Below are 60,948 nucleotides of genomic sequence, written 5' to 3' on the forward strand. Positions count from 1 at the left end.
TTCATGCGTGCCTCTCTGCAGTCTGTTCCCCACCCAGCAGCCACAGAGGGCTTTGGAAAACACCATTCCCCTGCTTTAAACCTTCTGATGAGTCCCCAGCCTTGAACAAAATAGCCAAACCCTTCACTGTGGTCTCCAGTGCCCCTAGTTCCACGCCCGCTTAGGGCTCCCGATGAGCTGGTAACTGTGCTTGAAAAATCCTTTCCCCGGGTGTTGGCCTGACTGCTGCCTTGTTGTCACTCAGGTAACAGCCTAAAAGCTGCCTCTCTGGGCAAATTGCCCAGATCATGAAACCTAAGGCAACCCCCCCCCACCCCCGTCTCATTGCGCTGTTTGATTCTTATCATAGCACTTACTACTATCTGATCAGTTTTTGTTTATTTGCTTATTGGCTGTATCCTCCAAGTGGAATGTAAACTCCAAAAAGCCAGGGACCCTGTTTCTCCTCTTCAAGCCATATTCCCAGCACCTAGAGCAGCACAGCACAGAGTAGGCCATCAATACCTGTGGACCAACTGAACGAATGACTTGCAGAAACTTTCAAAGACCCATCTTTTCACCAGGCACCAAATCCTCATGAAGGCAAAACACACACAGACTAATGACATTAGCAAATATTCATCCAGGGCTCGCTACCTCCCTAAGCACTTCACATGTATAATTAACTCTCTTAATCCTCACAACAGCCCTGGGAATTCCGTCATGTTATTATCCCATGTCACAGGTAAGGGCCTGGGGCACAGGTAGGAAACGTCCTTGCCTGTGACCACGTGGGTCAGAGGATGCCTGGATGGACCCAGGCAATCCAACCCCAACTCCAAGCACAGTCCCTAAGCTGTGCTGCTAACCCTAAATAAAGCCCAAATTCTGGGACATAAAGCGGCCGGGTTTCTGGAAGCTATTCCCTGTGAGGCTTTTGGTTGAATACGTTGGTTTCTTTTATACCATTTGTTGAGTTCTGGTCCTATTTCAGCGTTAGGAGGATACAGAACCAGTGTGTGATTTGGCAAGACTTAGGAGGGAGCCAAAGACAGAGGGTGAAGGAGGACCCACGATAGAACCACTGTTGCCCGTGTCTACCCACCCATCCCCTGGCCGTTCACCCAACACGCAATCACCACCAGGCGCCGTGCCATTCTGGGCACATCTGTCTATCAAGAGGTGGTAAGTACTGCAAAGGCACAGAGCAAGGTAGTGTGTGGGATGCTGAGGATAGAAGAGGATGCTGCTGTATAGGTTCCATGTGAGAGACCGTGGAGCAGGGTGTTCCAGGCAGTGGGACGGCGAGAGGCGAGGCCCCGAGGCAGAACGTGCTTGGTGTGTCCAGAGGACCAGCAACAGTGGGCCTGAGACGGGCGAGCAGTGGGCAGGGACGGGGTCAGGGAAGGGAGAGGACTTACGGGTGCTGTAAGGTATTAGGATTTTGCTCTGAGTCAACAGGAAGCCATGGTTTGACTTACAGGTTTGGAGAGTCACTCTGGCCGCTCAGACACTAAGTGGCATGAGCACGAAAGGGGGGGGACGGGCCGTGGCCGTGGTTCTGCTTCCTAGCGGACACCCGACAGTGCCTGGACACACGTTTGGTTCTCACAACCTGGGGAGTCAGGGAGTGTGCTCCTGGCATCGGTGAGTCTCAGCGGGTATGCTGTCAAGCATCCTGCCCTGCACACAAACCCCCCCGACAGAGAATTATCCAGCCCCAAAGGTCAGTCTTGCCAGGGTTGAGAAATCCGGAGCTAGCGGATTACTGCCATCATCTAGGCAAGAGGTATACTCATTAAAGAGCAACTGAGCACCTACTGTGTGCCGGGCAACGTTCCAGGAACTGAAGATACAGCGACGAACAACACAGACCAGGTCTGTGCCTTCCTGAGTTTACAGTGCGATGACAGTGGAAGCTTAGAACAGGGTGGAGGCGGCAGAGGGGTGAAAATGGTCGGGTTTTTGTATCTTTTGAAGGTAAAACCAATAGGATTTTCTAAGGATTGGGTAGAATGAAAGAGGAGCCGAAGTTGACCCCAAGGCTTCGTCCTGAGCAGTGAGTACAGAGTTGCTGTTTACTGAGCTGAGGACCACAGGGAAGGTGGGAGAAAGTGATTTGGGGGTTGGGCAAATCGGGGGTTTTGTTGTGGACATATTAAGTAGAGATGAGGGAAATTGGAGATTTAATCTGGAGGTTAAAAAAAAAGAGGTCTTGGGCTTCCCTGGTGGCGCAGTGGTTGAGAGTCCGCCTGCCGATGCAGGGGACACGGGTTCGTGCCCCGATCCGGGAGGATCCCGCGTGCCGCGGAGCGGCTGCGCCTGTGAGCCATGGCCGCTGAGCCTGCGCGTCCGGAGCCTGTGCTCCGCAACGGGAGAGGCCACAGCAGTGAGAGGCCCGCGTACTGCAAAAAAAAAAAAAAAAAAAGAGGTCTTTTTTTTGTAGGAAAAAAATTTTAGAAATTGGCAAATGTAGAGAAGCGCACTGAAGAATTCAGTGTAGGTGTAAGAGTACATCCAGGAGATCATCCCTGCAAGCTGAGCTCTGCTGCCTGAGAGCTCTGACCTCTAACCCTGCAGAGGATGGGGAGAAGCGGAATGCGGTGAGAAGAAAGCCAAGTGAAGAAAGTGTTCCAAGAGATGAGAGCCATCAGCCGTGCCAGGGATGTGCTTCCACGCCAGGAAGAAAAACTGAATACCACCTCCTCTCCATCTTCCAACGCTATAAATTGTTCCAGGGAAGCATCATCACAAAACTCATCGCTGCCTTACCTATTTCAGTCTCTCCATTTACTCTGATCAGTAATTAAATTAGATGTTGCACAAGTGTTTAATACATATACTCCCTGTCCTCATGAAGCTTTCCATCTACTAAAGAAAATACAACATCAACGAAAGCTTCTGCCACATAAAAGAAGGAATTAATCTATCAGTATTCACCAGGTGTCCGCTCTCTTCACAGCCCTCAGCTTGTGGTTGAAAATACACAAGAGAAAGGCAAGACAAAGGTTTTCGTCTCGTGGAATTTACAATCTAGTCGTGGAGATTTAGAGGAGACATATAGTGGAGAGTGGAGATGCTCTAGGTGTTTGAAGAGGGAGGAAGCTATTCATTATTAAAAGGTCTTCTTACCGGCCTCCAGCCTGAAATGTCTCCCTTCTACTGTGGTTCACATATGTATTGGGAGTGGAAGTCCCAAGGAAGTTGGGATCAGGCCAGAGGATGTGAGTACATCAGCATGACCATGACAACCTCTGAAAAATGACCCCAATGCCCACTGGCCATGGACGGACAGTAGGAGGAGACTTCTCCTAGGAGCTCAGGCTCAGAGCTAGCAACCCCTAGGATTGGTGGTGGAAGGGGAATTAGGGCCAACACGAAACTAAGATATCTTGGCGTCTCTTCCCATTCATTAGCTCCCAGCTGTGATTTCCCCAGAAGTAACCAGATAAAAGAGGTTTTGCATTTGCAATGTGGAGGCTTTGGAAAAATCAATTTCCACACCAATTTCTCTCTCAGGTCTGATATTCTAACCCGAAATAGGTTCTCAATTCTGCATACCCCAGCATTATAATGGGAAATTCATGAATTTCTGCATTAATGTAACCAAATCCTCGTATTATAAGGAGCAAAGCTTCAGTGCTCACAGGAACTCTTTGTATAAGGGGCAGATGAGCCTCAAAGGACAATCAGGCATTTACTTGTTTTAGCCTCATTTCTAGAGTGTAAGAAAGGCAGTAAAGTGGTGGATGGCTGGGCATGTGTAAGTAGAACATGGTTCAAGTTTTTGCAAAATTTATACACCTCTTTCTACAAAAATCTCAGGCAATTCTTAAGATAAATGTGTTTGGCTTGAGAAGGGATCAAAGAAACCGTCTATTTTCTTTTTTGTACGAATTCCTGAAGTACTCTCCCGTGAAGACTCAAGATACCTCAGAAGGAAGATGGAAGGACAAAATATTTCCAAAAAAATGTCTACTTCCTCTATCTCTCCTCATCTTCTTTTTCAAGTCAGTTTGCTTTACCGACAGTAAGATGTTTCAATTATCCGTTCTGTCAACACCTCACCAAAGCCAAGGTAAATATGATCATTTTGCTTTGGTATAAATAAATATGGGAGTAGTAGATTATTTTTTCAAACAGCCAAGGACCATAGGGTTAGAAATCACCTGTAAAGTCTGGAAGGCTTGCAAGGCCATTATCAGGAAAATTCCCTCAAGTCACATTTCTTTAACAAACAAACAGTAAGCAAAAGACCTGGATTTTTCTTTTTCACCGGTGTGAAGCCATCCTGTTCTTTGAGCCCAGTCCTAAATTGGCAAATACAAAGGGTCCATTGATTTCTTATGAATGTGATTTTTCTTACCTGACATGTTTTCCATAAATTAGTACAATGATGCTAGGTTTTTAGATTAAAAGACCCAGTTCAAGATGTCTGTCCGCGGAAGAGGACATGAACTATTTGCTTTGTGTCTCCATTAAGAAGATGACTTTCAATGGGCTGCTGTCAGACGAGGCGTCTGGATTCTGGCTGAGCTGATTTAGACCCCCAGGCTGAAAGCCTTCGAGGACCCTTAGCAAGTCCCTTCCCACCCCCCATCCTCAGAAAAAACATGAACAACACGGAGACCCACACATGCATGTTTTGAGGATAATTTCAGGGTTTTCAAGCATCCCCACCCCAGAGGTCCAGACCCCAAAACCGCATCTGAGCTCTGTGATACAGGATACTTACTTGCTCTCTCTCAGGCTCACTCTCCTCCTTCGTAAGTGGGCATGTGATAACAATACCTCGATCATCAGTTGACTTTCATGATTAAGTGAGCAGATGTATCTGAAGCTGTCAGCACAATTCCTTGCCCATAATGAAAGCTGGTCATCGTTAGCTGTATTTTCATGCCTGGGCCGTGAGTTTAAGATTCCCTGGTCAAAAAGAATAATATAGGTACTTTATCTGTACCAATATATATTTTTATTTATTTATTATTTATTTTTGGCTGCGTTGGGTCTTCATTGCTGCGCACGGGCTTTCTCTAGTTGCGGCGAGTGGGGGCTACTTTTCTTTGCGGTGCGCGGGCTTCTCATTGCGGTGGCTTCTCTTGTTGCGGAGCACGGGCTCTAGGTGAGTGCGGGCTTCGGTAGTTGTGGCTCATGGACTTTGTTGTTCCACGGCATGTGGGATCTTCCCAGACCAGAGATCGAACCCGTGTCCCCTACATTGGTAGGTGGCTTCTTAACCACTGGGCCACCAGGGAAGTCCCTGTATCAATTTTTAAAAATCTATATGGCAGGTTTTATGGAGTAACAGTTAAGAGCATTAGTTTACTTTAATGTCCATAGTTTACTTGAGAATAGCTTGACATCGAGAATGGAAACATGAGTTTGTATTATCTGAAGCCTTAACTCTTGGGGCATTGAGTTGCTGTAAGAGAAAATTCAGCCTCCGAGAGTGGTCAGCTGGCAATGTACCAGAAAGATGTCGGCTCTTCAAATTTCAAGCACCACCTGAGGCTTTGCGTATTAAGATAATGCATGTCAGAAATGAGTTTTTATCGGCAGAATGAGAGACTTGTTAGTCTACATGATGAGTATCAGAAATAGACTCTCAATGGTAGAATGAAAGGTATTCAAGTTTGGAAGCCTGGGTAAAATACTGTAAAAATGCTCCCCAATGCATGCCGTGGGAGCCAGTGCCGCTGGGGTCCTGTGCGTAGGGATGGCGCTGAGGCCAAAGACAGTCCTGTGAGCTGCCATTGGTTAAAATTTCTGGTTGCCTGATGCCAGTTCTAGGGCCCTACCTCTGGAATACTGTGGCTTGTGCCTTAGGGGAAATTTTTAGTCAAGAGCTAGAATCCACCAAGCTCACAGTTGTACGAATTGTCCTGGGCCTGCTTTCTAAAGGAACCCTCGTTTAATAAAAGTTCTGTATTTGTGTCCAAATTTGGTCTGAGAATTGCTTTCCTAATAACATGATAATGAACACTTTCAATGTCTCAGTGACGTCATAAACCCAAATTACCCAAGAGTTGTGCTCAGCCCCATTGGATTAAGTCAGTTCACGGTAGCTTTTTTTTTTTTTTTTTCCTCCTGTGACCCCACCGCGCAGGCTGCAGGATCTTAGTTCCCTGACCAGGGATGGAACCTGGGCCCCCAGCAGTGAAAGCACGGAGTCCTAACCACTGGATCACCAGGGAAGTCCCCACAATAGCTTTAAGATAAGATAGACCTGAATTTGACTCCCAAATGTGTTACCTCCTAGCCCTTTGACCTTGGGCAGATGTCCTTGCCTGTGGGCCATTAAAGGATTAAATAAGGCATACAGAGCACATGCACAGTACTGGGTACACAGCGAGACGGTAATAAAGGCATCACCGTGGTTATGATCAAGTGTTTAGGGATTCTCATCTCTCCTAATCGTAAGGGGCTTCCCAACGTCTTTAGATGTTTATCTTACATGACAGTTTTACGCAGAACTGTGCGTCGAAAGTGCCCATTCTTGGGGTCTTGTGATCTACTTTGCTCAGGTGATCCTTTTACCTCTTGGAGTCTTTAAGGTCCCCCTTGGGATGAACATTCCTTGTGGGCATGGATCTTGTCTCTTAGTCACTCTTGATGCCCGGCACCTGGACCCAGGCCTGGAACGTGGCAGGGGAATGATAGGGACCTAACTGAACTGTGCGTCTTCTCTTATCCAAGCTCAAAACCAGGAGTCCTTTCTTCTCCCTCTTCTCTCCCTGCTCTCGTGCCACCAGCCATGCTTCCCGTTTGTTGTTTATTCATAACATTACGTCTTCTAGCCTCTCAGCCACCATCTTGCATTTAGACCATTGACATCTTCACCTACTGGTTATATCCAACTTGTTTCCCCTCCCACGTCTGGCTAGTTCTTTCTTCAAACTGTCTTCTACAGAGCAGCCAGATTACTCTATTAGAACTCTGCACAAATCATCATTCTCTCAACAAACAAAAAAAACCCACTTTCAACAACTCTCTACTGAGAGCATGCAGGTCCCACAGGCTGGCTGGCAACTGGAGTCTCCACGACCTAAACCCATGGACCTTCCTTTCAGGAAATCCTTCACTCCAGTCACAGTGGTTTCCTCATTATCTCTGCTGACCCCTGTGTTCACAGACGAGTGTCTCTCAAACATCTCCACCAAAGCCTCCCTAAACTACAGAGGAGGGTGGGTCAAGTACAGAGAGGGAGATGTTGCTTTCAAGTCTTGTGTTTTATATAAAAAACTCATATGAATTTTGCATTCCTAGCACATAATACATCCATCTGTGTTTGTATTAATATATAAACATCTTAGATGATAGCCACTCTGTAACATTGGATGAGTCCAATCTCCAGGGTCCAAGAAGATGTGCCCAGGTAAGCCGATGGTTTGTGTATCCTCTGGCTTACCACAAAGCACCGTTTTCCCCACCGTCACAAGCCCACCGTCTGTTCTCCTGGCCTCCCTCCTCCCTATCCTGACTATTTCGGGCAGCAGTCACCGCCTCCTCTGAGATCCTACTCACTGTAGCTTGAACCGGGGACCATCTTTTCATAAACAATTCTGTTCCCCCAAATAAAAGGTAGGCACTTGGAGACAAAGACCCTCTGTCACACCAGTGTTTTTCCCCTGGGTGTGGCACGGAGCTCTGAGCGCAAACAGCCCTCAGCAACACCTTCTGTATTCCTCGTGTGCTTTAAAGTGTCTCTTTAACGTTTCCATTTTACATTGATTTCTTTCTTTCTTGTCTTTTCTCCTCTTTCTTTCCCATCCCTTCAATGGCCTTTCTTTCTCCTTCTCTCCTATTTCGGGTCTGAGTGAACTGAACACTGAGTTATCTCTCAGCGGTAGGAGATTTTCAGATGCTATGCTTTAAAATGCTTCCAACAGAACAATATAAAGAGTGATAAGAGCAAAAATGAATGGCTTATTTGTTTGTTTGTTTGTTTTGGGCATTTTATCAAAGACAGGCCCTGTACTCAGAGATTTATTTGACTTGTTTGTTTCATGATAACACACCAGTGGAGAATCCCTCACTAAAGTAAAGTGGAACATTTCAGAAAAGTACACAAGCAACTCTCAGCTTCCTGGAGACCCACTTCCTTTCTCTGCCCAGCCTCTCCCATTTCATGTTTCAGTAACAGCCCCATAGAACGGAAGAATGAAGGCAGGGAACTCATGGAAGGAAGGGCTTTGAAACACAAGGTTAAACTGAGATGAGCTTCAGTCATTAGCTCTGCTTTCTGTGGTCCCCATTAACCCAGGTGATTGAAAGGGCAATGGAAGGATGTGTCAGCTGAATCACAGAATGCTATTGAGGTTTTCTTCCACTCAGTGGGCACGAACTATACACACACACACACACACACACACACACACACACACCCCTTTCCCTCCGGCCCCTCCCCCAGCCTTTTTCAGAGGCTGGAAATAACAAGCCTCATCCAGCCGCATGGCGTCAGTCACACCGGCCAGCACTCTTTTCATCTGTCACTGGCCGGTGCATCCACAAGTGTAAACATAATTGGGGTGAGGGAGGGAGGCAGTGTGCCCAGTGGGCGTGGCCTCCTGGCTCCAGGTGAGAATCGACCTTTCCGGACAGTGCTGTGGCCATAGCACTGACGATGAAAACCGAGCATATACGCGCGGCAGCAAGAAATCACGCACCAAGTGTTCATTCTTTCGCTCTCTCGTGGACTGGGTGAGCAGATGTTTAGTCGTTGGATTCTGAGAAGGCTTATGTTTCGTTATGTTTATGCAGTGGTTTCCACTCTATTAATAGCATGTCCATTTTTGCAGCAAACTTCCTCAACCATTAAGGCCAATTTCCATTAAAAATTGTTTTCAAAAATTATCCAGAGAGAGACAGAGTTGTTGCTTTTCTCTAGATAGAATTTCTGATTTCCTTGAAGCCTATGCTGACATCTTTCAGGCAAGCAGGAGTGTGCCAATTTGCGGAGCTGCAGGAAATGTTAATACGTAGGCTGGTGACAATCTGTACTACCTATCGGCACAGCATCTAAGTGCATAGGCCAGGGTAACAAGAAGAAAGGAGGATAAACTTCTCCTGGGACTCTGGTCGATTTGTGTGCCAAGTGGAATTTTTAATTTGGAGAGCAATTCTGCAGAAATGAACAGAAACTGCTATCTAAACATTTTAATAAGAATAAGTCCCTGAGCCAATATGCAATTGAGTGCAGTGCTTTCTAGTAATTTCATTTATACAACAGCTCCACAAGCTGTTTCTCTCTCCATATTCAGATAACCCTCGCCTCTAGGGTGACCAGAAAAATGATATTTTAATAATGGGCCACATCTGTGATCAGAAATACTTAATGAAACACTCTCATGATCATATGGGTAACAAGCTTCAAAGAACTCTTTTCTAGATTTAGACAGGACCTGTTCGCTTCTTGTGGTAATTTTTCAATATCGTCTGCAAGGAATCGTTACCCAAAGACACGTGCTTGGCCTGAGGTCCAGCGTTTTTTTCAGCTAGGAGACCTTGCTGGCTCCCACAGAACTTCTGGACCGGTGCTGTCCAATAGAAATATTGATACAACGCAAGATGCATATGGAATTTAAAATTTTCTAGTCATCACATTAAGGAGCGTAGAAAGAAACAGGTGCAATTAATTCTAATTAATGAATGAATGCATTTTGTTTAACACAACGTATCCGCAAGATTATCATTTGGATGTGTAATCAATATAAAAACATTCTTAATGGGTATTTTACATTTTTTATATTACGTCTTCAAACCCCGGTGTACGTTTTCCATTTACAGCCCATCTCCATTCCGACAAGCCAAGTTCAAGGGCTCCATAGCCACGTGTGGCTATCGTATTAGGTGACGCAGCTCTAGAGCAAAGGGTTCCTGAAAAGGTAGTCTGCAACCACTCACATCAGGAAAACCCTGAGAATCTGAATAAGAAGGTGAATTCCTGGGCCCTGTTCATGACCTACCAAATCATATCTCTGGGGGTGGCACTGAGGGATTTGCATCTTTTAACAGCTCCGTAGCTGGAGCTTTGCTTAGTAAAACTTGAGAACATCCATTAGGCTCCCTGTCCCAACTTATAGTCCTTCAGATATCACCACCACAGCCCTCACTGTTCCCGACCCAGGCTCCTCACCTTGCGCAGTCAATAGAAATTGACTAGAGGCCAGACAAGAAATTCAGGCAAGGCTTTACCGGGGCCCCTGCTGCAGCAGCGGGGAGGGAGAACAAACAACAGGTTCCCTTGCTTGTTCGTTCCCGAGGCGGGGCAGGCTTGTTTCTTACAGGGGGTGAGAGTGAGGTGTGTCCAGGGGTCGGGCCGGAAGGGTGGCTTAAGGAGTTTGCCCACCCCTTAGGTGGTGGTGTGTGCAGGGGGAAGGCTCAATACCCTGCTTTTGCTCCGGGCTCTTCAAAAGTGGCGGTTGAGTTTGTTTTTTTTTTTCGGTCTCTGTATCTTCTGGGTCCAGAATTTGCCCCAACTGCACATGCACACAGTTATTTTTAGTCCCATACAGTTTCTCTCTATTTTGTAGCTGGAGGAGAGGTGTGTCCACATGCAAGCACTGCAGCACCGCAGCAAAGGGTCCAGGTCCCAGGCCTGTCTCACCACCACACATCATATAAACCAGGAGATACAACCTCACCACCCAGTCTATTCTGTTATTGGCTCACAAGCATCTCTTGAGCACTGATCATGCTCCAGCACTGTTCTCGGCAATAAACAATGGGGGGGGGGGCGCTTCCCTGGTGGCGCAGTGGTTGAGCGTCCGCCTGCCGATGCAGGGCATGCGGGTTCGTGCCCCGGTCCGGGAAGATCCCACATGCCGCGCAGCGGCTAGGCCGGTGAGCCATGGCCGCTGAGCCTGCGCATCCGGAGCCTGTGCTCCGCAACGGGAGGGGCCACAACAGCGAGAGGCCCGCGTACAGCAAAGAAAAAACAGAAACAAAACCAAAAAACAATAGGGGTGTTGCTCTGGGGTATTTATTGCTCTGGGGTAGAGCAATAAACAATAGAGGCAGTGTCCCTGCCCTTTGGAAGCTTACATTCCAGTGTAGGAGGCAAAGAATAAACCAGGGAAGGGGTAAATAAGTGGTCTGATTTCTGGTGGTGATGGGTACGGACAAGAAAAGCGGGAAGGCAGGAGGACAGGGGGTGAGGCGGAGGAAGGCTGGGCTTCTATGCAGGCGCAGTGCGGTGGTCTTGGGGGCTCTGGGAAGAGATGACCACAGACACTGAATGAAAGGATGAAGGGAGCCCCGGAGCAGTCTGGGAGGAGCGCACTGCGTTAGAGCCGGCAGCGCGACGCCTGTGATAGTCAATGCACTTGACTTTAAACGTCGAAGTGCGTGGGATTTCATTCTGCAGCAACAGAAAACGAATGTAGCAATAACGAATATAATAAATATAGCAATAATAATCTTCAGCACTTATTATATGGTAAACTTATTCAGTTGCTTTATCTCATTATTCCTCGCAACACCCCGTAAAGCTGGCACTGTTATTAGCCCAGTTTAGCACATGGGAAGACGGCACAGAACTGAGGACGTGACAGAGCAGGGGTCCAGCCGAGGCCGGAACTCTGCAGAGAGTTTGGTCACTGTGCACCGCTGCCTCCTATTAGGGGCGGGGTCCCTCACGCAGGAGCTCTGCGCCTGAGCGCCCCTTCTTCACAATGTGGAGGAAGGCTGCTCTACCCACGTCTCATCCCCCTGGTGCCTCCGCCCTGCCCAGGCCACGGCCTGCAGAGCCTCCTCTGATGGGCCACCACATTGCTTCCTCTCCTGCCCGCTGCAGGCCCCATGGCCAGTTTGGCCTCTGGGATAAGGTGCCCCCAGGCTCCACTGGGCATATTATGGCCTAGCCCACCCTTAGGGTGACCGACTCTTCTTGGTTTCCCAGGGCTGTCCCAGTTTTAAAAACAAAAGCCCCACCTTCCAGGAAAGCCCTTGGTCCCAGGCAAACTGGGATGATTTCTCACCCTACCATCCTCTGAACCAGCCGAGGCTGAGGTAGGCGCAGGGGCCACTTGCATCCTGCAGCTTGCCGTGACCTTTCCTGTCACCAAGATGAAAAGAAAGGCCCGGCTAGGATACTGAGTCCTGCTCCCGCCCCGAGAGCTGAGAGCAGAAGCAACTCCACTGAGGCAACTGGCTCCTGCTGGATGTGGGGTCTTCAGCCTGGACCCTCAGACAGGCTAGGAAACCGTGACCCCGTGAGGACTGTTCCCGTGAACTGAGAGACCTGCTTGCCTGGAGCATCACGCATGCAACACGTTGATGCAGACATCACTGAGGCCAGACTCCACGTGCCCGTCCACTCTGCTCCCAACAGGAGAGAGCCGGGGGGAGAGTTGGCCCCCATCCAGCCCCATCCTCCCTGTGATGGTGACCATGATGCAACTCGGCCGGGGGTAAAGGGGGCTCATCTACTGCTGGTCACCTCAGCTGAGAGCTCAGTCCCGATGAGCTGGCTTCTCTCCATTGGGTGTCCTAGACTCCTGAGCACACCCTGCTGTCTTCCAAATTGTGCTTTTTCTGTCAAGGGACAGCAGGTGTGACAGTGGTTGGACCACTACGAATCTGTACCTGATACGGGAAATGGCTCCACACACATACTTTATGAAGTATTACCAGCCAGGGACTCATGAACTCATGCACTTACTTATTCATTTGTTCTACTAATATTTGGGGACCCCTACGATGGGTCTGGCATCATCCTAGGCTCTGACACTGAGTTACAGCACATTTTAAACCGAATGATACAGAGTGCTGGGCACGATGCTAGCACATAAAGGTACCAACCTAGTTCTCGTGGGGTGTGGGTAGGGGGCACACATTCAACAAAAGATTCTCAAGGAAACAAAAGGTTCTTAAGGAAGTCTGTCCATAGGAAGGATTGTTTGTTTGTTTTTGCATTTATCCCCAATTTATTTATCTCATTAAAACTGTTAGAAAAAAATCTTGATCTCATACGACTCACGCCTACTGTCCCCTACAATACATCACTGTACAGGACGTTTTCTGAGTTCCCAAATAGTCTGAGCCATTGGGTGCCTGCTACGTGCCAGCCTCTAAGCTTGGCACAGGAAAAGCAAAATAAACAGGGACATTCAAGAGCTGACGATTTAGTGGGGATGGGCGGCACATACTAAAAACACCTTGACATTGCGATATGGATTTGCTGCGGTTGAGACGTGCACAGGGTGCTGTGCTGGGGGTCAGGGGCAACACCAGACCAACCTGGAAAAGGCAGTCTTCAGTTGTGTCCTGTCTCTTTCTTTGTTTCATGGTATTTTTTGCCACTTAAAAATTTTCAAATAATACATGAAAATATAAATAAGAGATTAACACTTACTCCAAATCTCTTCACCCAGAGATAATCACACTTGACCACTGGCGACCTTCCAGGTGTGTGTGTGTGTGTGTATGTGTGTGTGAAGACAGCGTATTTTTTTATCATCATCATTAAGGTCAAGGAAAACTACGCAGTTATTCAACTGTAGCAATTTACCCACGTAAAACTCAACCACCAGCCTCGCATATGTGTCTGCATTTTATTTTAGGAAAACATAAATCGGGTCACAACACATCTTCGGAAAGCAGGATAAGTAAGAAACACACAGACGGGATCTGAAGAGCAAATCTGGTGCCACCGTCACGTTCCAGGGCGGAGCTGACATGAAGATATTCTCTTCCAGGAAAAGTGAGGTTCGCTCAAGCTGCAAAGCCCAGAGGGTCAGCAGATTTACAGCGTCGTTTAAAGGGTTGAGTTAGGACGGCTTCTAGGGACTGATTAGCTGAGCACACCCACCCGGAATTCAGTTAGGGGATGAGGAGGAAGGGGGAGATGGTGGTGGCGATCGTCTTCATGTAGTTTTCAAAGTCACTTCCGAAAAGGAGGACGAGTAAATAGTTGAGTATCCCAGCCAGGGACATGAGGAACAGGAACAGGATGATGCGTTTCCCAAATATGTAGCCACGTGTGCTGGAAAAAAAGGGAGAGAAACTGTAGAGGCAGCACAAATGATACCAAGTTAACAAGAAACGCCATCACGTTGAGGTACACGGGCTTTAAATACAGCTCCTTTTACTCAAGAATGCTCCATTTACTTTCTATGAAGGATGGAAGTGTCTTAGCTACTATTAGTCATTGAATCTATTTCAAAACCGAGCTAAGAGAGCCTCACGCCCATCACCATTAGGGCTCTGCTCTCCGGCTTCTCAGTGCCATCGGCACGCCAGCTCCTGGACGGCGTGAGGGTGGTGGCTTCTGCTGGTCCGCGGGGTTCTGACCGGGGACTAGGAACCCATGGGCTGCCTGAGACCCTCTCCAGGAGCGCCTGTGGGAGCTGTGCTGGCCAGCGTGTAGCATGCAGGGCTTTCAGGGCCTCTGTGCGAGAAGATGGTTTAAATGAGCCAAGAAGCCTGGTGGCATCTAAGCGGTGCGTTGGCATCCGAGGGCTCGATCTAGTCTCCTGAGCTGCCTGGGAATAACTCATGTTCGCACTAATGAGAGCCAACCCCCAGCACTGGAAGGCAGGCCCTTACAATTGAAGTGAATCAGGGGAGGGAGACGTTTCCTCGCCTTCTTTCAGAGGCTCAAAATCCTAAGCCGCTTGGACAGAGCATCAGCTGGGGTCAGGAGGCGTCTCCCCAGTGACATGTGACCACCTAGCTGTGCATAGGGGCTGCCCTGGCTTCCTCTCTCCCCTGCAGCATCCTCCTGTGACGGCTGTGGCTGGTCCATCTGTGCAGCACTGGCACATGTGGAAAGTCCAGCCAAGTGAGTCTCTAAGGCTGTTAGTAAAGACCCCGGCGAGGGGCCCCTTGGCAATCAGGAGTGCTCCCCGAGATCAGCCAGCTCAGCTAAACAGACGCCTTAATGCTGCTTGGCCCTCGTTTGCTACAATCAGAGAACAGAATGTGGCATCCACAGGCTCGACGTTAGAAATTTTATCGTTTTGAAAGGGACCCCAAAGGTTTATAATGCATCTCCTAATATTCCTGTGTCGAGCATTTGAAAATCATTCCACAGTTGAGCATGAACGTCCTCGCTGCCCACAGTGTCCCGTGCACCAGCAGCACAGACACCTGTTGGAAATGCAGAATCCCAGGTCCCTCCCCAGATCCACTGGGTCAGAACCTGCGCCACTGACGAGCTCCCTCTGTGACTCCCGGGCCCAGTAAAGTCTAGGAGGCACCGCCCGCTGCCAGCACCCTGCTCCTTTTTAGCCGGCTGTGTTCCCCTGTCTTTGGTTTCCTGTTCACGGTCCTGCTCAGGAAGGGACACATTCTAGCTCTTTGTTGGGGAAAAAAAAGTTTGGTCCCAAAAGAAAAGCGAGCTGAACTGTATCTCCCGCATTCACGTCATACCGCAGAATGACTATTTAGAAAGAGGGTCTTTAAAGAGAGGAAATTAAGGTCAAACGAGGTCACTGGGGTGGACCCTAACTCACCATAACTGGTGTTCTTATAAAAAGAGGTGAAGACACAGACATGCACAGAGGGAAGACCACTGAGGACAAAGGGAGAAGACAGCCGTCTGCAAGCCAAGGAGAGAGGCCTCAGAGGAAACCAACGCCCCTGACATCTTCGTCTTGGACTTCCAGCCTCCAGAACTGTGAGAAAACGCGTATCTGTTGTTTAAGCCCCCCAGTCTGTGGCACTGTGTTATGGCGGTCCTCAAAGACAAATACAGAGAATTACCTGCTAATGCTGATAAGGAACTGAAAATAAAGCAAACGAGTCTATTTTTCAGCCAGAGAACAGAGGCTTCAGAGAAATTAAATTGTTAAAAGTCAACTATTGTGACTCAGATTTCTCACACGAATGAGGCCACCATATGCTCATTACAGAAACAAGGAAAAGTGATTTGTGAAGCTATTTCAGAACCTGCTCAAGATAAATCTGTGGCGAAGGATGAAACGGGAGTACCTCCTGATGAAACAGTGGTGTTCTTGATTTGGGTAGGAAGTTTCTAAGGATTCGAGGCATAGCTCCCCTAAGGAGATGGGCCTATGGTGCTTTAACTCTTCCCAGACAAGAACTCAGCACGCTGTCACGTGCAGGGCTACGTGTGAACGGGGGGCCCCCCGTCCAGCCCTTCATTCACTGCATTTTTAAGTCTCAAGCTTGGAGATGGGCTTTTGAAAACTGTGTCCATTATCATTTCTGTAAGCTCAGTATTTGGGGTCTTGCACGGTGCCCCTGACTCTGGGAGATTCCCAGGTCTCTGCCATGCTTACTGTTATCACCTCACAACTGACACAGTACCTGCTCAGAGCAGGTGGTCAGTAAAGGTCCTGAATGATGCTGAGTGAACGAGGGGGGCGTAGGCAATGAGGAGAAGGTGGGCTTGGGTAACCGAACTCACAGGCCTCGAGTCGCAGCCAATCTTTGCCCAACCAGCTCTGAGCTGAGAACTTCAAATTGCAAAGAGGAACGTAGTGGGAGCTCCACCAGGGAACAGGGCTCTGAGGGACAAGCAGACAGAGCAGCCTAGATGCCAGGCAGGTGGTAAAAGGCACATAGTCTTGTAACATCAGGCCAACTGCCATTGAGTTTGGGCCCAGATAGTAGCTCAGAAGGAAAGGGGAAGAAACTAAAATTCACCCTACACTGCAGTGTCATTAAGGATGCTACTGACGACCTAATCAGGACAGGGAGAAAGGGGTCACCGTGTAAGGAGAAGGACTGAGAATAAGAGCCATAACTTCTAGGAGGAGTAAAGGAGACAGATGTAAAATTCTTGCAGGGCAGCCTGAAGCCGGAAGGCGAGGAGTGACTTACCCACCCACTGGACCAAAAATGACACTGGAACTTCTGCAGGGGTCAGAGCCAAAAGATGATCTAGAGCCCAAGGGAGAAGGTTCTGGGGAAGGATCTCACTGAGCAGTAACCTCCATGTGCTGGTGAGGCCAAGAACTAAAGCAGGTCTGGAGGGTATTAAGGCATCTGCAGAGTCCAAAGGTGACACAGCCCAGGGACAGAAGGACGGGGGAAGGAGAGGAGTCTACAGCAGAAGAGGGATTAGCAAGTAGTTTCTAGAAGGCAGAATTAAAAATCCCCTTGACCTGGGGACTTCCCTGGCAGCCCAGCGGTTAAGACTCTGCGCTCCCAATGCAGGGGGCATGGGTTCGATCGCTGGTCGGGAAACTAAGATCCTGCATGCCCCACGGCACAGCAAAAAAAAAAAAAAAATCCCCTTGACATGACCACAGAGGCCCTCAGGCTATATTTTGGTCTAAATTAGGATCAGACACTTCATCTAGTGTGTCTCGTTTCTGCTGATGACAACTGCCCAGAACACTGTGTTGAGAAAGTATTGTGAGGCCGTGCTAGGTCTCGGCGGGAAGGAGCACGATGATGACTAGTAACGCATATGCAGGGGTGGTGAGAAGGGTCCAGCGCTGGCACAGACAGTGGGCTAAGGGGCGATGGGATCTTCTTCCCACCACCTGATGGGAGGGATTTAAGCGCACAGGCCTCATTTCAATGAGGTCCAGAGACGCGTCCATTTTTAATTCTGTTATCCTGCTGTTTATTCTTGTTCATTCCCTAGTAGTGACTACCTTTGAAATGAAAAGAGCCTGTGGGTAAGCGGACATATTTTGTCATGTCCCACAGAGTGTCTTGGAATTAAAGCAACTTTAAGGGAATTCCCTGGTGGTCCAGCGGTTAGGGCTCCATGCTTTCACTGCCGTGGCCCCAGGTTCAATCCCTGGTCGGGGAACTAAGATCCCGCAAGCCACGTGGCATGGCCAAAAAAATTTAAAAATTAAAGCAACTTTAAGATCTCAGGCAAGTGGTGACGGATAAAGAGGAGACCAGTGACTGGGCTGAATTCCTGGGACTTTGGGGGAGGAAGACGGGGCTTCGGGGGGAGCCAGCCGGGAGAGCAGAGCCCCTCATTTCATTGATAGTTACTCTGCCCCCTTCGACTCTGGACGACAGGTAAACCTCTGGGGAAAGGCAGAATAGCGGTTTTCCAGGATAAAGAAGAATAAAGAATATCACTGAGGACAGCGTTGATAAGGATGTGCGAGGTAATGGAGTTGTGGTTTTAGAGGATAAACAAAAACGCCGCTAGAGAGGAATGAGGGGGAGGTGAGCTTGGAGGAGACTTGCTGGGGGTACCACCATTCCTCTCCAGCTGCAGCTGACCATCCAACCACCGGAAGTCACTCAGCTTCGCAGGCCCCCGGGTTCCCCAGAAGCAGTGCTTTCACCTGGTGACCTTCTGGGATGGCACTGCCTTTGTCACCGCTGAAGGAGGCTTTCTGAACGGAGAGTCCCTTATCCACTAGAGGGGGCGCTATTGTGAGAGACAGAGAGAAGTGAAGCCAGACAAGGGAGAGACATGGAGCCGGAGGCTGGGGTCAGCGTGTGGGCGGAGCTCCCAGAGCATCTTCCCAGCCTTCAGAGCCCATCAGGAATTCTGATCGCTCAGGAACTGGTGGAAATTGTAACTCAAACATTTCTTCTTCAAGCATTATCATTTATTTTACTAAAATCCAGCCTTCCCAACCCAGGTCTAGGGAAAGTACAATTGCCGCTTTGGGCGACATCTGTAAGCAGCGCAGTGGTGACTCTATCCACTGGCTCCGTCTGATGCCTGCTAGTGCATCTTACTTTCTCAACATTCTTTCCGCTGGTCCCCGGATGATCTGTTACTCAAGGGAACTCATCACAAGGTGCAAGCTTTAGTTCTCGTTTCTCTAGGCAAACAATGAAATGTTTCACTCACTGGAGGCTTTGGGAAGCCAGACAGAGACCGTCATTCAAGCCCCAGACTCTGCAGGGTGGGAGTAGAGGGTGTGGGGTTGCAAAGAATGCGTTAAAGCATCCTTTGTGAGCCCAGCACCGTGTGGGGGAATTTTTAAATGGGAAAACTAGTCGAGGGCCCCAGCTGTATTTCAGAACCAGCAAAGCTCAAGGAGAAAAGGACGAGGGGTCCTAGTCGGCCTCCGCCCTCCCACCCTGAGTGGTCCCACAGGGCCTTAAATGGTAGACGGAATACTGTTGTGAATGACCGCTCTTCCAGCTGGAAAAGTACGACTCCCTGCACGGTTCTTAAACAGTCCCAATGGCCTACCTCTGCGTTCTCTCCCCCAGGTAGCCAACAAAGTACTTTTGCCTCACAACCAGGTACATCAGTCCAGCAAAAGCCGCAGGAACTAAGTGGAGAAAGGAAAACACCTTGCGTTAGCGTCGCTGACACCAAAGCATGCTAAGTTAACCCAGTATTAATACAGTCATTATGCAATCAATGTTGGTCACGAAACTGAGCAGAGGCCTCAGCTTCTGCCAGTTGGGGCCGATGTGAAGTTCAGCAAAGAGCCTGCAGCTGGAAGAAACCTGAGATCTTTAATAATAGTCATGTTGCGAAGTAAGTCAGAAACAGAAAAACAAATACCGCATGCTAACACGTGTATATGGAATAAAAAAAAAAAGGTTCTGAAGAACCTAGGGGCAGGACAGGAATAAAGATGCAGATGTAGAGAATGGACTTGAGGACATGGGGAGGGGGAAGGGTAAGCTGGGACGAAGTGAGAGAGTGGCATGGACATATATACACTACCAAATGTAAAATAGATAGCTAGTGGGAAGCAGCCGCATAGCACCGGGACATCAGTTCAGTGCTTTGTGACCACCTAGAGGGGTGGGATAGGGAGGGTGGGAGGGAGACACAAGAGGGAGGGGACATGGGGATGTATGTATATGTATAGCTGATTCACTTTGTTATAAAGCAGAAACTAACACACCATTGTAAAGCAATTATACTCCAATAAAGATGTTAAAAAAAAAACTCAACAGAAAAAATAAAACAAAACAATCTAGTTAGAAATTTAACAAAAGACATGAAAGGTATTTCAGCAAAGGGGATGTACAAATGGCAAAAAAAAAAAAAAAGCACATGAAGATTACTCTCATTAGACATTATAAGGAAGCACAAATTAAAACGATAATGAGACATCACTACACACCTATCAGAATGGCTAACAAAAAATAACGATGACACCAAACACTGATGAGGCTACATATTGCTGGTGGGAATGTGAAATGTTACAGTCTGGTAAAGACTTCAAGAATTTCCTACAAAACTAAACATGGAATTACCATATGGTACAGCAACTGTACACTTGGGCATTTATCTCAGAGAAATAAAAAATTATGTTCACATAAAAATAATAAGAATAATAGTCATGTTACCCTGTATGGGCATCACGGTGTAGTTTACAAAGTCTTTTCAAACCCTTCATCTAATTTGAATCCTTTTCACATGATTGATACCATCTTTTCTATTTCCAGATGTGGAAACATGGGCTCCATTGGCCAAGGGGCTTGTGTAAGACTGTCAGCTTGTAAGTGTGTGTGTGTGTGTGTGTGTGTGTGTGTGTGTGTGTGTGTGTGTGGGAGGAGAGCTGGACTTGAACCCAGAGCCCTGCTCTGAAGCTGGTTCTCTTCAAAGTACGCCCGTCACCTGTGGGCCTCCAGGAATTGCAACGTGCAACCTTTTCTGAACAATTGCTACAGTTCAGGAAAGATCTCTGGGGAAAGAAATGCCTTTTGCATTCCAGCCAAATAACCCCATGGAGTCCTGAACGCTTGGAGCTGAGAGTTAGGAAACCCAGCCCCACCAGGACTATTACGATCTGGAGCTAATGCTTAACTCATTCCACATCTGGACAAAGGGCTGATTACAGCTTTCCTACCTATCAGGAATTAATATGCAGGTGAAACAGAAGTATGGGTATAAAAGCTCTGTGAAAACCCCCTAGCGTTATTCAAATACCAAATTAAGTGCATTAACCGAGCACTTTTTATGCGTCACGTACTGCCCGAGGCATACCGGGTACTCTGGTCTCCGATCCTCTCCTCTCTGAAGGTCACAAAATTGTCACAATTCACAATTTGCCTTGGACAAAGTCTTTCCTGGTTGGTCCCTTCCGGGTCGCTCTGCTCTAACTCACCGACCCATCTCTCTTTCACTGGGAGCTAAGGTGAATATAACCTAAAAGAAACCAGGGTGCAAAGTGGCTGAACTCCTTGCCCATATGCAGGGAACGGCGCCCACCTCTGGTGTGGACCTGGGCTGCTTGGAACACCAGGAGAGGTGTCGTGGATTCAAATCCAGGGTCTAAAATTCTCAGGTTTGAGCAAGTTCCCCTGGGGTTTGGGTTCCTGCTCTGTAAAGTGATGGGTTTGGGCTGGGGCTCCTTTCACCTAAAAAATTCTACAATCTACCATATTCATAGGGAGTGATGATTATTGAACAGGGGTGACTGACACTTCTGTCTCCCAGCAATGCCAACACTTGCTTTGGCAGAAAATGCATATTTCCAGCACCCTGAAACCCCTTCCAACTCCCTTTGTATTTAACTAACCAGAACAACTCCAGATTCACCTGTATCAAGTATCGTCTAAGACATAAAAGGAAGCATCTCTCCTACTCTAAGTGTAGTTTGACTTGACTTTTCAAGTGATGCCAGACATGTTTCTTATTTAACTGAGGACAGAAAGTGGGAAATAAAGAGTGAGCTTACTGACAGCCTTACAGCGCACATGATATTCCTGAAGTGGTTTCTGCTACCATCCCTCACCTCTCTTCTCTCTCACTGCACCTTATTCTTTTCCTTCATGGTATGTCTCACTCTTGGCAAAAATTTATCCATTCATTTATTTTCTATGGTCCATCTCGCCAACTGCTGTGTACTTCACCACCATCTCTGTTTTATTTATCGCTGTGTATCCAGGGACAGGGCTTGGCACATAGTAGGTGTTCAATGTATATTTTTATGGAAATAAATAAAGTAAGAGGATACTTGTGAAAAATCCAGGATTTAGCCTGAAAGACCTGGGCTCCCATCCTGGCTCTGTTATTCACCAGCTAAGCAACCTTGAAAAAGTCACTTTATGTCCCTGAACCTGTCATAAAGTCACTTTATGTCCCTGAGGGTCCTCAAAGGTAACAGGGGGAAATAATATCTACTTTACCTACTTTATAGAATGAGTGAAGGCAATAAGGATGAAATCATTTATCAGAGGACGCTAGTGGCCTTTTGTCATGCACTGCTGGGCCACAGCATGGAAGCCGGCCAGGTCATGCCGAGCCTTCACCAGACACAGGGCCAGTCTCCAAAGGGGACCAAAAATACCACACAGGGACTTCCCTGGCGGTCCAGTGGAAGACTCTGTGCTTCCAATGAAGGGGGCGCGGGTTCGATCCCTGGTCTGGGAACTAGAGCCCACATGCCGCGTGGCACGGCCAAAAAGAAAAAAAAAAAAACACCACTCAGGTTTCCATTTAATTTTAAATCAACTCTGGGGGTCAACGTGCTGAAGTCAAGATGGTGGGCTGCTAAGAACTGGGGAGGCTGGAGACCTGGACAGAAGAAGGATCACCATGCAGAAGCCGACTGGCAGGACAGCCAAGTGACAGCTGGCCCAGAATAGACCCCTCGGGCGCTCTCATTTAGAATGCCCTTGCATCTGAGCTAACGCGGCTTAAGGATTCTGAGTCACACTTAGCCATAAACCACCCTTGTCAGCGCAGCCACTCTCCACCAGCCACCAGGGGGCCAGCATTAGCGATGCATTACCGCAGGGCTCCGCGCGGGCGCCCCGCCCGCTGAAACACAGCCTCCGGAGGGTCTCGCCTCTCCAGGGCTTCATGGATTGGAGCTGGAGGGCAGGCGAAGCCTTTTCAGCAAAAAGCCTGCCCTCGAAGCTCCTGGTGATGCATCACGTTTCAGAAAGAGAACACGCAGGAGAAGCCTGGGTTACCTTGGCTGCAGAGAAGCCCGGCGCTCCAGAGCGTGACGAGGAAGGTGGGGTACGCATCCACACAGTTCTGGCTGTAGGATAAACACACAAGGGGAACCGTCAGAAGACACGCTACTGCAGCGCAGTCTGAAAATTACCCGAAACCCCGAATTAATCATCACTGTCGCGCACAGCACAAACCCCATTGATAATTCCACTGACCTTTACCTGATAAGACGTCAGAAACAGACAGCGGTGAGTGTAAAGCGGACACGTGTTCGGAAACCATCCACTCCCCTCCTCGGTGGACCCACTTTCTTCATGGATTCGCCTTGGCAGGATTCCTGTTCCCGGTTACGCCAAAGCGCTTCTTGGAATCGAAAAGTGAGCGCTGCGGACAGCAGGTTGCTGGAGCAATGGCCTTGTGCAGGGCTCAGTCCTCACGCCCGTGCTGGTGTCTTACACCCTTGGTCTCCTTTAAACTCAAGCAATCCTGTGAGCACACATGGTGACTGCATGCGTTTCCTGGGGCTGCTGGGACAACTAGCCACAAGCTCAGTGGCTTAAAACAAGACAAACTGATTATCTGGAGGTCAGAAGTCTGGGATCGGTCTCATTGGGCCAAAATGAAGGTGTCCACATGGCTGCATTCCTTCTGGAGATGCATCGCTTCTGTCTCCTTGCTTTTCCCAGCTTCTAGAGATCGCCTGCATTCCTTGGCTTGTGGACCCTTCCAACCTCAAAACCAGCAATGTCTGATCATGTCTTCTTTGCGACACCAACTCTTCTGCCTCCTTCTTCCACATTTGAAGGATCCTTGTGATTACGTTGGGTCCCACCCAGATAATCCAGAATCATCTCTTAAATTGAACTTAAATTCAGCTGGTTAGCAACCTTGATTCCTCCTTGCCACGTAACATAACCCATTCACATGTTCCCGAGATTAGGATGTGAACACCTTTGGAGGTCATTATTCGACCTACCACAATTAGTCTCATGTTTCAGATGAGAAACTGAATCTTGGAGAAGTTGAATAACTTGCCCAGGGTCACCCAGCTACAGAGTAGCAAAGCCAGGATTCACAGCCTGGTCAGTACGACTCTAAAACCAGGTGTATTACCTCTTCGACTCTACAGGCACACCTCAGAAATAGCGTGGCTTCAGTTCCGCACCACCACGATGAAGCAAATACCAGATAAAGCAACTCACAGGAATGTTTTTGTTTCCCAGTACACATAAAAGTGATGTTTATGCTATACTGTAGTCCACTGTATGTGCAATAGCATTATGTCGAAAAAACAAGGTACATACCTTAATTTAAAAATATGTTATTGCTAAAAAATGCTAACCATCATCCGACAATGCAGGGCTGCTGCAAACCTTCAATTTGTAAAACAAACAAAAACAAAAAACCCCACAGTGTCTGTGAAGCACAATAAAAAGAGGGATGCCTGCACTAAAGCAAACAGCAAGTGTTCTCAAGTTTACAGCCTAGATCAGAACAATCAACATGTACATCCATGGAAACACAACACAAGAAGACCCAAAAGAGGAGAGCAATGCAATAGAGCAGGAAGGATTTCGTCCCCCACCTGACGTTAACCTGCTGTTTGTCACTGGCAAAGCAATCTCTCTGGACTTAGTTTCCTTACCAGTTAAACTAAGAGACTAATACAGAGTAACTGAGATCCACTTAAGCTCTAAGAGTCCACGGTCTAATGTACTGGTTCTCAAGGTGTGGCCCCTGGACCGGGGGTCACATCAGAATCACCAAGGAACTTGTTGAAAATGCAAATGTTAATGCCTTCCTTGGACCTAAGGAATTAAAAACGCTGAGGGCGGGCCCAGCAAGAGTTTTAACAGCCCCCCAGGTGATTCTGATACGTACTCAAGTTTGAGAACCACTGGCCTAAGGTAATTCGAACTGTATAGGTAAAAGCAAAGATGCAATTTGCAAATTACATTTGGCCTTTTATCCAAATTCCTTCCTTGGATTCTTCATCTGGATCCTTCCTGATCTGGTTCTCATAGAGTTCCTCCTAAAAATCAGCCTTGAAGCCTCGTTCAAACCAATAGGATCTCACGATTCAGCTGGTACCACTGAGAACCCTGGAATGACCAGCCTTTGGTCTGTCCCCTGCAGAGAACCCAGAGGTTGGGTCACGGGGGCCTTCAGATCTTTCTGATGGTCAAAAAATCCTTTACTGGAGAAGTCAACAAATGGAAAAGGTAAGAAACCAATGTACCCTGTCCTGGATAGACACAGATAGAGAGCCAGAAGAGCCCTGATGACACTGCTGGGGGCTCTGGATACCCAGGATTTCCATTGATCTATGGACACAGTAAGAACTCCAAAGGGCGGGAGTCCCTTACAAATCTGCCATTTGCGGTGAAGCACCTAGTGAGTAAACAAGCCCCAAAGTGATAACTGTAGCAGCCGCTAAGCAACTGCATCACATCCATTCTTACACCTCATTAGAGACACGAAACTACAGCCTCAGGACTGAGAGAAGATCCATCTCCCAGTTCCAGAAAACTAGAGAGAACATTCCCTTTTATTTAGTTGAATAATGTTCCATGTCTGATGGGATCTAATACCTGACGCTCCAACAGTTTGAAAATCTATTTATATCAAAGCTCTCCCCTGCTTCCTCTCATTCTCATGCTTCTGTTTTGTTTGTTTTGAAGTTGTGATTTTGTCTGGGTGATGCAAAATTTTAAAAAATTCTTTATTGTCCAAGGGATGTGCTCATAGAAGTGTCTAGTGACGTGGCATTAGATCAGCCATTCAATCATTCCTGCCTCTTCTATCAAGTCACCATGGGCCCTGGTACAACACAGTCTGCCTGGAATTGAACGAAATTCTCCCAACTCTAAGAAAACGGGCTCTTCTCTGGATTTCCAGAATACGTCCAGAAACCTAACCCCCACTCTAGCTCAGGCCTGTCGCTCTCCCCATGCAGGACCTCTGACACACCTTCCATCCACAGCTGCGTGCACACACACCCCTCCTTGCCAGAGGGCTGCTGCTGCGCTGAGCTCAAGCAGCTTGTGTCCTTTGGTCAGTGATACAGCTGCCTTTAGAGACCTTAGAGGTCACTCGTGTGGTCCCTAAAGTCACAAAGCCTGGGTCCCACTCGGGGCTGCCACTTTTTTTTTTTTCAGTATTAAAATGTTTAATTTTATATTGTCTTTACCACCTTTAATCTTTTTTTAACATCTTTATTAGAGTATAATTGCTTTACAATGGTCTGTTAGTTTCTGCTTTATAACAAAGTGAATCAGCTATACATATACATATATCCCCATATCTCCTCCCTCTTGCATCTCCCTCTCACCCTCCCTATCCCACCCCGCTAAGTCATCACAAAGCACCGAGCTGATCTCCCTGTGCTATGCGGCTGCTTCCCACTAGCTATCTATTTTACATTTGGTAGTGTATATATGTCCATGCCACTCTCTCACTTCGTCCCAGCTTACCCTTCCCACACCCCATGTCCTCAAGTCCATTCTCTATGTCTGCATCTTTATTCCTGTCCTGCCCCTAGGTTCTTCATAACCATTTTTTTTTTTTTAGATTCCACATATATGTGTTAGCATACAGTATTTGTTTTTCTCTTTCTGACTTACTTCACTCTGTATGACAGACTCTAGGTCCATCCACCTCACTACAAATAACTCAATTTCGTTTCGTTTTATGGCTGAGTAATATTCCACTGTTATATGTGCCACATCTTCTTTATCCATTCATCTGTTGATGGACACTTAGGTTGCTTCCACGTCCTGGCTATTGTAAATAAAGCTGCAATGAACACTGTGGTCCATGACTCTTTTTGAATTATCGTGTTCTCAGGGTATATGCCCAGTAGTGGGATACCTGTGTCGTATGGTAGTTCTATTTTTAGTACTTTAAGGAAGCTCCATACTGTTCTCCATAGTGGCTGTATCAATTTACGTTCCCACCAACAATGCAAGAGTGTTCCCTTTTCTCCACACTCTCTCCAGCATTTATTGTTTGTAGATTTTTTGATGATGGCCATTCTGACTGGTGTGAGGTGATACCTCATTGTAGTTTTGATTTGCATTTCTCTAATGATTAGTGATGTTGAGCATCCTTTCATGTGTTTGTTGGCAATCTGTGTATCTTCTTTGGAGAAATGTCTATTTAGGTCTCCTGCTCATTTTTGGATTGGGCTGTTTGTTTTTTTGATATTCAGCTGCATGGGCTGCTTGTAAATTTTGGAGATTAATCCTTTGTCGGTTGCTTCAAAATATAGGCAAATATTTTCTCCCATTCTGAGGGCTGTCTTTTCATCTTGTTTATGGTTTCCTTTGCTGTGCAAAAGCTTTTAAGTTTCATTAGGTCCCATTTGTTTATTTTAGTTTTCATTTCCATTTCTCTAGGAGTTGGGTCAAAAAGGATCTTGCTGTGATTTATGTCAGAGTGTTCTGCTTATGTTTTCCCCTTAGAGTTTTATAGTGTCTGGCCTTACATTTAGGTCTTTAATCCATTTTGAGCTTATTTTTGTGTATGGTGTTAGGGAGTGTTCTAATTTCATTCTTTTACATGTAGCTGTCCAGTTTTCCCAGCACCACTTATTGAAGAGGCTGTCTTTTCTCCATTGTATGTTCTTGCCTCCTTTATCAAAAATAAGGTTACCATACGTGCGTGGGTTTATCTCTGGGTTTTCTATCCTGTCCCATTGATCTATATTTCTGTTTTTGTGCCAGTACCATACTATCTTAATTACTGTAGCTTTGTAGTATAGTCTGAAGTCTGGGAGCCTGATTCTACCAGCTCCATTTTTCTTTCTCAAGATTGCTTTGGCTATTCGTGGTCTTTTGTGTTTCCATATAAATTGTGAAATTTTTTGTTCTAGTTCTGTGAAAAATGCCATTGGTAGTTTGATAGGGATTGCATTGAATCTGTAGACTGCTTTGGGTAGTAGAGTCATTTTCACAATGTTGATTCTTCCAATCCAAGAACATGTATATCTCTCCATCTGTTTGTATTGTCTTTAATTTCTTTCATCAGTATCTTATAGTTTTCTGCATACAGGTCTTTTGTCTCCTTAGGTAGGTTTATTCCTAGGTATTTTATTCTTTTTGTTGCAATGGTAAATGGGAGCATTTCCTTAATTTCTTGTTCAGATTTTTCACCATTAGTGTATAGGAATGCAAGAGATTTCTGTGCATTAATTTTGTATCCTGCTACTTTACCAAATTCATTGATTAGCTCTAGTAGTTTTCTGGTAGCGTCTTTAGGATTCTCTATGTATAGTATCAAGTCATCTGCAAACAGTGACAGTTTACTTCTTTGCTGATTTGGATTCCTTTTATTTCTTTTTCTTCTCTCATTGCTGTGGCTAAAACTTCCAAAACTATGTTGAATAATAGTGCTGAGAGTGGGCAACCTTGTCTTGTTCCTGATCTTAGTGGAAATGGTTTCAGTTTTTCACCACTGAGAATGATGTTGGCTGTGGATTTGTCATAATGGCCTTTATTATGTTGAGATAAGTTCCCTCTATGCCTGCTTTCTGGGTTTTATCATAAATGGGTGTTGAATTTTGTAAAAACCTTTTTTGCATCTATTGAGATGATCATATGGTTTTTCTCTGTCAATTTGCTAATATGGTTTATCACATTGATTTGTGTATATTGAAGAATCCTTGCATTCCTGGGATAAACCCCACTTGATCATGGTGTATGATCCTTTTAATGTGCTGTTGGATTCTGTTTGCTAGTACTTTGTTGAGGATTTTTGCATCTATGTTCATCAGTGATACTGGCCTGTAGTCTTCTTTCTTTGTGACATCTTTGTCTGGTTGTATCAGGGGGTGATGGTGGCCTCGTAGAATGAATTTGGGAGTGTTCCTCCCTCTGCTATATTTTGGAAGAGTTTGAGAAGGATAGGTGTTAGCTCTTCTCTAAATGTTTGATAGAATTCACCTGTGAAGGCATCTGGTCCTGGGCTTTTGTTTGTTGGAAGATTTTTAATCACAGTCTCAATTTCAGTGCTTGTGATTGGTCTGTTTATATTTTCTACTTCTTCCTGGTTCAGTCTCAGAAGGTTGTGCTTTTCTAAGAATCTGTCCATTTCTTCCAGGTTGTCCATTTTATTGGCATATAGTTGCTTGTAGTAATCTCTCATTATCCTTTGTGTTTCTGCAGTGTCAGTTGTTACTTTGTCTTTTTCATTTCTAATTCGATTGATTTGAGTCTTCTTTTCTTTCTTGATGAGTCTAGCTAATGGTTTATCAATTTTGTTTATCTTCTCAAAGAAACAGCTTTTAGTTTTATTGATCTTTGCCACTGTTTCCTTCATTTCTTTTTCATTTATTTCTGATCTGATCTTTTATGATTTCTTTCCTTCTGCTAACTTCGGAGGTTTTTTGTTCTTCCTCTAATTGCTTTAGGCATAAGGTTAGGCTGTTTATTTGAGACGTTTCTTGTTTCTTGAGGTAGGATTGCTATAAACTTCCCTCTTAGAACTGCTTTTGCTGCATCCCATAGGTTTTGGGTCGTTGTGTTTTCATTGTCATTTGTTTCTGGGTATTTTTTGATTTCCTCTTTGATTTCTTCAGTGATCCCTTGGTTATTAAGTAGTGTATTGTTTAGCCTCCATGTGTTTGCATTTTTTACAGATTGTTTTCCTGTAATTGATATCTAGTCTCATAGCATGTGGTCGGAAAAGATACTTGATACAATTTCAATTTTCTTAAATTTACCAAGACTTGATTTGTGACCCAAGATATGATCTATCCTGGAGAATGTCCCTTGAGCACTTGAGAAGAAAGTGTATTCTGTTGTTTTTGTATGGAATGTCCTATAAATATCAATTAAGTCCATCTGGTTTAATGTGTCATTTAAAGCTTCTGTTTCCTTGTTTATTATCATTTTGGATGATCTGTTCATTGGTGAAAGTGGGGTATTAAATTCCCCTACTATGATTGTGTTACTGTCGATTTCCCCTTTTACGGCTGTTAGCATTTGCCTTATGTATTGAGGTGCTCCTATGTTGGCTGCATAAATATTTAGAATTGTTATATCATCTTCTTGGATTAATCCCTTGTTCATTATGTAGTGTCTTTCTTTGTCTCTTGTAATAGTCTTTATTTTAAAGTCTATTTTGTCTGATATGAGAATTGCTACTCCAGCTTTCTTTTGATTTCCATTTGCATGGAATATCTTTTTCCATCCCCTCACTTTCAGTCTGTATGTGTCTCTAGGTCTGAAGTGGATCTCTGGTAGACAGCATATGTACAGGTCTTGTTTTTGTATCCATTCAGCCAGTCTATGTCTTTTAGTTGGAGCATTTAATCCATTTACATTTAAGGTAATTATCAATATGTATGATCCTATTACCATTTTCTTAATTGTTTTGGGCTTGTTATTGTACATCTTTTCCTTCTCTTGTGTTTCCTGCCTAGAGAAGTTCCTTTAGCATTTGTTGTAAAGCCGGTTTGGTGGTGCTGAGTTCTCTTAGCTTTTGCTTGTCTGTAAAGTTTTAATTTCTCCATCGAATCTGAATGAGATCCTTGCTGGGTAGAGGAATCTTGGATGTAGGTTTTTCCCTTTCATCACTTTAAATATGTCCTGCCACTCCCTTCTCACTTGCAGAGTTTCTGCTGAAAGATCAGCTGTTAACCTTATAGGGATTCCCTTGTATGTTATTTGTTGTTTTTTCCTTGCTGCTTTTAATATTTTTTCTTTTATTTAATTTTTGATGGGTTGACTAATATGTGTCTTGGTGTGTTTCTCCTTGGATTTATCCTGTATGGGACTCTCTGTGCTTCCTGGACTTGACTATTTCCTCTCCCATATTAGGGAAGTTTTCAGCTATAATCTCTTCAAATATTTTCTCAGTCCCTTTCTTTTTCTATTCTTCTTCTGGGAGCCCTATAATTCGAATGTTGGTGTGTTTAGTGTTGTCCCAGAGGTCTCTGAGACTGTCCTCAATTCTTTTCATTCTTTTTTCTTTATTCTGCTCTGTGATAGTTATTTCCACGATTTTATCTTCCAGCTCACTTATCTGTTTTTCTGCCTCAGTTGTTCTGCTATTGATTCCTTCTAGAGAATTTCAAATTTCATTTATTGTGTAGTTCATCATTGTTTGTTTGCTCTTTAGTTCTTCTTGGTCCTTGTTAAACGTTTCTTGTATTTTCTCCATTCTATTTCCAAGATTTTGGATCATCTTTACTATCATTACTCTGAATTCTTTTTCAGGTAGACTGCCTATTTCCTCTTCATTTGTTTGGTCTGGTGGGTTTTTTCCTTGCTCCTTCATCTGTGTGTTTCTCTGTCTTCTCATTTTGCTTAACTTACTGTGTTTATGGTCTTCTCTTCACAGTCTGCAGGTTTGTAGTTCCTGTTGTTTTTGGTGTCTGTCCCCAGTGGCTAAGTTTGGTTCAGTGGGTTGTGTAGGCTTCCTGGTGGAGGGGACTGGTGACTGTGTTCTGGTGGATGAGGCTGGATCTTGTTTTTCTGGTGGGCAGGGCTGCATCCGGTGGTGTGTTTTGGGGTGCCTGTGACCTTATTATGATTTTAGGCAGCCTCTCTGCTAATGGGTGGAGTTGTGTTTCTGTGTTGCTAGTTGTTTGGCCTAGGGTGTCCAGCCCTGTAGCTTGCTGGTCATTAAGTGGAGCTGGGTCTTAGCCTTGAGATGTTGATCTCTGGGAGAGCTTTCACCATTTGATATTACATGGAGCTGGGAGGTCTCTGGTGGACCAATGTCCTGAACTCGGCTCTCCCACCTCAGAGGCACAGGCCTGACACCCGGCCAGAGCACCAAGACCCTGTCAGCCACACAGCTCAGAAGAAAAGGAAGAAATAAATAAATAAATAAAGTTATTAAAATAAAAAATAAGACATTATTATTTAAAAAAATTTTAAATTATAAAGTAATGAAAAATGAAAAAGAAAAGAAAGAAGAGAGCAATCAAACCAAAAAAAAAAATCCACCAATGATAGCAAGTGCTAAATCTATACCAAAAAAACCCATAAAAAATGGACAGACAGAACCCTAGGACATATGGTAAAAGCAAAGCTATACAGATAAAACCACACAAAGAAGCATACACACACATATTTACAAAAAGAGAAAAAGGAAAAAAATATATATATATCGTTGCTCCCAAAGTCATCTCCTCAATTTGGGATGATTTGTTGTCTATTCAGGTATTCCACAGATGCAGGTACATCAAGTTGATTGTGGAGATTTAATCCGCTGCTCCTGAGGCTGCTGGGAGGGATTTCCCTTTCTCTTCTTTGTTGGCACAGCTCCTCGGGTTCAGCTTTGGATTTGGCCCCGCGCCTGCGTGTAGGTCACCTGAGGGCGTCTGTTATTCGCTCAGACAGGACGGGGTTAAAGGAGCAGCTGATTTGGGGGCTCCGGCTCACTCAGGCCGGGGGGGAGGGAGGGAGGGGTATGGATGCTGGGCGAGCCTGCGGTGGCAGAGGCTGGCATGACATTGCACCAGCCTGAGGTGTGCCATGTGTTCTCTTGGGGAAGTTGTCCCTGGATCACGGGACCCTGTCAGTGGTGGGCTGCACAGGCTCCCGGGAGGCGAGGTGTGGAGAGTGACCTGTGCTCGCACACAGGCTTCTTGGCGGTGGCAGCAGCATCCTTAGCGTCTCATGCCTGCCTCTGGGGTCCGTGCTGATAGCCGCGGCTCGCGCCTGTCTCTGGAGCTCCTTTAAGTGGCGCTCTGAATCCCCTCTCCTCGCGCACCCCAAAACAGTGGCCCCTTCCCTCTCAGGCAGGTCCAGACTTTTTCCCGGACTCCCTCCCAGCTAGCCGTGGAGCACTAGCCCCCTTCAGGCTGTGTTCACGCCACCAACCCCCATCCTCTCCCTGCAATCCGACCGAAGCCCGAGCCTCAGCTCCCAGCCCCGCCCGCCCCGGCGGGTGAGCAGACAAGCCTCTCGGGCTGGTGAGTGCTGGTCGGCCCCGATCCTCTGTGCGGGAATGTCTCCACTTTGCCCTCTGCACCCCTCTTGCTGTGCTCTCCTCCGCGGCTCCGAAGCTTCCCTCCTGTGCCTCCCGCAGTCTCCGCCCCCGAACGGGCTTCCTAGTGTGTGGAAACCTTTCCTCCTTCACGGCTCCCTCCCACTGGTGCAGGTCCCGTCCCTATTCTTTTGTCTCTGTTTATTCATTTTTCTTTTGCCCTACCCAGGTACGTGGGGGGAGTTTCTTGCCTTTTGGGAGGTCTGAGGTCTTCTGCCAGCGTTCAGTAGGTGTTCTGTAGGAGTTGTTCCACGTGTAGATGTATTTCTGATGTATTTGTGGGGAGGAAGGTGATGTCCACGTCTTACGCTTCCACCATCTTGAAGGTCTCCCGGCTGCCACTTTTTGACTGTGCGATTGTGGGTGCATTTCCTAGCCTCACTGAGTTTCAGTCTCCTCATCAATTGAAGGTGAATGGAGACATGAGTATTTATGGATACCTCCTTGGCTGTTGTGAGAATAAAATGAGAGAAAGCAGCGCCAGGCTCACAGTAAGCATTCAATAAATGGTGGCTATTATTCCTCCAACCTCTTCCTTCTTATAACCCCCAATGGAAATGTCTTTCCTACTGACAAATTATTGTTATTCCAAATATCCTTTTGTGCCATTTTTTCTGCAGGACAAAACTGACAAACCCACTTTGTCTGTCATTTCTTGAGGTCTTAACTACGAGCTACTCAGCAGATCTCTCAACAATTCACTGTGCTGTGTTCAACTGGAGGCACCGCACTGCCAGTGTTTTTATGGAGAAAAGGATTCATTGCAATTTTCCCTTTCATTTTCCTCCACCTTTAGGAATGAGATATAGAAGCACTTAATGTTTTGCTAGTTAATTTGGGTTTATTTAAAATAAGTAAATATGGGAGGGATAAATTAGGAGTTTGGGATTAAAATGTACACACTACTATATATAAAATAGATAACCAACAAGGACCTACTGTATAGCACAGGGAACTATACTCAATATCTTGCAATAACCTATAATGGAAAAGAATCTAAATAAGAATATATGTGTGTGTGTGTATATATACATATATATATATATAAAACTGAATCACTTTGCTCTACACCTGAAACTAACACAACATTGTAAATCAACTATATTGCAATAGAACTTTAAATAAATATGTAAATAAGTAAATATCAATAATAACAGTAATAGTATCAATACTAATGAATAGAACCAACGTAGATGTACCACCTTCAAACCATTCACAAGTCCCTGCTACTTGGAAGTGGGTCCAGAGTGGATTCTGAGAAGTGTGGGGGGAGAAGGGACCTCAGGGTGTCATTTACCAAAATGCATCTTGTGAAACACTAAACCTTTGATATGCTCTAGAAAAAAAAAAAAGGAGGGGTGACTGTAGTTAAATAAGACCTCCCCTTCTTGTAGAAACAAGAATCACAGCGTCTTAGTACTTTAAAGTTTCTCAAAAGTCTTGCTGTACAGAACTTGTTCTTTTCTTTAACACCTGTTAACAGCCCATGAACTTGTAATCTATGGGTCACATTTTGGAAAATGACACATCTGCAGAGACCCATCTTCTCTCCACAACCTGTGCTCACCCACACTCATGGAGAAGAATCTTAGGTCAGTTAACTGAGACTTTTCTCCAAAAATCAAACTTTGACGGCTCTGGCTGCGCTCATCAACTGGCAACAGGGCTTTGACCTATGCTTTAGACACATGAAGAGAGAGTGAAGGTCGAGATCCTTTTAACTCTCAAACCCTGACTCAGCTCTGCCCTCGACGGAGATGGGTGGTAGAGCAGCCCATTAACCGAGGCTGAGTCTGAGCTGAAGGCCTCACCTGGCTGGGACGTCTGTTTACCAACAGCCCCCAAATCTTGAACTCTCTGTATCACTCAACAGTCATACTTTATGCTGAAAAACATGCATCAGCCATTTCAATCCACCAGCAACATTTATTCTTTCTGCTATTTTTCCCTTTATGCAGTCTCTAAACATGTATGATCCCACACCCCATCAACCAAGAGTTTCGATCCTGCAACCCTATGACAGGTGTATTTATGTACAAATTATATACACATCCTACTCTCAATCTGTATATTAAAACTGAGTAAAGTTCAATTTCCTATTTTTTAGATAGCAACATAAGATACATGTTCTTTTCTTCTCACACCCCTACGGCTCTTCTTGTACCCCTCTTTGGTGCGTTTGGACGCCCCTGGAGAAGCTGTCACTGGGGATGACTTTCTCCCGGGCTAACAGGTGAGGCCCTCCCTGGTAGCTTCCTGGCTGGGGCACACAGACTGGGGGCTCCCGGCGCCGCCAGCAGGCGGCAGCCTCTGTGCTGACCTTTAGCACCTTCCACAACCCACCGCAGGCACACACAGGGCGCTGCCAGCTGGGTCAGGGAGGAAGTAGTCTTTGTAACAGAACCACAGCAGCGTCTGGGCAACCTTTTAATTACAGAAAATTCCCCTCCGCTCCCCCCTCCCCCCCCCCAGAAGCTCCGACCTCTCCACAGCTCTCTCCCCTCCCCTCCCTCTTCTGGCCCTCTCTCGGGGGTGGGTAAGTGGGAAAGTCACGTGGGTTTGGGAGCTGGGCGGCAGCACCCATGCGGTGGGGACCCCCAGGAGGCACCAATCACCCACCACTCTCCTCTAGCGCCTTCGGACGTCAGGGACGCCATCTGGAGGCTGGCAGCGGGGGCCAGGCGTCAGCGAGGCGTCTTCTGAGACGCAGAGCTAGTTCACTCCTGGGGGAAATGGCAGGCACCAGGCGGCCTGGCCTGCCCCGTTCTTCATTTTCGGCAGGATGGAAAGTTAGCTTCTCACCCGGTACCGAGAAATTCCGCTGCATGCAGCCCTGCGCCACTTCTCCAGACGAGCCCAGCTGTGCCCCTGAGAACACGGGGCAGCCGGTGAGAATGTAGTGATCTGGGCGGGAAGAAGCTTCTCTTTCCGAACAGGTAGAATGGTATTCACGTTCTTTTGGATTCCACGTGGGGGGAGGTTCTGGCGTTACCCCTGACGGAGGACACTGTCCTTGCCCCTCTTGCACTCTTGCACGTGGGTGTGTCTGAGGGGACCTCTTCCATCTCCCCTGCAAACAGCACAGAGGGGCTGACGGCACCGCACACACTCTCCTCCACGTCCTGTAAATGTGAACATCTAATATGGCTTAAATCACATCCTTACGCTTCTTCGATGGATTCTGAGAATTAACACACCGAAGGTCCGAATCTTAAGATGGAAATCTCCCTGTAAGTAGTTCAGGAAGGGATTTCCTCGGAATCTGACTGCGCAGGAGTGCTGGGTCTGAGGGGCTGGGGCCGACGGGAGACAGAGGGGCCTCGAGGGGCTGCATTTGCTTGTGCTATTCCTGCCGTTGCTTGTGTGGCCACGACTCCCACTTTGGAAGGATCTCTGGAGACATCCAAGTCACCTCCAAGCTGAGACTGAAGGCCAGCTCAGAGCTGCAGCCTCCCTTTCTCACAGGCCAATCACAGGCTCAGAGAAGCAGGTGACAGGCCGCTGGCTGCACCCTCTGTCTGAATGCGCTCAGCAGAGAGGGAAATGAATGTTGGATTTGCATCCCACATAGCGCCCGCCTCCTTCACCGAGTTCTTCAGGTGTTTTCAAACAGCCTTTCCATTCGGAAGGCAAGCAGCAGAGGTGGGGAAGCCATTGCATAATTCCCCCATTCTTTCCGTTCTGGTTGCACCAGGAGACCTGGCTTAGGAAACGCACTAGAGTCCCCTCCAGACCCCATCGAGGGGACCAGAGGGGCTGCAGGCAGCTGCCAGCTGGTCCTACCTGCTGCTTCCGAAGCTGGCTGGTGAGCGATGGCTGGTTTTCCCGGCAGCCCCTCTGGACTAACGCCCCAGAAAATCGGTCAACTCCACGACTGAATGACTGGCTGAGAGGTCCCCGAACAGGCGGAGCTCCATCCCGCCACGTCACAGCCCCGCTTCCTCTCTTTACACACCAGCACTTGCTAAGATGATGAAAAGTGCCCCCAAAGTCTCCCAGGTGAAGTTCAAGCTTCCCTGGGAACCTCGCCTCCCCGGCCTTTGGAAGGTTAGCCCGGACAGACATGCAGCCCTGTGCCCATTGCCCCTCTCTGTCAGTTAGCAGTGTCAGGGTTTGGACTCACTTGGCAGTGTAGACCCGTTCAAAGGCAAGTGTCCCCGTCCTCTGGAAGCTCCACCCATTATGGGTCTTGCTCTCGTGCTCCAACTTGTGGGCAAAGAACCCTGCCAGGGGGAGAGGTTTGGATTTGGTTTATAACGGGGAACATCCACGAGCCTCGTATCCCATTATTTTACTAGAATGTTAGACGGTTCCTTAGCTTGACATCTAAAGAGCCCTAAATGTCCTCCATCAAATGCAACTGAGCAAACATTCATTCAGCAGCTACCCTCCATTAATCACTGCATCTGGTGTTGGTGACTCAATGGTGAGTAAGACACGACCCTCACTTTCAAGGATCCGACAGTCGGAAGAAATAGACAACCAAGTAAAGAAATTACACTACAGAGTGACTCGTGCTAAGATCAGACTGAGTGAGAATACAGAGCCATCGAGGGTCCAAGGGGGCAACTTAATTCAGTGTTTGGGACACAGAAGGATTCCTAGAGGAAGTGATATTTAAGATAAAATCTGAAGACCAAGTGTGGCAAGCAGAGGAGACCACTCCACTCTAGTGTAATGGCACGTGCAAAGGTCCAGAGGCAAGAACCTCTGGGGTTCAGTACATCCAGCTTATTGGTGGTGGGGAAGTAGAACCTGGTACAATTACAAATGAGACTGAAGAGGTAGGTGGTGAATTGTTCTTTCAATGACATTTCTCTGTTATCACTTGCCATGTGCCAGACACTCAGCTTATGTCTGAGAACAAAACACACAAAGAGCCTTGGCCTGAGGAGCTTACGTTCTGGCGAGGATACAAGAAGAGAAGACAGACCACACACAGTAAACAAAATGCAAAAATTAAAACGACACAGTGTGCCAAGCTGTGGACAAAAGAGAAGGCACAGCACGACAGGGGCTGCTGCGGGTGCAGACAGGGTGGCTGGAGGGAGCCCCAGGGAGAAAGCAGTAAGTGAACCAAGGCTGAAGAAGACGGTGGCTGAGAAGTGCCTGCCGGACTTAGCAGCATGACCGTGACCTTGATGACAGCCACGTTAAGAGCTTCTGAATTTATTTCCATCTTGAGAGCAACAAGGAGATACTGACAGATGTAAGTTGAGGAGTGGCATTGCCAGAAAGCCACTCTGTCTTTAGCATGGTGAGTGTTTAAAGGGGTGAGACCCAGGACAGGGGAAAGACAGAAGGGAGCTGGTTAGGGTGATGCTTGTGGGATTAAGAGATGCTGAGGGGACAGAGTCTGTAGGCTGGATGGTGGGGATGGCGGGATAAAGGTCTCTCCCTCCCTCTCTCTCTCTCTCACCCCTCCTATTTTATTCCTTTCCTCCTATTTCAAGAGTGAGAAAGGGAAAAGTGTGATTGTCAGGGACCCACTCACAGGGTTTCTTTCCATCAACTTCCTCTTAGGCTCCTCAAACAGACATGAAAAGGATGCCTTATCCATTGTGTACATGAATAAAAGTCTTCACGTTTTCCTTTTTGTCAAGAGTACATTCCTCTCCTAGAACTGTGCCCGTTTTGAGCAGAGCTGCAGGGCTGGCTTGTCTGAAGGCCCTCTGTTAGGCACTGGACATATGCTCCTTTATTGGGCCTGGCATCAGCTCTGTGAAGTGGGTGGTACTGTCCCTACTTTGTAGACAAGGGCCCTATGGCTCAGGGAGGTTAAATAACTTTCTCAGAGTCACTCCACTGGGGAGCAGGGAGGTTGGGATTCAACTCCAGCTGGGCATTCGAGGGTGTGTTTATCCTCCTACTGTCACATAGAAGCTCACTTCAGGGATTCCATCAACTACACAGCGTTTAAGTATCCAACTGTCCACTCTGGACGTCCCTTCTTACCATAGAATACAGTGGAAAATTCTGATCATTGTCTTTCCAGAACCCAAGGTGACACCCCTTGCCCCTGGACATGTAAACAGAGACAGTTTAAGAAAGTCTGAGGTTATTTCTGCAACCAACTGCACAGCGTGGCCGTCCTTCTCCGAGTCTGCCTCTCTTCTTCCTCTCCTTGCCTGAGAACAAACCCCTTCCTCTTTTCCAAGCCTTAGCCCTCCACCTGCAACCCTGACACTGCTTCTGCCACCCTCTTCGGGTCTTTGTTCATCAGTGTTTGCCCCATTTCCTGAACCTTCAATCTCTGTTTTCCTCCTAATCCTTACCATTGAAACACACTCAGATCTTTCCTACCCTCAAAACAAAAGAGAAACAAGCCTGCCTTTAGGGTCTACCTCTCCCTCCTTCTAAGCTACACTTGAAAGAGTTGGGCCACCTCTGTCCACTCCTCCAAACACTGACACTCCAACTCTTATCTTCCTTGACCACGTTACAGAAACTGTGCACGCAAAGACCACTCACACACTTCTCTTGGCTGGCTGCTAACATCAGGCCAAACCAGAGAGACAGAGAGAGACACGGAGAGAGAAGCTGCAACGGTACCCCATGCTGGGCTCTGCTGGCTACTCTACCTATGGTAATTATCCCAGGTAATACCTTCAACCATCACACATAGAAGATATTAGTAACTCCATCTCTCTGTTGAGGAAACTGGTGGTCAGAGAAGGTAAATAACTTTCTCAGGATCACATAAAAAGCTCTTGAGATTTTCATTAAGTTAGTATGAGCCAGCAGCGTGATACGAAAGAACAATTCACACATCCTTTATTCTAACAGAACTGCTGTCTGAATCTCGGGAACGGTTTCCCTCCATGGAAAACACCCACCTGCATCTTAGAAAGAACATGGCAAGTCGGGGAGTGGGGTAGGAGGGGGAACCCAATGACAAGGAACTCTGGAAACCAAGTCATATGAGGAATGATACATTGAAGAAGGGATGTTACAGGTGACTTTGTAAACACAGAAGCAGCAGGCACAGTCTAAGCTTTTCCAAAGAACAGACACACCAGTGGATAGAAATTATAAGGCAGCAGATTTCAGTTCCATATAAGAGAGAACTTCCCGAGTAGTGACCGTTTGAATGAATGAATTCGAGACAAAATACACTGTGTAAAGGTCTACCCTTTGGAGCAGGTTTGAAACCCAGTTTCACCATTACTGGCTCTGGAACCTCCAACCAATGGTCTAACCTCTCCAAGCTCCACTTTGCTTACCTGTGAATTAAGCCAGGACATGGAAGCAACCACTGACAGGTGAATGGATAAACAAGATGTGGCACATATATACAATGGAATATTACTCAGCCATAAAAAGAAACGAAATTGAGTTATTTGTAGTGAGGTGGATGGACCTAGAGTTTGTCATACAGAGTGAAGTAAGTCAGAAAGAGAAAAACAAATACTGTATGTTAACACATATATATGGAATCTAAAAAAAAAGTGGTTCTGAGGAACCTAGGGGCAGAACAGGAATAAAGACACAGAGGTAGGGAATGGACTTGAGGACACGGGGAGGGGGAACGGTAAGCTGGGACGAAGTGAGAGAGTGGCATGGACATATATACACTACCAAATGTAAAACAGATAGCTAGTGGGAAACAGCCGCATAGCACAGGGAGATCAGCTCAGTGCTTTGTGACCACCTAGAGGGGTGGGATAGGGAGGGTGGGAGGGAGACGCAAGAGGGAGGAGATACGGGGATATATGTTTATGTATAGCTGATTCACTCTGTTATACAGCAGAAACTAACACACCATCGTAAAGCAATTATACTCCAATAAAGATGTTTTAAAAAAATTAAAAATAAAAATCAAAGAAATATAACACTATATATTTCATAGGGTGCAAAGGATTAAATGAGATAATATTATGCCCAGCACCATACTTGACACAAAGCAGATTCTCAATACACTTAACAATGGGAAGGGCAAGGCCAGTGTGTTGTGAGCCCTCCGTCAGGGGAGTGTTCGGTAGGGGCTCTTGAGGATGCTGTAAAGAAGATTTCTGCTGTCACCATTCAGGCCTCCGCGCACGAGGCCCGGGTCCCTCCCCGCAGCTCACCCTCTCCTCCCAGTCTAAATAGTTTGGCTTCCTATGGAAATCACTCTCTCTAAATCTGTGTTTCCCAGGTTTGCTTCATGGCCAAGCTGCTGGCACCTTGGCCAAGAAGTTGGAGGCCCTCTGGGTGCTACGCATAGGAAATCCATCTCTCTACACTCCCTGGGAAACCAGGTTTTGGCAGTTCTGGTCCAGGTCTCTTGGAACGAGGTACTCTAAACTTGGTCTGCATTTCCAAACGTGGGTTCTGCTGGATCAAGCTGGAAGAGGGCCACGAGCTCAAAGATCCTGATGACTAACGAGCGTCTGGGAGGCAGAGGAGGAGGTTCCACCAGGCGGGTGGGCTCTGGCCCTTCCCCCGCCAGAGGGAATCGGGCTCACACAGTGTACCGAGAGCGCAGAGCTCTCCAACACTGTCACAGACACGGGGACTGACCTCCTTGTCTTGGGACAAAGACAGAGTGTGCCATGCCTGGCAGCAACATGTGAATAGTTCCTAAAGCTAACAGAAAGGGCATCCAATGTAACTGGGGTGGGACAGAGTTTTTGCATATTTTCCGCACTCAATAAGGTAGACCCGTGGCTGCAACATCGAGGTTAATTAGAATTGCAAAGAGAAGTTCTGGACCTACATTTGGACCTTTGTGTTTGCCTAAAAACTCAACGGTTAAAACAGGTAGAGGTGTTACCTTCCAAGTCATTTGCATTGTTCTTGTTTCCCTGCACGGGCACATTTAACAGTTAGAAACAAAAAGTCCTCACAGGGTGATCTCAGCATCACATGGGAGCCCTGGTCTCTGCCTCAGAGGGGAGCAGGGCTGATCCTAAGCCTCTGAGCGGGAGGCAAGGGCTCCTTCTGTGGCTTCAAAAGGGCAGCAGCATGTCTTCTCCCCCGAGCACGGGTGGGACAACGCTGTGAAAGGGAATTGGGGGGATTGGATGGGGAGGGACAGAGGCTGTGATGCTGGGGCCGTGCTGTCCACACCGCTACACGTGCACTCCAATCATCTGTCGTTATCTATCTGAAATGGCTGGCCGAAAGACTGCGGTTCAAACTCAGACATGTGGCCATCTGTAATCTCTCCTCCCCCTTTGCACCGAAGAAGAAGACTTAATCTCACCTGCCAAAAATAATTAGAAATCTCACCGTCCACCTCAAGTCTGCTCCGGGTTTGCTGTGCTTCTATGGAAAAGCCCGGGACCCCCTGGACAGACCAGGGCCAGGTCCTGGGGCATCTCAGGAGAGATGAAGGGTCTGTTCTCACGGGAGGAGACCCTCCAGCTTCCCCCGACTCAGCCTGGACCAACAGGGAGCAGCTCAGGGTGCACTCGAACCTCTGCTCAGCCCCATCTGCACAGGCGGCCGAGGGGACCCTGGCTCCCGTCCACTGTCACCGAGATTGACAGGTATCCGGGGGAGGGCCGGAAGGGGAGAGCTGAACAAGCAGCGCCCGCCTGCACCCATACAACCGCCTCCACGGGCACCGGAAGCATCACTGCAGGCTTCCTGCTTACCGCCTGCCCATCTTTTCCTGCCAGCCTTTCCTTTCCTGGGAGGCAGGAACCTAGCGTTCTTGTTCACTGCTACATCCTCCTGGATGCGGGACCCTTCCTGGACAGAGCAGGGTCCCTGTGGGTGTATGCAGGTCGAATGAATGAATCCCTCGGTGACTGACAAGACTAAGGGAGCCCCAACATGAAACAGCAATGGCCTGAGACTGTGGCAGCCTCAGCCGGCCCCTCGTCCCCTCTCTGTGTGAGATTTAGAATGAAAATGTTTGGGTCAGAAAACTGCCAAGTGCTGTTCCGGACACCAAGGGGGGAAAGTGGCGGGAGGGCTGGTGGTGGTGGGATGAATTGGGAGATTGGGATTGACATATATACACTGATATGGATAAAATAGATAACTAACAAGAAGCTTCTGTATAAAAAATAAATAAAATAAAATTCAAAAACGAAAAACAAAACGTGTTGTTCCACGGAGGAAGCATACTCGGAGTATGCAGAGTTGGCCACTATCTGGTGCGAGGAGACCACGGGCAGCCTTCCCCATCACCAGCCTCTGTCCACACTCGAGTTGGGGGAAAATATCCGAATATGCCCAATTGATTGAACACCCAAGTTTCCAAAGTGTGCCAGGGTGTGAACATTCAGTAATTACCATTAAGTTACAGCGCCGCCCTTCGTCATTCCTCTCCTTTTTTCTCTGTCTTCGTAAACTGCAAAGCCCAAAGACACTGGCCGTACTGACAGAGAGAGCCTGAGGCAGTCCTAGCTCAGAACTTTAAAGAGAAAGTTCTACCCAGTCCTGGCGTTTTCAGTTCTAGGTCTCTTGCTTGGTTTAAGTGATAGCAGAGGTAATGGAAATGCAAACCCCAAACAAGAAAATCCTCCCCGGTCTGTCTCTCCCTTTATGTAAGTACGTAATGCCTACCAAAAAATGCTTCAATTACGCATTGCTAGAGAAAAAGAAAGTATTGCAAAGGACACGTTTCTTCAAAAGAAAAAAGAAAAAGCAATACTGAGGTAAAATAATGTTAAGGTGAAATCCCCCTCACACCACACAAATTTCCTTTTTTTTAGCCTACAGGTGACAGGTGAAGAGCGCCCAGCTGCAATTAGTAGAACCCAGCGTCTGGGTGAACATATATCTGATTGTCCCTTTCCAGCCTTCCTGCCCTCCAACTGGTCTCTGGCCACAGTAATTCATAGTTAAAATGCTGATTGCAGACATTCCGGTGACGGTTTTTTATACAGTTTGCTGCCCTGGCTCTACAGACATGATTAATCATCCTCATTAAAGCGAAAGAACGATTGGGAGAAGGAAAAACCTAAATTCATGCAGAAAGGCACAAACCCCTATACATTCAAATAAAGATACAAATACACATAAAGACAAAAGTGTACACACACACACACACACACACAACTGTGTAAGCCTGACTTTCAAACAACTACAAACGAACTCTACCCTGAGGGAGGGGATTCCCTTACCGTTCTGGACTACACTGATGAGGGTGACGATGGCCAGCAGGACAATATTGCCCAGGGTTTCGTAATCCATGTTCGTTTCAGGCTCCCAGCAAGGACTGATCAGCTCTGTGGCACCCCAGGCCCGCACTGTGCAGGAAGGGGAAGTGAGGGCTGGACTCTGCCTTTCATCATTAGAATTTCCAAAGGTCCCAGCGCTTCTTCTTTTTTTTTTTTTTTTTTAAATAGCCACCAAAGTACCCTGGCTCAGCGTGTCCTGCCAGAAGAAGCAGGGCTCAGGAGACAGGCAGGAAGGGAAGAAAAAGTGAAGCATGTTTTTTATTTATTGAGCACCTAAAAGGTCTGTGTCCAGAGTACTGTCTTTCTTTCTTTCCTTGAATCCCTCGGAAAAAAATAACTACTTGACACGTGGCGGGGTGCAGAGTAGCGACCAAGTAATAAGCCCTGGATGAACGAATGAATGATGATGAGGTGGACGGCTGATGCCTCTGTTTCCACAGGAAACAAGCAACAAGAGAATTAAAACTAAACCAAAGAACTTAGATAAGGAGCAGAAAGACGGTCACCTAGGAAAACTTCCACACAGGAAGGATTGTTAACCACTGGCTTCTCTGAGGTAATTACTGAGCTACTTCCCTGGAATCTTCTCAGCATAATAATAAGAGTAGAGAGAAGGTGTAAGAGGGAACCTGCTGAGTGAGGTAGGTGGTGGCCTGGCATCTTATAGGACAGTTTTCTGCCCTCGGAAGTTACACAGAAAATGCAAGATTCTGCAAACTTCATCCCAGCCTCAACATCTATTTGGCAGTGATGAAGAAGAGCTTTTATCAAAACCTCACTTCGAAAGAAAACATTGGGGGACTTCCCTGGCAGTCCCGTGGTTAAGATTCCACGATCCCGATGCAGGGGGCACGGGTTCGATCCCTGGTCGGGGAACTAAGATCCCCGCATGCCACACAGCCAGAAACAACAACAACAAAAAGACAGAAAGTAGAAAGAAAGAGAACATGGGCCACTCTAGTTAGTGGCAGCAGGATTTGCATGTTGCTGTGGGAGAGGCCAGCGTGGGGAAGAGATCACACAGTCCTCATACCTAAGGCAGCTGAGGCCAGCTTGAGTGAAAGAGGTCCATGGGGGTCCATGGAGGACCAAAGCGTTTGGAGCTTGGATGCACAGAGGCCAGTAGCGAGGGCAGCCCTGGCTGGTCATGATGCTCTTGAGAACTCTGGCTGAGTGCCTGGGGCACTTCACAACGTGTGGAATCTTTACAAGGTGGCTTAGGGGCTGGGCGCTGGCAAGATTTGTGTGCTCACCTCAACGAGATCTCATTTGTAAGTGTCAGGGAATGCTTAGGTCCCAGTAGACAAGGGGTCTGGTCCCCATAAAGTGTTAGCCCTTCTAAGACCCCTGCTGTCTTAGTGACAGTGCATCAGAAGTGAAGGCCAGGCTCCTTGAAAAGTACTCTAGTTGCACACAATAGAAACTTAGCTCAAGCTAGCTTGGGCAAAAAAGGGAAATTTATTGACTCAAAGAATCCAAGGAACTGAACAACCAAACACTGAAAAGAGCAGAGATGAGGTTGGGCCTCTCAAACGGAGTTCTCTGTCTCAATCTCTCTCTTTCTCTCTCCACTTTCTCACAACTCAGCAGCCATGTTCTCTCTGCAGACCAGTTTTCTCCACACAGTGGAAAATACCTCCACCTCCAACTCTGGAGTTTTATGTCTTACAGCTCTGTCACCTGTAAAGGGCTGACTCTTCTCAGTGAACTATTAGGACAATCCCATTGGCCCCAGGCTGGTCAGATATCTACTCCTAGGACCACCAGACAGCAGGAAAATGAAAGGACCTGGTGCTTTCCACAGTTGTCACGTGGTTGAGGGACACTGTTCCATAAAGAAAGACTGGGGCAGGGTAGGGGTGAGGAGTGCCCAATGCGTCTGCTGCCGTGTTGTGACTGTTCACCACTTATAATCCCAGATTGTAAACGCCCAGCTTTAAAGAATTCTCTGTATCTTACAGCCTGATGTCTTTAAGGCTCATCCTGACCTCCTTCTGCTCCAGTGTTAATGTCTGTGGCGTCTGAGTTTGCGCAGGCACACAGAAAACAGCATCAACAGAATCCTACGCGGTCAGCCCAGGGCGTCTGTGGCGATCTTGCCAGGTGTCAGGAACGCAGGAAAGCAGGAAGGAGCAGCCTCTCCGGCTTGTTCCCCGAGCCTCAGGAGCCCCGCAAACAGGATGGGGCGCGGGGGCGCGGAGCGGAATGCCCAGCCAGCTCCACTTTATAGAAAGCTGAGAAGGCGCCTGGGAAGAGGGTCACTCTTCGCGTGGGGGGACCTACACGTCTGAGCTCCCGGAGACACGCCGCCCGGGCGGGGCGCGCGTACCGGTGGAGCGAGTCCACTTCACCCAGGAGGAGAGCGTTTTAACAGTCAGCCGAGCTGGCCATTAAATTACAGCGTGCACATTAAGATTCTGGCTGCGGCTACAGAGGAGCACTTATCAGAGGTGAAGCCTCTGGAAATGCCATTCATCTCAACAGAGAGCTGCTGAGACAGAACAGAAAGAGAGGGACGCCAGGGGCACGGGGGAGGAGCGCGCAGGGGGCGCGAGGGGCGCAGCGGCCCGCGCCGGATGCCGAATTCCTAAGAGAACGGTCTCCTGGCCTGGAGCCGGCCCTGGTCCGGCCAACACCAGACCAGACCCATCCTGGACCCAAAGCCCTGAGCAGCTGTGTCCTGGGGACCTGGCTTGTGCATGTGCTGTTCAACACACCGCTCTGGGGCCAGATAATCCCTCCCATTGCCCAAAAGAGGAGACTGCGCTGCAGAGCGGTTAAACCACAGGAAGCAAGGGGCAGACCTAGGATTCAAAACCAGGCCTGTCTAGCTTCAAAGTCTGGGGTGTTAGCCACCCCGAATGCTGCTTCTGGAATAGTTTTCAGAGCTTGGGGCCCCTGGTCCTTCTGCATCCAAATCTGGCAATCCCCTCAGGGGCTAGTGAAATGACCAATGGCCGCTCAGCCCCTAAAGAGTTTTGTTTTTTTTTAAGAAAAGAAAGAAATTAACATATTTCCGGACACCTGACCGTTAGTAAAGGTAGTTGAACGAGAAAGAGCCCACAGGTCCCGGCTGTAGGCCCAACACCCTCTCCTCCCGGACCCCTGCTCCCAGCGTCCTCGGTGCTGACACAGACACTGCACTTATCCATGTGTGACAGGTTAGTTGGACAAATGCGCTGGGAGTAGGGAAGAATAATTAGCACGTTCATTAATTAGAGTGCAGTTAGTAGCTTGACTGTAAAGACAACCATTTGTCAACAGAGATCAGGACAGCCGGGGCCAAGCAGCGACTTGGGGGCAGCAATTCACGGAAGGTGGTGGCACTGACCAGCTGCTATTAAAATCCATGGGAGCTGCGGCTCATCCACTTAGCGTCAGCGCGCCTCCATCACCGTGGCAACACGGGCCCACTTCAGGCAACAACATTCATGCATCCTTCATCTCACCACGGGTGGGTGGCGTGTTGCCGTTTCATGACGTCTCTCGCCTTCACTTTCTGGCCAAGGAGGATTTCCCCGCACATAAACGTTGGGAGTGAGGGAGAGGGCGCAGAATGCCCCCAGGCTGCGGGTCAACTCTAGAGGGGCATGCGGATATAGCCCAGGTCTGTAGGCACACACTGGAGGTGGCTACACAGCAGTTCCTTTTAAGTTGTTAATCTAAAGAATATTCAGACCTGGGATTTCCCTGGCGGTCCAGTGGTTAGGACTCTGCTCTTCCACTGCAGCGGGCAGGGGTTCGATCCCTGGTTGGGGAGCTAAGATTCCGCAAACTGCACGGCGTGGCCAAAAAAAAAAAAAGAATATTCAGACCAGTATTGATCTGAATGAGAAGTGATAGGAGCAAAGATCAGGCCACAGTTTGTTCCAGATGTCATACATCGGTAGTCTCCAAGAGAACCAATCAGCCTGGTTAAAGTGTCCTGTCTTCTTCCCCGACCACAATCAGATGGCCTTTCTTTATATGAACAGCCCGCAGTTCCGAACCGAATTGAGTTAGATAGAGATGAGTCCTCGTGCCTTATACAGATGAGGAAATTGAGGGGTAGTGAGTACGCTACAACCTCAATGCTACCGATAAAAGTCCACGCATGCCCGGGGCACTGAGCTAGATGCCTCACAAGTCAAAATGACATGTACAGATATGACCTCAGTTCTCTAGAAGCTCAAGTTACAGGCTGATAATACCAGTGCAAGGAAACAAATAGAAGCAGAAATCCGTGGGCTGCAAGAAACGAAGACAGTATATCTGGAAAGCTGCTTTCTCTCTTGTCACAAACACGCAACACAGTGTACTGTTATGAGCTTAAGAGGAAAGTTAAGCAAGTAACCCACAAGTGCAGAAGACATCATGTTGTGTTCTATGTACAAAAACAGAGGTTAGACATAGATTCCTTCGCCCAACTATCAGCGTCATCTGCCTTATAGACTCAGCAAGGAAAGGAGATCAGAAATGGTATGACCTGACTTGGGAAAGTTCAGTTCTAATAGTATTAAAAATTGCGATGCTCATATATGCTCAGCTGATTTTTGACAAAGTGATTCAATGAGGAAAGGAAAGTCTCTTCAATAAAGGGCACTAGAACAACTGGATATTCATATGGGGGGGAAATGAATCTTGACCCCGCCCCCAAATCACACAAAATATAACTAGAAATGAGTCTTTAACCTAAACATAAAAACTAAAATTATAAAGCTTCTAGAAGAAAATATAGGAGAAAGTCTTTGTGACTATGAGGAAGGCAAAGATTTTTTAGATAAGACACAAAAAGCGTGAGCTATGTAAGGGAAAAAAATCAATAAATTCGACTTCATCAAAATTGAAAACTTCTGCACTTCAGAAGACCATTAAGGAAATAAAAATGCAAGCCACAGACAGGGAGAAAATATGTGTAATATATAAATCTGATGAAGGACTTAAAACCAGAATATATAAGGAACTTATTTTCAGCCAACGATAAGAATATAAACAACTCATTTTAAAAATGGGTAAATGACCTGAACAGATATTTCAAAAAAAGAAGATAGATAAATAGCCCAGAAGTGCATGAAGAGATGCTCAACGTCATTAGCCATCAGGGAAACGCAAATTAAAACCACAATGAGATCCTACTATAAAGCTCTTAGAATGCTTAGCAAGGATGTGGAGCAGGTGAAATTCTAACTGTAACTGGCGAGAGTGTAAAATGCTAAATGTAAAAATGGCAAAATATAAATAAAACACATTGGAAAAGCTTGGCAGCTTCTTAAAAAGCTAGATACACACTCACTATTACCTAGCAATTCTTAGGTATTTTTCCAAAAGAAGTAAAAACATATGTCCTATATCAGCAGGGGTTCAACCAGAGAAGCAGAACCACTAGAGACTATATGTGTGTGTGTGTGTGTGTGTGTGTGTGTGTGTGTGAGATAGGAGTATGACCTAACACAATTGTGTGGTTAAATAGTCTATGTGCACGTATGTATTCGCTTCTAGGGCAGATGTAACAAAGTACCGCAACTGGGTGCCTTAAAACCACAGAAGTTTATTGTCTCACAGTCGTGGAGAGCAGAAGTCCAAAATCAAGTTGTTGGCAGGGCCACGTTGCCTCTGAAACCCACTTGCTCATGCAATTTACTTGTGGCTTCAGGCACTGCTTGAGCCCACTCTCTCATACGTATACCCCTTGCATTTGATGATGGAATGTGGCTCTGTGAGCCCAGCTTTCTGGCTTGGGTCAGATGACACTCAGTTCACTATGGACAACTCAGTTCACAAGCTACCATGATGGCCCATGGTGAAGAGTCAGCATTATTACCAAGAGCAAGCCAGGTGTTTCTTAAAAGGAGAATAGTTATCTTCGGAGGATAACATAGCTTGGTTCCAACATCCTAAGGAGCTATGCTAGGATTCACCTGTAGAGGCCTGCCAAAGGCTCCAAACCGCATCTTCCTACCTACCACCACCAGCGACCTGCCAACAGTACTTCAACCACCACTGAATCGCACTGTATCAGCAGGGTCTTTAGGCTCACGTGACAGAGCAGCTTTCACAGCAGGCTGCATTTGTATGCAAAGGGAAGATCACGATGCACTTGATGAGCTGAAATGTTTTTCGTTTCGCTGGAAACCAGACTGAAGAGGTGGTGTGAGAGGGGCCTGGGGAACCCCGTCACAAAGGGCCCTACCAGTGCCATCAGCAAGTGCCAAGGGAACTCTCTCGTGGTCCAGTGGTTAGGACTCCACGCTCCTGCTGCCAAGGGCCTGGGTTCAATCCCTCGTCAGGGAACTAGAAGCCCACAAGCTGCGCGGGGTGGCCAAAAATGACATAAAATAAAATAAGAAGTTTTGAAATGATCCCAGAGGCAAAGAGAAGCCACTCGAGGATATTAAGAGGATTGTCTCCCAGCTGTATTTGCATTTTGGAAGATCACGCTGGCTACAGTACGGAGAGCAAGTTGGAGGAGCCAGCATGGAGACGGGAGAGCAGTTGGGAGTCCGTTCCAGAGATCTATGGAGAAAAATGGCTTCGGGCACAAGATGGTGGATATGAGCGCTATTAAATAGTAACTATGAGGTTTAGTGAGGGACGGGGGATAAGGAAGAGAAGACAAGTGTGATTCTCAGACTTCTGACAACATTCTGGGTCTGGATGAGTGTGGGCGCAATTCCCTGAGAAGTTCCGAGTCTCGAGACCCTTTCACTATCATCATTCTTATGGTACCTCATCAGGGGTCATTTGGGCACGTAGCTGAAGGCCCCAGTGCTTGGTTGACTCTGGCTCTTCTTGAGTGAATTTTGATAAGCATCATAGCTCCCAAATGATCCACTTGACCGTACTATTGAGATATAGCAAATTTAAACTTGATGGCAGAGGTACGTGTATTAAACATGAATGCCCATTTCCTACGGTCTCCTGACAGGAGTAGAGGGAGGTGTGCCCGGCTATCAGAAGGAAGGCGTATGGGGTAGACTCAACAAAGAGTCCATGAACCCCGTGTGATGACTGGAGAACTGAATTACAAGCTTCGTTTCCCCCCAGATACACGGCCACAGGGGGTTCCCAGCTCGAGATTAGAGGTGCAGCATCCACACTGAAGTTCAACTCCTACAACCGAAGAGCATCTGTGCCCACAGAGAAGTGGGGAGAGAAATGAGAATGGCGGTTGTGTTCGCTGGAGGATTCCCTCAGGGTGCAGACACCCCATTCTCTTAGGGATCAGTAGGCAGAAGAGAGAAGAACTCCTTTGTTTGTTGTTCTGTCTTTATCGACAGAAATTATGCAACAAGCAAGTACACAGAACTCAAACCAAATGACTGGGCATTCAAAGATTCAAAAGTTAAGATTCTTCCTCTGGCAAAATTACCCTGACCACATTAACAGAGTATATACAGCATTAAAGTGTTTTTGTTCCTGTTTTCCTTTCAAATAAACTCGCTGAAAACATTACTGTTTGTGGTGTTAAATGGATTTCATAACTAATATAGGATGTGGCTAAATCCCTATGACTGTGATAATTTTAATTGAATTTCCTGACTCTTACATGCTTAATTGTCAACTTTTAACACTGCATTAAACATGAGGTTCCAATATTATTACTATGAAATGCTCACATTCCCTACGACTGTGATTATATTTTGCTTATCATTCCTGAATGTTGTATTAAGTCTATTTAAAAGATATGTTTACTGCATTAGAAGAAAAACAGATGTTTCACATATCCTGAGAGATATTATAATTTACACTGTATACGAAGGGTGTTGAGAACCACTTAGAGATCTTCTTAGGTGGCTAAGTTTTCAGTAATCCACAGCATCTGATTTTCTCTGTCATAAAGTTAGAAAAAAAGTCTGTGATATTATAAACTTAGAAAAAAATGCCAATCACATTTTCCAAATGCAAACATATTTTTAAAGCAACTATGGGACTTCCCTGGTGGCGCAATGGTTAAGAATCCGCCTGCCGATGCAGGGAACATGGGTTCGATCCCTGGTCCGGGAAGATCCCACATGACACAGAGCAGCTAAGCCATGCAACGCAACTACTGAGCCCACGCGCTGCAACTACTGAAGTCCGCATGACTAGAGCCCGTGCTCCACAACAAGAGAAGCCACCGCAATGAGAAGCCCGCGTACCACAATGAAGAGCAGCCCCCGCTCGCCGCAACTAGAGAAAGCCTGTGCGCAGCAACGAAGACCCAACACAGCCATAAATAAATAAATAAATAAATATACTTTTTTAAATCCCTTTAAAAAAAAAAGTATCTTTAAAAAGAAGAAAAACAAAGCATTTGAACCACAGCCCTATTGTTCTCTGTGTTTGAATCACATTCACCAGTTAGAACTGACACAGTTTTATCAACAAAACATCCCAAACAGTCACTCCTCACTCGACCTGGAGCTTGTCCGTTAACGGCACCATGAACTATGACACGGCAAAGACAACCCTAAGCAATTCAAGCAAGTTTAACAGAGAATATTCACTAAACACCATCTGATTCTTTGAACTGCCCTAAAAAGCCTGGTCATTGTATGCAGGATTGTAACAAGACTTGTTCTCTGAAGTGTACACAAACAGGAAGAGATAAGGAGGAATGAGGGCGAGGCTTGAGGAACATTTGTTGAATGCAACTAAGTGCAAGCAACCGCAGCACATTATTTAATCTTGATAACAACCCTCTGAAGAGGCACTGTTGTCCCATTTTACAGCTGGGGACACTGAGGCTGAGAGAGGTCACATGAGCATGTGGTGAAGCTGAAATCCTAGCCTAGGCTTGTTTGACTCTAGAGAATCATAATAATAACAATAAATACTAACATTTATTGGTTGTTTTCTATGTGTGCCAGATACTTTCCTGAGCACTTTATATCCATCATAACCCTTAATTCTTACAAAAAGACTTTGTCACCCTTCTCTGTTGTGACCATGTCACAGAGGAGCGAACTGATGAAATTTTCGGTCACTTTCCCACCATCGCACAGCCCACCGAGAGCAGAGACGGGCCTCAGACCCGGGATAGTGTGACTCCAAGCCCATGGGGTTTCACCACAGTCTGCTCTGCATTGATAGGGGAAGGGACAGCAGGAAACAGGTACCATGGCAACAGTAAGAAGGGGCAACTTGATGGCAAGAGAAGAAAAAAGAAAAGAATTAAGAAGCAACCGGAGCACAAAAATGAAGCTGGCCAGGCTGAGGCGTCCGAAAGATGTGGCTGTCACTCAGGATGAGGGCAGGAGTGTGGGGGAGGGGAAGACTGTGAGGCCGTGGCCACATGTTCAGTGAACCTGGGGGAGGGAGAGTAGGGAGGTCAGGGGGCAGCTAGGAATATAGGGGGAGGGGGCTGTCATGACCTCAAAGCTCAGGGATTTCACGGGAGTTCTGGAAGCTGCATTGGGAAGCCAGGTCCACCCTGATCCCACCTCGTGATGCGACATCAAGCCGCTGGTGTGGCCCCACAGGTCTGCTTATGGTTGGAAAGCATGTAAAGACTAGCCCAGACCCTGTGAAACTGACAAAGGAGCATGTCTCCCAGTGGGGTTCCCCTGGCCCCTGGGGATCGCCTCCTCTGGGCTGGTAGCTCTCATCACTCCAACACCACAGGCCCAGTGACTCGGACCCCTGCAGGCAGCTCAGCTCTGATTGGGGGGCATAGCCTTGATGTCACGAGCTGACAGATGTTGCCCCCAGCTCAGCATCACAGAGATCAGGCCCTTAAATGCTGACATTCCTATTTGACTACGACCATATATTTTTCTCATCACTTTGAATGTTGCATTTGGTAGCCAGGAAGGGATCATCTTAGAAGTCAGGGGCCACTTCCCTGAACGTTAGCTCCTGAAAAGAAGCCCAAGAGCAGAAAGGGACGCTGTGTTACAGAAGGAAACTCGACAGCGAGCTTTCCAAACTGTTCTGGCCTCGAAACACATCCTGATGGATGGGCCCCTCCCACCATGAGGACGGCTTCCACGGGGGCTCAAGCCAGGAGGAGCCACCGGGGCAGGGCAGCAGGGCGCCTGGACCACTTCCCACCCCATAAGTCATGTCCCAGCCTCCCTGGCCCACCTACAGGCCTTGGAGGTTATTGCCGCCTTTTCCTCTGCGTGTACTGACAGGGAGGCCTCTAGGCTCAAGAGAAAGTAAGGCTAGGCATGGAGATATTCTCTGCCCCCAGTGCTCGAGAAGACCCTCACCACCTTCACTCTGGCCCGTGCACTGGGGCACAACTATGTGGTCTTACAATGTTTCTTAGAATAAAAGCTAACATAGAGGGCTTCCCTGGTGGCGCAGTGGTTGAGAGTCTGCCTGCAGATGCAGGGGACACAGGTTCGTGCCCCGGTCCGGGAGGATCCCACATGCCGCAGAGCGGCTGGGCCCGTGAGCCATGGCCACTGAGCCTGCGCGTCCAGAGCCTGTGCTCCGCAACGGGAAAGGCCACAGCAGTGAGAGGCCCGCGTACTGCAAAAAAAAAAAGCTAACATATAGCAAATTGCAACAAATGCACCAGACACTGCACCAAGTGCTTTTCATCCAATGCCTCATTTAACATGGACAAAACCCTATTGTTATCGCCCTTTTTACAGATGAGGAAATTGAAGCTCAGAGAACCCCAGTCACTTGACTAAAGTCACAAAGCAAATAAAAACATGGTACTCAAAGCCAGACCCCTCGACTCCAAAGCCAGTGAAACTTAGTTACTTTTTCTGGAGGCCCTGGAGGCTCAGGCAACCCGTCCATGGCGCACATCAACCTGGGGAAGGAGCAAGGTGGCAAAGCCAGGGGTGAGGGCAGCCCTACTCCAGCCTGTGAGTCATAGCCAATCGAGAAGTGATCTGACCACACGGTGCCCTCTCCCCAGCCAAGGCACAGTCTCTCACAACCTTGATGCAAGTCCCAAAAGGGGAACCCAGCACAGTACCACAGTGAGTAATGATGATGCTGGGAGGGGCATTGCTCACAGAGTAAGATGAATTTCCCAACAGGAACCACAGCCTGTAAGCTAAGTGGAGACATTCTGCCCAGTGCCCAGGGCCCAGTGGCAAGCTGGCTTCTCAGAGGCCACAAAAACCGCCAACAGAACCTCCTACCAAGGCTCCCCAAGTCTACCATCCTCCCGCCCAAAGCATCGTGAGAGCCATCCGCAGGCTGCCTGCGAAGTGCTGGGTCCCACGAGCTCCTCCGACCCAGGGCAGCTGGCAGTCCTCCCGCCAGGCCCCTTGCCAGCCCCCTGCCTCTCTCAGGAGGAGCCTGGGAATGCGGGGAGGGCAGGAAAGAATGAATGAGGCCTAGGGAAATGGATCACTCATGCTGAGCGATCCCACCAGTGTCCATACATGGTGATACCCACACTTACTCCTCGAGTCTCCCCCCCCACTTGCTCCACCCCCTTCGCCCTTGGTCCTGGAGAGGCCACTCATGAGGAGAGAATACAGTGACTGTATCCAAGTGTCTTCCTCAGGAGAGCAGAAAGGACCGCCTGGCTTCTCCCTCCAAAGGGACGGAGCGATGTTCTAAGCTCTTCGTGAATCTGAACGCTCAGCTCAGGTCTTTTTTCCTGAGGTTAGTTAATCCGTCACTTACCCTAACGCTTATTCAGCATCCATTTATAACGAGCCAGGGCGCAGAGGTACCACTCAGGGAGATCACAGTTAATTAACGCGAGGCAGATAAGAACCCCTCAAACTCTCAGTTTGCTAGGAGGGTGGCCCCGTGATTCAGATTTACGGAACAAAACTTGAGAAGAAACTCGGTTTGGAAGTAGGTTGAGCTGGATGGAGATTCTGGGACTACTCTGGTTGCCAACACTGTTTCTGCGCGTGTCAGCTCTTAAAACCCCTGCATGAGGCCAGAGGACCCAGGCAGATTTGTAGGGGACGTGTAGAAGGTGCCCCCAATACACACCCCCTTGTGCCAGCACCTCAAAGACAGCCGATTTTCCCAGCACTTCCCAAGGTGCCTAAAAATTTCCCAGATTCAGGTTTTCAGATGCTCCCGTGGACACCATGAGAGCTGTGGTTAAACGCTAGCATTGTTATCTCTGTTGACTTCCTGGAGTTGTACAGTGCCGGGTTCACAGTGAAGCGAGCACTGCATAGCTCTCGGAGGATTGTCCAGATATGTCAGGACTTCCCCTTTTCACTGGGGGGCAGGAAGCGAAATGGAGTGGAGGAGGGTGGAGGAGAGGTGGGATGGGGGATCTGGGAACTGCAGAGCTATCCCCCGAGCCTCGCCTCTGCCAAAGCTGTGACACCTCCACGTTCCCTTGTGAGGGGAAGTGATTTCTGTCCCTTTTCTAGGTGCCTCTTGCCTCACCGGCTTCCCCAGACCAAACACACCCCAGAAAAGGACGGGGGGAGGTACAGTTTTCTACTTGTGGGGTTAGGAGCAATGAATGTGGGAGACCAGAAGTTGCAGTGTGGTCTCACTCACTTCCTCGTACCAGGCCTCAGAGACTCAGGTCTGCAGAAGGACAGTATTCCGTGTGGACACTTCCTGTTTCCCTACCTCTGTGTCACTCTCCGTAATTGGTCTCCTACTGCACCCCTGCAGCCTGGTGTCCTAGCCCCTTCCCCTCTTTAGGTAGTTAGCCGTCCCACCACCACTAGCACCCACATTCTCCACTCCCATCCCCAGAAGGTGTCCCTTTGTGTGTCTTGGAAAATCTAGCACCTCAGGTTTCGATCAGATACACACGGAGCATCTCCTCTGTCCAACCATTGGGATGCAGGGTTGGTGAAAATGAAAAGCAAAAAGGAAGCTTGTGGGCTCACATGCCCACGCGTGGCTGCAAGGAAGTCAGCCTTGGGCACACCCAGGAGAGGGACCCTCACTTCCTCAGGACACTCTCTGCCTTCACTCTGTGTCTTTGTGGGTCCGCTTCTTCCTCTCCAACTGAAGCTGGTCTCTAGTACAGGAGTGATGAGATGGGGGTGTTTGATTCCAGTCTGAACTCCCCAGCAATGAGCGATGCTTCTAACGGCCTCTATTTAGGAAGTAATCCAGTCTAGTTTGACACGAAGAAAACATGTTCTTCCAGTTAATGTGGCTTTGTTCCTGGACCTTACAAAATAGTAATTCAGGCATCTTGGTCCTGGTTCTCCTTACAAACTCTGGGACATGTGTTAGCAGCTGTTCCCAGGCAGATTGTATCCCCCTCAAAAGATGGGTCCCAGTCCTAAGCCCTGAAATCTCAGGATGTAATCTTACTGCGAATAGGATCATTACGGACATAATTAAGTTAAGATGAGCTCATCCTGGAGTAGTGTAAGCCCTTACTCGTAAGACTGGTGTCCTTAAAGGAAGAGGAAAAGAGACACAGGAGGGAGAGTGCCGTGTGGCAACAGAGGCAGACATTGGAGCGATACGTGTACAGGCCAAGGAACGCCAAGGATTCCTGGCAACACCAGAAGCTCAGAGAAAACCATGAACAGACGCCCCCCTGGAACCTTCAGAGAGAGCGCAGCTCTGCCGACACCTTGATTTCTGACTTCTGTGGCCTCCAGAACGGTGAGAGAACAAAGTTCTATTGTGTAAAGCCTCCCAGTCTATAGTACTTTGTTATGGCAGCTCCAGGAAACTAACAGAGCCCTCAACGTGGTAGTACAGCTCAAACTGATTCTTCCCAATCCCCAGTCTTCCGTGACAGGAGGTGCTCGGGCCTCAATTCCTCCCACCAAATGGAAACTTGTTTTGGTCGAGGCTTACTTTGCTCTTGCCTGTTTACTGCCACTCAACCCAATCTCTTCTAGGAACCAGGATGGGATAACTAAAGACTAAACCAATGACTCAACAGCAGGAGGTGTGGATGGATTTCCAAGTACTACAGATAAGAAAAGGTACAGTATTCACACTGGACATGTGAGCAATGCCTGCTTTGAGACGTGGCGAGACAGTCCTCCTGCAAGAGCCCTTCACTCTGTCACTGAGTGAACACAGCAGGTTCTGAACAGAAGTATGGTGTGCTCATCGACGTCTCTGGACCCAAACCTTTGCTTGGCTTTGAGTTTCTAAGATGTCGATTGATTGAAGGTGTTAAAGAGGCAGGTATCATTCAAAGATTCAAATTTTCCTAATTTAATTAATGATCTGAATAAGGGATTGCTGTTTCTGTTGCAGACGAGGGTGGCCTTGTGGATAGGAGGTCGTGTCATTTGAAAAACTCTCCCCATGAGTCTTATGCCCTCCTGTGTACCCCTTGCCAGGTTGAGAAGCTGATGCACAATTAACTGAAGACATGAAACACAATAAAATATATATTCTGGAAGTTTCTCTTTGTCCTCACTCCTCAGTTTTATCCCCAGAATACATGTGGGAACAGGAAGGGTGATGGAGGCTGTCTAACTCCTCCCCACCCTGTAGCAGCCTCACTGTGTACGGGAGATCGACCCACCTCCAGCTCCACGGGGGGCTCTGATTTGCCCAAACTAGTAGGTATAATCCCTCCCCCTTTGCTGCGGTCCCTGGTTCACAAATGCAACCAGTGCAGAGCGTGAAAGCATTCATCTTCCCAGTCTCCACTGCCACTAGGAGGTGGCCATGTGGTCAGTTCTGACCAATGAGATGTAAACAGAATTATAGACGGGACCTCAAGAAGGTCTTTATGATGGTTTGGATTTTTTGTCTTCTTCTTCTTCTGATAAAAAAAGGACAAACTCAGCTGGCCTTTAGCCTGTCTGTCCCCTTCTTCCCACTAGGAGCTAGAATGTGATGCCAAAGAAGTAGCCATCTGGCTACTGGAAAACAAAAATCCACTTGCTGAAGATGATGGAGCAGGAAGCTGGAGAGAGGCTGCTCTGAACACACAACTCCCCGGTACAGCTTCACCCTGGTCCATCTATCTCTGGGAACAAGATAATAACCTTATCTGAATCAAGAAAGTGGAAACTGGCTTAAGAGTAAACAAATAGATCAACAGAACAAAATAAAGAGCCCGGAAATAGATCCACACTGACCGTAAAATTAAAACCTGATTTACTGAACTTCATCAAAATTTCACGTTTCCACTCAGCAAAAGACATGAAGAATATGAAAAGGCAAACCAAAAACTGGGAGAAAATATTCACAATACATTTATCTGACAGAGGGCTTGTATCCAGAGTATACACATTGCTGTAAATTTTAAAAATTAAAAAAAATAAAGAAAATGATAACTCAATATTTTTAAAGACTGAGCAAACGACTTTAATGAACATGTCATGGAAGAAGCTAGAAATGGCCGATAAGCACTTGAAAAGATGCTCAACAACATTAGTCATCAGAGAAATGTAATTACAACCCCAGTGAAATTTCACATCCACTAGAAGGGTTAAAATGTTTTTAACTGGCAACACTGAATGTCAGGGCGTACATGGAGCAACTGGAATTCTTGAACATTGTTATTGGGAGTGTAAATTAGTGTAAATTAGTGCGGCCACTTTGAAAAACTGCTGGACAGTTTCTGATAACTTAAATACGCATGCCTTTATTACCCAACAACTTTACCTCTGGTTATTCACCCCAGAAAAATAAAAAGATATAAATAAAAGACTTGTACAAGAATATTTTTAACCACCTTATTTGTAATAAGCAAAAATTGAAAAAAAAAAGTCCAAACATTTACCAAGTGAATGGATAAACAAATAGTAGTGAATTTATTCAACAGAATACTACTTGGCAATAAGAAGGAAAAACGGATACATTCAACAACAGGGATGAATCTCACGAATGTTACTTTGAACAAATGAAGCCAGCACAGAAGAATGCATTCGGTATTACTCTATTCATATGAGGTGCTAGAAACAGGCAAAACTTAGCTATGGTGACAAAAATCCAAACTGTTTTTGCCTGGGGACAGGGGACCCAGATTGACAAGGAAGGGACATGAGGTCATTTTCTCGGGTGATACAAATGTTTTCTATTCTGAGGAGGTTAGATAGCTACCTTACACTTGTGAAAACTCATTGAACTGTGCACTTAAAATGTGTGGAATTTACATCATGCAAACAACACCTCCGAAAAACAAATTACCCTATTTGGTTAAGCGCTGTGGTCAGGTTTTTATTAATGCTTCCAAATGTAATCCGTCATTGATTCAGGAAGGAAGAACCAGAGCAAAAATAAAGATAATAAAGGTGAAATGAAGAGAGGACAGAGGCAGTGTGGTATACAGTGTGACCTCCTTTCATGAGTCCTTCAACCTTCACAAGCACAGTCAAATTAACTGCATTGATCCCATAGTTTAATTGGATTTTCTTGTGCGGGTGGGTGGCAAGACTACTGAAAAGACGGAGCTCTGTGTACAGGGTGGAAATAGATCACGTGTGCCTCTTCCTGAGGGGACACTCAAGGGACAAGGGGAGGTAGGCTTTCCGGTATTCCAGGCATCATGGGACGAGCTTTGGAAACTCACAGCCAGGAAACTGGGTGGGTGAAAAAACGTACCTAAATCTTTGAAGTTCTAAGAGGCCCAAATTAATGTATGAGTTGGGTCTGCTAAGGGGAGAGGAGGGGTTATACCTGGTGCCTTGACTCCATTTGAGGTCTCGTTGTGTTGGTGTCCCCATCCTAGTTTCCAGCCGCTACATACTGCAGGGGTATGGTTTCACCTCGAAGCAGTTTTCACAGCAGTATAGGACCTTCTTATGGAAGGCCACTGCCCTTGCCCATTTATTACCACCCAACACATATAGTCTCGTCCTCTGGCCCCTTTACCCCAAGCCCAGCCCAGCTGGGGCTCCAGGAACAAAATTCCACAGCTGTGCATCTGCCCCTCACCATCTGGGGTGGACGTATGTGGGGCTTTCACAGCATTAGCAATAAGACCTTGTGTTCTGATCCCAAAGCATCCATGCAGTTCCCACTGAAAAACAACACCACCACGTGCTATCACTAATACCTACTGCAGTTCTGAGGGCAGATGCCAAGCATTGATAAATGCTTTGACGATGATGACGGTGCTGACGGTGATTTTGTTGATTATATTCCCCACAATAGTGGCTCTTTCTTCTTTGGGTGGAGTCACACATCTCCTAGAAAAACTTTGCTTTAGAAAGTAAAAGAAATTGTGCTCATCAGGCTGCAGCTCAGCAGGAACAGTGACTGTGGTATTTCTCGGGGATTCTCCCA

The 60,948-nt window shown here is 47.2% G+C and overlaps 1 protein-coding gene across 1 annotated transcript; it reads right to left on the reverse strand.

Moving 5' to 3' along the window:
* Nucleotides 1–13,533: 13,533 nt before the first annotated feature.
* On the reverse strand, nt 13,534–44,169 carry ALOX5AP (arachidonate 5-lipoxygenase activating protein). The gene is made up of 5 exons (XM_082675711.1): nt 43,810–44,169; nt 36,873–36,972; nt 22,765–22,835; nt 19,073–19,154; nt 13,534–13,963 (listed from the first exon to the last, which is right to left on the reverse strand). Exons 1-5 carry the CDS (start codon nt 43,877–43,879, stop codon nt 13,801–13,803), a joined length of 486 nt encoding a protein of 161 aa, XP_082531837.1. The 5' UTR covers nt 43,880–44,169; the 3' UTR covers nt 13,534–13,800.
* Between the last annotated feature and the right edge of the window lie 16,779 nt (nt 44,170–60,948).

This window comes from Grampus griseus, assembly GCF_964374135.1.
Source record: "Grampus griseus genome assembly, chromosome: 18".
NCBI classification, from domain to species: domain Eukaryota; kingdom Metazoa; phylum Chordata; class Mammalia; order Artiodactyla; family Delphinidae; genus Grampus; species Grampus griseus.

What these genes read in the sequence shown, in the direction of transcription:
- ALOX5AP (XM_082675711.1), bottom strand. Translation starts at nt 43,879, where the DNA reads ATGGATTACGAAACCCTGGGCAATATTGTCCTGCTGGCCATCGTCACC. An exon ending in GAACGGGTCTACACTGCCAA is followed by an intron (nt 22,836 to 36,872) that starts GTGAGTCCAAAC and finishes TTTATCCTACAG; the next exon opens with CCAGAACTGTGTGGATGCGT. An exon ending in CTGGGGGAGAGAACGCAGAG is followed by an intron (nt 13,964 to 19,072) that starts GTAGGCCATTGG and finishes CTTTTTTTCCAG; the next exon opens with CACACGTGGCTACATATTTG.